The sequence below is a fragment of the Gavia stellata genome, chromosome 32 (assembly GCF_030936135.1).
Source record: "Gavia stellata isolate bGavSte3 chromosome 32, bGavSte3.hap2, whole genome shotgun sequence".
In the NCBI taxonomy this organism is placed as follows: Eukaryota; Metazoa; Chordata; class Aves; order Gaviiformes; family Gaviidae; genus Gavia; species Gavia stellata.
The window spans coordinates 301,134-367,715 of record NC_082625.1 but is presented as its reverse complement, the minus strand read 5'-3'; the positions used below and the strand labels follow the sequence as shown (position 1 = coordinate 367,715).

At 59.4% G+C, this 66,582-nt stretch overlaps 4 protein-coding genes across 6 annotated transcripts; all 4 read left to right on the top strand.

The window, feature by feature from the left end:
* Window positions 1-3,037: 3,037 nt before the first annotated feature.
* SHC2 (SHC adaptor protein 2) lies at window positions 3,038-7,767 on the top strand. The gene is made up of 12 exons (XM_059832025.1): window positions 3,038-3,553; window positions 4,344-4,414; window positions 4,794-4,854; window positions 5,054-5,173; window positions 5,302-5,355; window positions 5,585-5,636; window positions 5,810-5,936; window positions 6,086-6,266; window positions 6,350-6,416; window positions 6,514-6,678; window positions 7,164-7,465; window positions 7,636-7,767. Exons 1-12 carry the CDS (start codon window positions 3,038-3,040, stop codon window positions 7,762-7,764), a joined length of 1,845 nt encoding a protein of 614 aa, XP_059688008.1. The 3' UTR covers window positions 7,765-7,767.
* Window positions 7,768-14,238: 6,471 nt separating this feature from the next.
* Window positions 14,239-17,235, top strand: C2CD4C (C2 calcium dependent domain containing 4C). Its single transcript, XM_059831815.1, has one exon. It carries the CDS (start codon window positions 14,257-14,259, stop codon window positions 15,514-15,516), a length of 1,260 nt encoding a protein of 419 aa, XP_059687798.1. The 5' UTR covers window positions 14,239-14,256; the 3' UTR covers window positions 15,517-17,235.
* A 26,011-nt stretch (window positions 17,236-43,246) lies between these two features.
* MIER2 (MIER family member 2) lies at window positions 43,247-56,490 on the top strand. Of its 3 annotated transcripts, XM_009818193.2 has the most exons (13): window positions 43,247-43,275; window positions 43,893-43,980; window positions 44,527-44,678; window positions 45,459-45,584; window positions 46,245-46,368; window positions 47,018-47,127; window positions 47,800-47,869; window positions 49,463-49,614; window positions 50,388-50,469; window positions 50,574-50,668; window positions 51,470-51,597; window positions 52,622-52,758; window positions 53,601-56,490. In XM_009818193.2, exons 3-13 carry the CDS (start codon window positions 44,535-44,537, stop codon window positions 54,074-54,076), a joined length of 1,644 nt encoding a protein of 547 aa, XP_009816495.1. In that variant the 5' UTR covers window positions 43,247-43,275; window positions 43,893-43,980; window positions 44,527-44,534; the 3' UTR covers window positions 54,077-56,490. The 3 variants fall into 3 exon arrangements, with proteins under 3 accessions (XP_009816495.1, XP_059687708.1, XP_059687709.1); XM_059831725.1 differs by lacking the exon at window positions 43,247-43,275 and having other exon boundaries at window positions 43,948-43,980; window positions 51,470-51,573; XM_059831726.1 differs by lacking the exons at window positions 43,247-43,275; window positions 43,893-43,980 and having other exon boundaries at window positions 44,647-44,678; window positions 45,464-45,584.
* A 4,199-nt stretch (window positions 56,491-60,689) lies between these two features.
* Window positions 60,690-65,512, top strand: PLPP2 (phospholipid phosphatase 2). The gene is made up of 6 exons (XM_059831730.1): window positions 60,690-60,759; window positions 63,172-63,323; window positions 63,666-63,943; window positions 64,144-64,201; window positions 64,360-64,536; window positions 64,641-65,512. The coding sequence occupies exons 1-6, from the start codon at window positions 60,708-60,710 to the stop codon at window positions 64,776-64,778; spliced, it is 855 nt and encodes a 284-aa protein (XP_059687713.1). The 5' UTR covers window positions 60,690-60,707; the 3' UTR covers window positions 64,779-65,512.
* The last annotated feature ends 1,070 nt before the right edge of the window (window positions 65,513-66,582 follow it).

The window sequence follows — 66,582 nt, the reverse complement described above, 5'->3', positions numbered from 1 at the left end:
CCCCTAATTAATCCTTCACGGATTGGAGAGCACTTGATGTTGATTCCCCTAATGCAGTGCCAGAGGTGTAAGGAGATTAATTAGGCACAGTTTAGAAAAGTTATGCAAATTGGGTGCCACTGGGGAGTGGCAGGGTGGGGGCCAGCCCTGCTCGCCCCCCCCCCGCTCATGTTGGCCACCCCAGCAGCATCTCTCGGTCTGGAGTCTGTGGGGCTGCTGGCCAGCGTGCACACGTGGCAGTGACCGGGAGAGCCCGGAGGGATCTGGTGGCAGGGCAGGATGCTGCCCTGCAAAGCGGTGGGGTGATGACATGCTGCAGGGCTCCCCCCTGCCCAGGGAGCACCCAAGACTGTGATCCAGCCTTTAGTCATGGAGGCTTTCCTTTAAGTAATGATTAAAAGCAGCTGGGGGAAAGCCCTTGACATGAAGCTAACTCTCCAGGGCCTGAGTCCGGCTGCAAATGAGATGAAAATAATCCCCCAGCCTCCAGGGACTCGTGCAGGAGAGGAGAGCAGCCCCATCTCCCCAGGGCCGCAGGCAAACGTGCTGCTGGGGTGGGCGTGGGGCCAGTGGGGGCTGCTGCTCTGTGCTCGGCCCTGCTCCCATCCCCACGCCGTGGGGTGCCTGCGGTCCTCAGAGTGCTCTGCACATGGCATCGGGTAAAACGCCCATGACCTCCAACGGGGACCTGGTACCTTCCCTTGGGCTGGCCCCCGGGAACGTGCACGTGGAGTCGCCCATACCAGGCAAGGATCCAAGTCCCCACTGGGCCCTACTGGAGCCGCCTCGAGAGCACAGAGGAGCCCGAGTCGTTCCACTGCTCTGCAGTGGTTTAAAAACAAAACCAAGGAGGGTGGAGAGAGGAGAGAGCAGAGAAGCGGTTCCTAATATGGCAACAGCAAATGTAATTCTATTACCTTGATTTATTGATCGCACTTAGAGCAATTACTGGCTTTCACCCCATCACCTGCCAGGGAGCAGGAGACAGCAAGGAGAAGGCAAGACAAAGGCGGCCACGCGTTGCCCAGGGCACGGCCGGCCTCCAGGGAGGCTCCAGTTTTGTTTGTGCTGGTTGGCGTGGGGGGAGAGCTCCCGCCTGGCTGTGTGGCTGCAGCAGCATAGCTTCTGCAGGCAGGGGAGCGGGGCAGTTTCCACCCGGTCAAGGAGGCTCCTGGGGAAGCTGGAGCCAAGCGCATCTGCTCTGCAAAGAGCCTGTGGTGCCGGCACCGCGGGGACGGAGCCCAGGCATTACGATGACTTTGGCGATGGAGGGGATGCAGCGCTGGGGTGGGCTGGGGAAAGGCGATGGTCCCCGGGGCACCAGCGTGGCAGAGCCGCTGCGGGCCCCTGCTCTGGGCCAGGGGTTGGGTTTTGGCTGCGGGCCCCCTCGCCCCATAGCCCCCCCACCCCTCTGCGCCCAGCCAGCCTGGAGCCAGGCTGCGGCGTGGGGGTCGGCATCCGTGGCAAAGCCCTGGAGATGCCAGGGCAGGGAGTGAACTCAAAAGGCAGCAGCAGCTCTGGGCTTGGTCCTGGGCTCTGCCAGGGCCACGCTGGGCAGCTGGTGTGAGTTGTGCTGGAGCATCACCCCATCGCCTTGCAGTGATGGGGCTTCTACCCTCTGCCTGAGCTTGGCTCCTGGTGCCCTGGGCACTGCCAGGAAACCTGAACAGGAGTCTGCTGCTCTGTCCGCACCAGCCCAGAGCCCATCTCACACTGGAGTCCGGCCCCTCTCTGAGCCTTGCAGTGAGTGGGGTGCCGTGGGTTGGTGCCAGGCTCGACAGGAGGTCTGTGTCCTTTCAACCACTGGAGAAAGGCAGCAGCCCCAGAGCTGGAGCTGGAGGAAGGGCGAGTTACTTGATTGAGGTCAGAAAGTCCCTTTAAGGTTGGGGTTTTTTTTCCCTGCTTGCTGCAGATACTGGCAGAGAAGCAAGAAAATGATTGTGCTTTTTACTGCCTGAGCCCTCCAGACAGATAAAAACAAGCGGGAGCCAGACCCGGCTTTGGAGGCAGGCAAAATCAGAGTGAGTAAGACCCACTGGGCTGGGAGGCACAGAAATAGGGCAGGGCAGTTGTGCAGCAAAGCCTGGCAAAGCCTCCCACACCCCCACCTCCCAGTCAGCCCCTGGCTCCCTGCAAGCGCTTCTTGGTGACGAAGATGTGGAACGAGCAGGTGACAAAGATGTGGAACGAGCAGAAACCGTCCCCATTGTGGGTGAAGGCAGGGGCCAGGGGCTGATGACCGCTTGCAGAAGCTGCCTGCTTGCCACTCCAGCTAACTGCAAAACCTGAGCGATGAACAGCCCGCGCTCCCGGGGGAAGGCAGCAGCCCTCCCCTGCTCCACTGCCCCCCCAGCCCGTGAACCCCGCAGCGCCTGCGGCAAAGCCGGGAACCCGCAGGGCTGGTGCGAGCCGAGCGCGGGGGCTCTGACTCAGCCGCGGGCCGCAGCGAGTGGGTTTGGGCCGGGGCAGAGCGTGAGCGGCTCCATCCCCGCGGGCTGCGTTTGCGGGGGCACACAGAAGCGGGGGGGGGCAGCCCAGCCGTGGGGGCCACGGAGCCGTGCCCAGCGGTCCGTCGGCCGGCACAGGCGCCCCAGGCCGTGCTGAGAAGAGCCCGGCCGGGCTCGTCCCCCGCTGTCCCCGAGTGCCGGCACCGCGCCTGCCCGTCCCGCCGTTCCCCGCTGGTGACTCGGGGGGGTGGCAGGACAGCGTGGGGGGCGCAGCGCGGCTGGGGCAGCCGGGGGATGCTGGGGGGGGGTGTGAGAGCCGGGCTGAGGATGCGGGAGGGGCCGGCGCGGCCGGGGATGCGCTGGCGGCCGGGGGATGCTGGGGCGGCCGCGGGTCCAGAGGGGCCGGGGGGGGGGCCGGGGGGGCGGGGGATGCGCTGGCGACCAGCGGGGCCGGGGCGGGCGGCGGGGAGCTCGCACCATGACATCAGCGCGGCGCGGCCCCGGGGGAGCGGGCGGGGGGCGGGAGCCGGCGCGGCGGCGGAGCGGAGCGGAGCGGAGCAGCCGCGGCGGAGCGGAGCGCGGCCCCGGGCATGCTCCCGGAGCCCAAGTATGACCGCTTCCGCGACGAGCCGCTGACCGCCCCCATGCCGTCGCCGGCCCCCGCGCCCGCCGGCGGCGCCCCCGGGCCCTGCCCCGCGGCGGGCGAGGAGCCCGAGCCCGGCACCACCTTCTGCGCGCTGCTGCCGCGGATGCCGCAGTGGAAGTTCCCCGGCCCCGCCGGCTTCCTCGGCCGCGGCCCCGCCGGCGCCGGCCGGGAGCTCTCCGCGCCGGCCCGGGCGGGCGGCGCCGCGGCCGCGGGGGCCCCCTCGGCGCTGGCCGCCGTGCTGGGCGCCTGCGAGCCGCTCTGCGCCGCGCCCTGCTCGCTGCCGGCCGGCGGGCGGCCGCGGGGGGCGGCGGCGGCGGCGGGGCGGGCGGCGCGGGCGGAGGCGGCCCGGCCGGGCGGGGAGGAGTGGAGCCGCAAGGGCAGCTTCATCCGCAAGCCGGCGCAGGGCTGGCTGCACCCCGACGAGCGGGTGCTGGGGCCCGGCGTCTCCTACATCGTCCGGGTAAGTCCCGCCGGAGCCCGCCCCGCCCCGCCCCGGCGCGGGAGGGCGCGATGCCCCCGGCCCCCCGCGTGTCCCGCGCTCGGCGGGTCTGCCCGCTCCTCCCGACGGCTGCGGGCAGAGCCCCCGGCTCGGGTCCCCCTCCCGGCTCGGGTCCCCCTCCCGGTTCGGGTCCCCCTCCCGGCTCGGGTCCCCCCCCGGCTCGGGTCCCCCCCCGGCTCGGGTCCCCCCCCGGCCGCCCCAGGGCAGGCTCTGCCGCCGAGGGCTGCGGCCGCGTCCCCGGGCTCCCGCGGGACCTGCCCTGAGACGGGCGTCCGAGGGGACGCGTGGGGATCCGGCCCGGAGGGTGTCCTGGGCAGCCGCCCCCGGCACGCGCAGCCTGCCGCCCCTTCACCCCATCACGGGCAGCCCGGCCCCGTCACGCTGCCCGCATTGTCCGGCACATCCCGGGAGGGACGGCACGGCCTCCCGAACCGGCCTGTGACGGGCCAGGGGCCGGGGAGCTTTCAGGGCCGGGGAACCAGCCCCAGGACCCAGCGGCAGCCAGCCCCTACGAGGGCGGCACAGGCCATAGCACACAGATGAGATTGTCGGGTCTCAGCACGGGGGCTGGGCGTGCGATGAGGCATTTTGGGGTGGAGGGTGAAAGGGTGCCATGTGATCCCGGGAGCTGGCATCGAAGCGGCCCTTCTCACTGACACCCATCTCCTCCCCGCCTCTCCTCTCCCGTCGCCCGCCCTGGGCTGATGGTGGCGGCCGGAGGAGGCTGCTCTGACTGTGTCCCCCCTCGCAGTACATGGGCTGCATCGAGGTCCTGCGCTCTATGAGGTCCCTCGACTTCAACACCCGGACACAGGTCACTAGGTATGGCACCGCGGTCCCTCTCCTGCACCCCCGAGCCCCCGGCGGTCCTGGTGCTCCCCCTCCCCAGGGCCCTGTGGAGCGGAGGGGACAGGTGGCCAGGGTCTGGGGGAGCCCTGCCCCATGGGATCCACCCCATGTGCGGGGACGCGGACGAAGGGCACTGCCGCGGATCAATGGGTGGAAAGAGGAGAAGGGAGGTGGCCCTGGCCGGGATTACGTACTGCGGGCCATGACGCGGGGCAGTGCTGCGGGGACGCTGCGGTGCCCGGGGCTATGGGGGCTGATGCTCCCAGATCCTGCAGAGCCAGGGGCAGGGGAGGCAGCTGGGAAGGGGCCAGGGGTCTACAGCAGTAACCCAGCCGGTGGCCATGGCTTGCAGGGAAGCCATCAACAGACTGTATGAGGCAGTGCCGGGCGTGAAGGGCATTTGGAAGAAGAAGGTGAGTTTCCACGCAGCCAGTCCTTCCCTGGGCTCCTTCCTGGGGTGAGCTGGGGCTGCAGGACGGGGTGCTGGTGGTGCCTGCCCGGTTTGCGGGTCAGAGCCTGGAGTCTCTCGGGGCACCCCTGTTTGCCTCCTTCACCCCAGGAAACCTGGTCCTGGGGGGCTGCATCGCCCCCATGCTCCTCTCCTCCCATCAGGCTCCCAACAAAGCCCTCTTCTCCATCCTGGGCAAGAGCAACCTCCGCTTCGCTGGCATGAGCATCGCTGTCAACATCTCTGTTGATGGGCTGAACCTCATGATCCCCACCACACGCCAGGTAAGAGCCGTCCCCAAGGGAGACGGCCCTGCCACGTGCCACCTCCCAGCCCTCTGCCTCCCGCCGTGAACCGGGGGGCTGGCGGCTCCCACGCTAACCCCCCCCATGGGCCATGTACCCCACCACAGATCATCGCCAACCATCACATGCAATCCATCTCCTTTGCCTCTGGCGGAGACACGGTGAGGCATGCACACCACAGCCCTTCCCTGGCTGTGGTCCCTCAGGGGCAGCAGGGATGGGGGCTGCCTGTTGTATGGCTGAGCCGAACTGCGGGGCAGCCTGGACCCAGGGCAGGACGTGGGGCTGGGGCCGAGCCCGTCCCCTCGCCCCGGCACCCCCAGCCCTGCTTCCTGCATAGCAGTGGAACGCGAGCCCTGAGCTCCCCCTGTGCTCCCCCTGTGCCCCCAGGACAGCACGGACTACGTTGCCTACGTCGCCAAGGACCCCATCAACCAGAGAGGTGACGCTGGCCCCCATGCCTGGGAGCTCTGCAGAAAAGGAGGGATGTGCTGGGGGATGAAGGCTGGAGGAGGGCATACCTCGTGGGGGGCATGAGGGGCAGCTGAGGGTGGTTGCAGAGGGGTGATGGGAGCGCAGGGGAAACGCTCAAGCCATCCCTCCGTCTGTCCGCAGCCTGCCACATCCTGGAGTGCTGCGAGGGGCTGGCGCAGAGCGTCATCAGCACAGTGGGACAGGCCTTCGAGCTGCGCTTCAAGCAGTACCTGCACAGCCCCCCCAAGGTGGTGGCACCCCCGGACAGGTAGGGGGGTGGGGGGCCCCACTGCAGCCCCGCACCCCCCATCCTGGGCATGTCCCCTGGCTGGGGGTCACCCTGGGACCCCCGTCCCTGCCAGGCGTGGGGAGGGGTCTGAGCTGGATAGGTCCCCAGCTGGCCCATCCCTGCTGCAGGGCGCTGGGTGCGGAGGAGTCGGCCTGGGGGGAGGACGAGGAGGTGGCTGAGCATGATTACTACAACAGCATCCCGGGGAAGGAGCCACCCCCGGGGGGCCTGATTGACTCCCGGCTCTGGCACGGCGCAATCCTGGGCCACGTCCACACTCAGCCCTCTGGCTCCGGCCCCCCCAGCCAGGTGAGCCCTCAGGGCTGCTTTCGGCCCTGCCATGGGGGTCCCAGGCAGGCCCCCCTGACACCCTCGCTGTTTCCTCTCCGCAGAGTGGGTTTGCAGCCAGGCAAGACCAGAGCAGCCAGCCGGGGCCACCCTGGGACCTGGAGAGCCAGGGTGGGTACTGCCGCGGGGGGGGGACCCCAGGGAGCATCAGCGGGCGTCCCCGCGGCTCTGCCCTGCCTCGGCCAGCGGTGATGCCCGGTCCTCGCAGGCCAGCCCTGCGACGGGTACCTGCAGGCGGACAGCCATCCCCTGGGGCCGCGGGACTACGAGGAGCACATGTACGTGAACACGCAGAGCCTGGATGCCTGGGAGCCGGAGGCAGCAGCTCGTGGGGCACTGGAGGAGAGCCCCAAAAAGGACCTCTTTGATATGAGTAAGCCACCAGGCTGGGGGTCTGGTGCAGGACCTGCTGCAGAGGGGCTGAGCCATGCCGGCGGGCTGCCCAGCCATGTGCCGCAGCCCCAGTGGTGCCCGCACCGGCTGAGCCCACAGCAGCGCCGTGCTGAGTGCTGGGGGCAGGCGGCCACGAGCCAGGGCCCATCCTTGCCCACCTTTACCAGGGCAGCAGGGCCATGCTCGGGGCAGGGCTGCGGGTGGGCACCCCATCCACCCGCCCTGCCTGGCCCTGTGGATGGGGCAGCCGCGCTGGTGCAGGGGGGCACCGTCCCCTCCGTGCCTGGGCACAAGTGCAGCGTCATGCGTGGGGCGGCCATGGTGCAGCAGGGTCCAGCCCAGAGGTGGGTCCAGCTGTAACTGCGGGTCCTGCTGCCACCACTCAGCCCAGCCCTGTCCCTGCTGCACCCCAGCCCTGCTTCATGCCCCAGGGGGGTGACGCCCTGTACCCCCTGGCTCCCGCAGGGCCGTTCGAGGATGCCCTGAAGCTCCACGAGTGCATTGCTGGGGGTGGCATCAGCCCCCCCATTGAGGACCAGTGGCCGAGCCCCCCCACACGGAAAGCCCCCATCGCCCCCACGGAGGAGCAGCTCAGGCGGGAGCCATGGTACCACGGGAAGATGAGCCGGCGGGATGCCGAGAGGCTCCTGCAGATGGACGGGGACTTCCTGGTGCGGGACAGCCTCACCAACCCGGGGCAGTACGTGCTGACCGGCATGCACAGCGGGCAGCCCAAGCACCTGCTGCTGGTGGATCCCGAGGGCGTGGTAAGGGCAGGGCGCAGGGTGGGCAATGGGGGCCAAGGGTAAGGGCAGGGCAGGAGGGGATGCTGGGGGAGACGTCCACGGGGATGGGCAGGCACCGGCGGGTTGCACAGGAACCCTGCGTGGGAGGCAGCTCTCCTGGGTTCAGGACCGTTGTGCCCCCCGGCCCCCAGGTGAGGACCAAGGACGTGCTGTTTGAGAGCATCAGCCACCTCATCAGCCACCACCGGCAGAACGAGCAGCCCATCGTGGCCGCAGAGAGCGAGCTGCACCTCCGCCAGGTTGTCCGGAGGAAGCAGTGATGCTGGGGGGTACGTAAGGCCCCAACCCGCTACCCTGGCACAGGACTCGCCCCAGCCCCAGGGCAAAGCCAGAGCTCCTCTGCTCTCCCCTCCTCTGGTTGTGCCTGGCCTCTGGGGGAGGCAAAGCCCCCCCCCCCGTACACCCCAGGGTTGGGGTCCCCATTCCTCTCCCCCACAGGGCCTTGTAGTCCCTGGCCCCGAAGGCCACCCCCCATCCATGCTGCCTCCCCTCCATCATCCACATCAGGCCCCTTCCCCACCTGGACATGAAGACGTTTATTCCACACACGGAGATGAAACGCTGCCAGGGTGGGAGCCAGTGGGTGGCCTTGCTGAGAAGGAGGGGACCCAAACCCAGCTCAGCCAGTGCTTCCCACTCCTGGCCGGGGCTGCCCCCGGCTCGCCCCCGCGATGGGAGGGGGCCTGGGTGGGCATCGCTGTAGGGCTGCCCTGTCCCCCTCCTGCCTGGGCGTCCTGCCTGCATGGGGCTGGTTGAGCTGCGGGTACCACCAGCCCCCGCTGCCCAGCGCCACAGCCCCCAGTGCCGGCTCCATCCCGGCACACGGAATTGCTCTCTGGATGATGATGGAGCAAACGGGGTTGGGGCTGGTGCCAGGAGTCTCATCCCAGGGCTCCCCGGGTGGGATGGGGCGAGCAGGCTTGATGTGTGCGCGTGTGTGAGTGTGCGTGTGTGCGTCCATGTGCATGGGTGCATCCATGTGCATGGGTGCATAGGTATGTGAGGGGCAGCCAAGGGACCAGCCGCTTGTCCACAGAGCTGTGCCTGTCACGCAGTGCTGCTTCTCAGGACCCAGCTCCCTGCCTCGGTCCCCCCTCTCTTCCAGGACATTCAGGGGGTGCCCCCATCAGTGGGGTCCCCCAGCAGCAGGGACTGTAGCCCCTGGCTTGGCTCTGCCCATGGGGCTAGGCACAAATGTCTTTTGGAGGACGGTGCTGCTGGATGTTCTGTCGCTCCCACGTTTCCAGCTGGATTCTCCGCAGGAGCAGCTGCCATGCGAGGCTCCCGGCAGCCCCAAGCCCCCACAGCCCTCCCCAGGCCGGGGCCAGGATGAAGCTGCTGCAGGGAAGGTGCAGGGCAGGGACAAGCTACCAGCACTGGCTTGTGAAGCTGGAGCTGTGGGGAGAAGAGGTGTCCCACAGCCCCTGGGGACCCCCCCGGGCCGGCTCAGGGCTTGAGCAGGTTTTTTATGGTATACACAGCCCCTTCTCCAGCGTGTCTGGCACTCGGTGCGGGTTCGCGGTTTGGAATATGTTTCTAATTAAACGTGGAAATGAGCAAGGCCCCACCGGTTGTTCGTGCCGCCCCTGGGCATGGTGCTGGGATGGGGCTGCCAGCTCCTGTGCCCGGGGGCTCAGCGGGGCTGGGGATGCAGAGGGTGCTGGGACAGCATCTCCATCACCACCAGCTCCTGGCGGGTCCCATGTTGGCGGTGGCAGCCGGCCCTGCCCTGGCCAGTCACACTTGGCTCTGCCCCCGAGCTCCCCTGGGTCACCCTGTCACCCTTCTGCAAATGGGTCACCCCCTGTCCCCCCGGCTCCAGAGGGTGAGGGTGCTGCAGCACCCAGGGCTTGGCCCCAGGGCGCTGATCCTGCACAGCATCTCCCTGTCCTGCCTGCTCCTTCTGCCTGCAGGCTCACATCCCACCTCCGCCCAGGGGCAGGATGCAGCCGGTCACTTTCGAGCCTCCTGGCGAGGCCTCGTTGGGCTCCTGCAGCAGCCGGGCTGGCACCGAGCAGCCCGGAGCCAAGCTGCCATTCGTCTCCCATTAATGAACGTGGCAGCCGGCAGACTGAGAGCCCCACGATGGGCCCGGCTGCAGCTCCTGGCTGTACAGCACAGCCGGCACATAGAAAAGGCGCGTGCATGGAATCGGTGGAGCCTGGCAGTGGGATGCTTTCCGAGCCGGCAGCATGGCTGGGCTGTGAACCATGGGGCACCTACACCGGTTGGGCAGCAGCCTCCCAGTGGGCCCGGCACCAGCGCCGGCACTGGCCAGTTCCAGGGTCCTGCCAGGTCCCTTCCGCTCGCCCCACCCCAGACGGGTGCCGGCGGCCCACCCAGCTGTGCCCCGTGTGCCCGGTGCTGCCACCCTGCCGCCGGCACCCGCTTCGGGGAGCAGGGTCACCCTGGCACCCTCTGCCCCTCGCTGGGGCTGGCCCCTCCCGGGATGGGGCTGCTGGGTGTTGGCTGAGTCAATGAATAAAATAAGCCCCTAAATAAAGCCCAGTAATGAATGTGTAATTTTCCATTGATAGCCGAATACCTACAGGGACGCGGCACTTCCATCTCAGCTGCTATTTTTTGTCATATAGTAATGCGTCTGCAAAGATAATTGCGCTGTTCCCTCAATAGCAGAGGCAGGAAAAGGCAGCGAGAGCCCGGACTTACTTCTTTCACTGCCAGAGAATGAGCCCACGCCTTTCACTGGCTGCTGCTGGCTCTGTCCTGGCGCCTCGGCACCCCGATGCTGCCGTGAGGTGCCTGAAGGGCTGGTGGGGTATTTATTTTAGGGGTTTAACTGCTTTGGTTGAGGTTGGTGTGTGGTGCCGATGGCCGTGGGGTGCAGGGGCTCTGCTTCCCCCTGCCCCTGGCTGCAGGGCTGCTGCGCGGGGGCTTGGGGACCCTCCTTGAGAGGGTCCCGCTGGGGGGCAGTGCCCCACGGCTGACCGGCACAAGGGCAGGACCCCGCAGGGGGAGGCGGGCTGGGAGCCGTGCAGCAGCATTCTTGAAGCAAAAAACAATTGAAACAAATATGAGGCCTTTATTGAGTTAAGCATGGACATGAATAATGCAGTCAGAGCACCAGGGAGTGCTCCCATCTGAAATTGGATTTCTTTCTGTGTGCCCTACACCCCCAGTGCAGCTCCACCCGGGACTGGTCCTCACTGGGCCAGGGGCAAAGGGAGGGCGAGGGAGGAGAGGCCCGTGGGAGGCTGGGGCTGGGCGATGATGGAGCAAAGCAGAGAGTAGCACATATGCTGAAACTGCTGGTGGCTGCTGGTGTGTTTGGAGTAGCAGTCTGTAGGCTCCAGAGTTAACGCCAGGCTGAAGGGGAGAGCAACTCACCTCTCAGTGCTGCTCCTTCAGCCCATGTGACGGTGGGGAGGCAGAGGTGTTTTGGGAAGGTTTGGAAGCCACGTGAGAGCGGCTGCAGAGGGACATGGCCTCCTTGCTCTCCCAGAGCCTTGGGGATCTCACTGGCCAACCGTCCCTCTGTCTGTCTCCAAACAGGCTGACAAGAAACAGTGCCCCGTTCAGTTTTCCTGGACAGAGGGGTAAGAGTCTCTGACAGTGGCTTGTATCAAGTTTCATGGAAATAACTAACCAGCTGGAGAAGAGGAGATGTGTGCAGCAGTCCTGCCCTGGAGGGGCTGTGGTGGGGGCTCAGCCCGTGCCCTGGGGATCCCGGGGTCCTGGCGCCAGCCCCTTCCCTTGGCAGGCCTCTCTCCTTCCCAGCTTCCAGCAGGTGGTAGCATGCTGCCAGCTCCGCCAGCCGCATCCCCAGCCCTGGCAGCATCCCCAGCCAGACGTCCCTTGCCCACGGTGCCATGCGGAGGCCTTGCCAGGCACCGCATGCCTCCAGCATCCTCCAGACCGGCATGAGGGACCCTCATCCGTCTCACCCAGCCCTTGCCTGGCTCCCTGTCACGCTGCCTGGGGAGGCGGCTTGGGGGCCCCAAGAGCTGTGCCCTCCTGGCATCCCGTGCTGCCCAGATCCATGGAGAGCCCTGGACAAGGGGGAGGCAGGCGAGGAAAGGCACCCCTCCTGGCTCCACGCTGCTGGGTGCCGAGTGAAGGTCCAGACCCCGTTTTGGAGGCTCTGGAAACCTTGATTTCTGCTGACCCTGTGAGCGTTTGTTCTCTGCCTGTTCCAGGTCCAGCAGCTCCTGCCGCACGCAGTGGCTGCGGCAGCGCAATACCACAGGCAAGCGCTGGTCTCTGACAGCCCCGTATCTGCAGCAGGGCTGGCTGCAGCCCCTGCCTGCGCTGCCGGGAAGGGATGCCCCCTGCACAGCCCATGTCCCGGAGGTGGCGGAGGTGCAAGCGCCCGTGCCAGCTTCTGCTGCGAGCGCTAGGTCTCTCCTGCCATCCCTTCACTGGGAACTGGGGCATTCGAGACCTCAGCGTCTCTGCACAACCCCTGCAGCTCCTCTTCTGTCTCAAACCTGGAAGCCCTGCCCCGAGCTGAGCCCAGGCAAGCTCAGTGCACGCAGCAAGCATCAGGCAGCTCCGAGCACCCTGCTCCCCTCCATGCCCCAGAGTTGGCTGGCCCAGAGCCGAGTGGGCAGGCCTGGTCTGGCTCCAGCACTCTTTGTTATCTCAAGGGAACTCAACCATTTCTGCACCTTGTTTATCCACCGTTGTGCAGGATGGAGGAAAGGCAAACACCAGCCTTTTGTTTACAAGCCTCTCCTTCCCGTGAGCCCCGTCCTCCTCTCCCAGGCTCCATCTGCCCTCTTCCCCCCCCCAGGACCCAGGACTCAGTGTCCTGCAGTGCAGAGCCCAGGGTCCAGCCAGGACTCCACTGTCCCCCTTCCCTACCACTGTGCCCGAGATAACCCTGCCCAGACCCCTCCAGGTCCTGGCTGGTTCCTGCTCCCCACACGCCCTGTTTGGAGGGTCCCAGCAGCTTTTCCCAGGTCTGTTCCTGTGGCTGGTGAGGGGCAGCTGTGCCAAGGGGCCCACTCCTGGTGAGGGTCTGCAGCTGGTTAGAGTGGCTGCTCCCAGCCAGGCAGAGCAACATGCCAAGAAACACCACAAATCAGAGCGCTTGCCCTGCCAGGGAGCACCCGCTCGCTGCTGGAAGAGGCCTGGGCACAGCGGGCAGAGGGCATGCGGCGAAACCAAGGGGTGCAGGGAGAGGGAGGGGAGGGCAGTTCGCTTCCAGAGAGTGAGGGTTGTTCCCCCAGGCCCTGGGGACCTTCTCTCCTGCTGCCTTTCCCAGGCGCTGGCAGAGCTGGCTGCTGGCCCTCGGTCCAGCTCAGCACAGCTGTCCTTCTCTTTTTACCAGCTCAGAGTCAGGATGCAGAGGGAGCCGAGACCTCCCACCTCCCGCAGTTGCTGCCCGGCTGCAGCAGCCCCTGCAGAAGGAGCTCACCCAGCCCGGCTCTCCTTCCTGGTGGTTATTCCCAGCCCCGCACCGCTGTGGGATGACAGCTGTCCCTGCAGCCTGATGGCATCCACGGGGCAGCAGCCAGGGAAGAACAGCTCCCGGCCCCAGCCCATGCCACCATCCTGCTCAGTGCGTTCCTGTCTCCACGGCTACAAATCCACGCGGGACCTGGGCTGGGGCCGGTCACCCTGCTTTGGGTCTCCTGTCCCCCTCCTGCCCCCCCGCAGCACCGGGGCCTGCAGTGACGCTCGATTCTGTGGATCCTTCTGACGTTTCGCCCCCGCTGCCCCCAGCGCCACCCGGGCCGCATCCTGCCCCAGCGCCGTCCCTGCCGGGGGCTGGTGAAACGCGTGTCCCGCGGCGCTGCCCCCCCCCGCTCCTCCAGCCCCGATATTAGAGCACTTAATGCACTCGGCGAGTCCTTGAGCTCCGAGCCGCCCTGGAGAGCTGTTGGCTTTGTTCAGCGCTTTGATGAGCTCAAGAGGTCGGAGGGGAGGGCGGGCTGCGCCCGGGGGGGAACGGCTCCGTCCCGCCGGCCGCGGCCCCCGGTCGCGCTCGGGGCGGGAGGGCGCTGGCGGGGGGCACGGGGTGCTGCCGTCCCGCTCCCGGCTCAGCGCTCCCCCGCTCCCGGTCCCATGCCACCCCCGGCGCTCCCGCGGGCAGGCGGCGGGTGTTCCCGGGGCCGGGCCCCCGTACCTCCGAGCATCAGCACCGCGGGGCCGCTCGGCCCCGGTCCGGCCGGGCGCGGTGAGGCGCGGCGCGGCGCGGCGCGGTGCGGGGAAATGCGGGGGCGCCGCGCTCGGAGGATTACGGCGGCGGCGCGGGGAAGGAGCGGGGCCGCCGCCGCCGCCGTATAAAAGCGCGTCCGCGCCCGCCCCGCCCGGGCTGCGGTGGCGGCGGCGGCTCCGCTCCAGGTGCGGCGGCTCCCGGCAACTTCCCGCTCGCGGCGGCGCCGGTCGGTCGGTCCGGGCTTGGCTTGGCTTCGCTTCGCTTCGCGTCTCGTCCGGCAGCAGCTCCCTGTGCGCCGCGGTCGTCCCGTCCCGTCCCGTCCCGACCCATCGCTCGGGTCCGTGTCCCTCGGGTCCGTGTCCCTCGGGTCCGTGTCCCTCGGGTCCGTGTCCCTCGGCGCGGCCGGTTCCTTGCCGTCCCCTGTCCCCGGGCTGGCGGGTCTCCATGTCCCTCGGTGCGGCCGGTTCCCTCCCATTCTTGTCCCCCATCCCCCGGGCTGGCGGGTCCCCGTCTCTCGGTGCCACCAGTTGCCCCCAGGCTGATGGCTCCGGTCTGTCCCTACCGGTCCCCGGCCCCTGGTGACAGCGTTGCCCCTCGGGTCTCTTCCAGCCCCGCACCCGGCGGCAACATGTGGCTCCTGGAGCGGCTGCGTGGCGTGGCAGAGAATGGCGGGTCCCGGGGCACGGGGCCGGAGGAGTCCCCGCGGGGGTCTCGCTACAGCAACGTCCTCACCCCTGACAAGATCCCCGACTTCTTCATCCCTCCCAAGCTGAGCGCAGCCCCTGCTGAGGCCGAGGGCCCTGAGCCCCCCACAGCGCCCGCCCTGGGCCCCTCGGCCTCAGAGCAGGACCTGGCTGGGCGCAAGCCCCCGCGCAGCCCCCGGCCATCCAGCCGTCCCCGGCCACGGGCCACCGGCCGGCACATCATCCAGATCGAGAGCGCCGAGGACTGGACGGCTGAGGGGGGCTTCGGCACCAACGTGGACCCGCAGGCACAGACAGCCATGTCGCTGCCCTACGTGCCCAAGGCGCAGACCTCCTACGGCTTCGCCACGCTGGTGGAGAGCCCCCACACGCGGCGCAAAGAGTCACTCTTCCACAGCGAGCACAGCAGCCTCTGCCCCTCTCCAGCCACCTCGCCCAGTGCCCAGCGCAGAGCCAAGCTCAATGGTGAGAGCGGGCCCCGGGCGCCCGCCGACCTGGGCGCAGCCCTCATGCACCCCAGCCGCTACTTCAGTGGCGGCGAGAGCGACACATGCTCCTCGGCCGAGTCCTCGCCTTTCGGCTCCCCCCTGCTTTCCCGCTCTGTCTCCCTGCTGAAGATCTTCAGCCAGGAGAGCCAGTCCAAGGTCATCAAGCTGAAGCACTCGGTAGCACGCAACAGCTCGCTGTCTACCGATGACAGCTCAGCTGACACCAGCCCCAGTGCCCAGCGCCGTGCCCGGAGCGCCCCGGCTGGGGGGCAGCCGCCTGCCACCCTGCTGCCTCTGGACCTGCCAGCGGGCCGCAACCGGGAGCACAGCCTGCGGCTCAGCCGGGGCGGGAGCCTGCGCCTGGCCGCCGAGTACGACCCCTCCAATGCCCGGCTGCGCGTGCGGCTTGTCTCTGCTGAGGATCTCTACGACACCCTCGTCGACCTGCGCAGCATCAACTGCTGCGTCTCTCTGTGCCTCAACCCCGGGAAGCTGCAGAAGCAGCGCAGCACCATTGTCAAGAACAGCCGCAACCCTGTCTTCAACGAGGACTTCTTCTTTGACGGGCTGGGCCCCGGCCACGCCAGGAAGATGTCCCTGAAGCTCAAGGTGGTCAACAAGGGCAGTAGTCTTAAGCGGGACACGCTGCTGGGGGAGAAGGAGCTGCCACTCACCGCCCTCCTGTCCTGCCTGTAGGTGCTTGCTGCCAGCCCCGAGGGAGCTGCCTGCCCGTGGGGCTGGGGGGGATGGCCCTGTCCCCTGGCCTTGCTGGAGGAGGGTTTGGAAGGTGTCCTCGGAGGAGGGATGGGGCTGCGGCGGAGCGTGGGCATCCCCAGGGGCAGTGCTGCTGTGGGGGTCTGCCAGCGCCAGCCCTCCTGCAGCGGGGCAGGCAGGGCCGGCAGCTGCAGCCTCTCCCCTCTGCTCCCTCCCTGTTTCCTCCTGGGGCTGCATCTCCTGGAGCCCAGCAGGAAGTGAGGAGCCACTGGTCCCATCTGCACTGGGAAGGATGGATGTCACCTGCTGGGCTCTTCGCTCCCTGGTGTCTGTGGTCTCCAGCTGGCCAGCACGAAGGTTGGAGGTGGGTAGATCTCTGTAGCATACTTACTGCCACCTCTCTCAGAGCCCCAGCTCCTGGAGTCAGGTGATAGCATCAGTCTCAGCTTTAATTTAAAAGACAAGTTTCTAGTCTTGGAAATTGCAGAGAAAATACTGCAGAGGTGACCCAAGAGTGAGCCAAGGGAGGTGACCCTGGGGGATAAGTCAGGTTGGTGGTTTTTGAGCCTTTCCTGGACTCTTCCCAGCCCTGTGGGACTGCACAGATGTGCAAGTCTGCTTGGTCTGACACCCACAGCCTCCTGGGATGCCCTCCCTACCCACCCCCCCTGCTGCTGACCCCCTGCGGGAAGCTGCTCCCGGAGCTTCAAGGGCTTTGGGTTTGCCCAAATCCAGGAGGCAGCCTGTGCCCATCCCCTGCCCATGGGAGGGAGATGTTGGGGGCTGGCACCCCTTGCCCCGGGCACCCGGGTGGTCCCGTGCGGTGTCCTAGCAGACATGCTTGCTGACAAAAGCCGAGGTGACAGGAGTAGCCCTCCCTGAGTGCTGGTGGTCTGGCTGGCCCTGGGGACATCCCCAGGTGCTGCTGGGCAGCAGGGCAGGCTGTGGCTGAGGCTCCCCTACCCTCTGCCCTTCCTTGCCTGCGGGGGCTTGGGGGCTTGTGAGTGTCTGCACCCGCCGGGTGGGAGGGATGTGTCCCATGGGGCCACGAAGCCCCTGTGCCCAGCAGGACCTGGCTCCCCAAAGGGACTGGCCTGGCTCTACAGTTTCCCTTTGGAGTGGTGTGGGGTGCTCCCACCCCTTCGCATCCTGGCCGACCGGCTGGAGGCACTGGGAATGGGGGAAATGCCGGCTGGGGCATTTCTGCGGGTAGATAAAACAGACGCCTTGTTGTTGTTTGGTGTGGTGTTACTCATTGCATCGGGCTCTGCATGTTTCTGTGGAAGGGAGCAGAATTCACAGTGCTCCTGTCCCTGCCTGTTGCAGCACGCGTGGACACACACGTACACACGTGTCCCTCTGTGTTAACCTCTGTTGGTGGCAGTTGATGTTCCTTCCTTGTCCTTTGCAGCAGATGGCAGATTTCAGTGTTGGCTATTTATATCCGAGGCTGATCTTTCCCAGCGTGTTTTACTTCTGTCTGTAAATATGTTTCAGGTACGAGAGGCATGGTTCTGATAGCGTGGTGTTTGCATGTCGGGGGGAAGTGGGGTGATCGTGGCTGTTTGTTGAGCTTGTGGCTGAAAACAAACCATGCAGGACATAAGGACCAGACACGTCCCTCCTTCGCAGGGGATTTCTCACCGGAGGCTTCCCACTGCTCCCCCAGGAGCCAACGCAGGGGATGCTCCTGGCCCCTGAGTGTCCAGGCTCACCCTGGGGGGAGATGGGGGCTCTGGGGAGGGTGGGACGGGGAGATGGACCACGTCCCTGGGCTGGGATTGAACATCCTGCCCCTGAGCAGACCCAGGGCAGGAAGGGGACTCTGCCTGACTGGCTGCTGCCTGACAGCCCTGCGCACCCCTCACCAGCACCCTGCGGTCCCTGGGGTGCTGCGCCTGCAAAGGGCTGGTGGGACCCAGGCGCTGCTGGGGGTGGGGGGGACCCAGCAGGCTGCGAGGGGAGGGGGGAGCAGGAGCTTGGCAAAGATTTTGGTGCTCTATGAGAGCGTTGGGGGGTGATGCATCGCCCACAGCAGAGCTGTGTGCCTTTGGGTTTGGGGAAGGGGGATGCTGGGATCAGGGCCCTGGGCTGCTCCTTGGGTTGGGGCTGGCCCTGGCGGGAGACCCGAGGGGCTTGCGCTGTCCCTGGCCCCCCCGCCCTGTCTCAGGGCTGCCTTGCTGGAGTCAAGCGGCGTGTGGCTGTCTGCCGAGCCCTGGGACTGCTGCTGTGAGCCCCGCTCCCGTGATGGGTGGGAGGGCAGCGTGGGAGCTGGGACTGTGGCCTGGCTGGGTTTTTCCTCCCCTGTAGCTCTTTTCTACTGTTCCTGCTTTGATATTTCCGTGGCTGGATATAATGATGTATTTTTGGAGTGAAAAAATATATAATAACTGAATGGAATGTTTGTTTACAGATTACTTCCCCTTTTTAGTGCAATAAAGTAATTTCTAAAACAGATGGAGGTGGTGCCCCGGCTCCTGGCTTCCCTGAGGCGTTCCCTTCGCTTTTCATCGCCGTGGCTGCGGCATCCCCCTGGCCCTGCTATCTTCCCCGCCAGCTCCCTGTGTGGAGGGGTGGGGGAGCAGAGCTGGGACCCCGGACTACCCAACAACTACCCAGCAACTGCTCTTCTGGGTGGTGCTGCCCATTCCTGACAGCCTTGCAGGAGCTCACAGCACTTCAGAAGCTCTTCTGCGGTGCTGCCAACCAGCCATGGGGTGAGGCGGGAGCAAATCTCCTGGGGACAACAGGGGATGTGGGAAGAGGGGCTGTTCCTGCTTGGGGGGGGGACCCGGGGCCATCCTGACTGGGGCAGAGCTGAGCCAGGGCATCACCTGCGTGGGGACGGGGCTGTGGTGAGGAAGAGCCCCTTCCTGCAGTCCCATGGGAGTCCTTCCTCCTCCTCACCGGCTCCCCAGCCTGGCCCCTGTGCTCCTTCTTGGTGGTGCTGGTGATGAAGGAAATGACGATGTTTTTGCGCTCCCCGTGAGCTGTGTGGGCTGGAGTGCTGCCCTCGGGGCGGGTGCCCAGCACCCCCAGCCCTGGGACTGCCCTCGGAGGAGGCTCTGAGCTCCAGGAGACCCTTGGGGGGCTCTTCGGGACACAGCTGAGCTTTGGTCCTCCGGCAGCACAGCAGTGGAAGCCCTCCCTGCCGCTCTCTGAGCTTCACAGCCCCTTTCCCCTCAAAACCCTGGCACCTCAGGCCAGCTCCTGCACAGCAGTGGTGATCTGCAGCAGCATTTTGGTCTGAAAACAAACCCGATGGCTTCTGCCCAGCCGTGGCCCTGCTGCGGTGCTGCCGGGACATGTCTCCCGAGTGCTCTGCAGCGTGAGCAATGTGGGTGTCGGATGAGCTGCTCCTGGAATCCCCTGGACTCTTTCCCTCCCCTGCCCCTCCAGGGAGTCCCCCCTGCCCGGCTGTCGGCGGTCAGCAGATTAGCCTGGGTTTTCCCCACCTTCCATTTCTAAATCTGCTTTTAATCAGCTGCTGCTGAAGAAAAGAGGGAGGTTTGTCTGTTACCTAAATGCCATTTTTCTAATTTCCACCATTCTAATAATTTGTCATTTTTTGGTAGAAATAAAGGCTGGGAGCATTAAACAGATCCACCCTCTCTCCTCCTGCCCCCACAGGGGCAGAGAAAGCAATGTGGCGAGAGCTTGGCAGGTGCCAATAATTTAAGCAGTGCTTTTTCTAGAGGTGTAAAGCTACAGCAGTTAGCAATAAAATGAGGCTGATTAAGTTAGTCTAAACTAGAGTGGATGGGGTCCGCCTGTACACACAAAAAAATCCCTGGAAAGTGTTCAACATTCCAAGTACTGGAAGCAGTCAGAGGGGTGGAGAGTGGTGTCTTATGGGGGCAGATTTAACTCCGAATTTGTAATCAAGTCATTGTGGGAAGGAAACGCGGCTGCTGCTCTGCACCCTGGGCTGGACCTGGGAGGGCTGGGGTTGGGCTGAGATGAGCCTCTGACTTGGAAGATGCTGGTGGTGGCCAACGGGGGAGCGGGGGGATATGTCCTCTCTCCACAACGCAGCCCCTCGAGACAGAGGCTGCCCCAATGAAGCGCAGTGATTGGAGGCTGCCAGGTGAGAGCCCGAGACCAAGGGCAGCTTTGCCCATCGCTGGTGATGCCCACGCTGAGGGATGCTCAAGCCCCAGGAGCTTTCTCCTGCACAGGGGTTTCTCCGGCCGGGGGTCCCCAGGCTACCGCAGCCGTTTATGGGTTGTGCTGGGGGATGGCACAGCGTAAATTTAGGCATCACGAGCTGTGTAGGAAACTGAGGCAGAGAGGGGAGATGGCTGGACATGGAGGAGCTGGTGGCAGCTGCCATCTCCTTTACCCTTATCTCCAGAGCAAGATTCACCTGGGCGAGACGCACACACAGACCTCGGCTATTTTTAGTCCTGTGTTCCCACGATGTGAGGACTCAACTTCTGAGAAAATTGCCTGGAGCTCGTTTAGCTGTGTGCATGATGGCTGGCGAGGGAGGGAGAGGGCAAATTAGGGGCTCAGTCTCATATGGGATGTGGGGTGGGGCTGGGACTCCCCGGGGAGGGTTTCCCAGGGAGGAGGCCACTGGGGCTGTCCTGGCAGGAGGACGCCCTGTACCCCAGCCAGGCAGGGGGGTCCCAGGGCCGAGCGCTGTCCCCAGCCAATGCTCGGGGGTCCTTGGCTGGGGCCGCAGCAGCTTTTGGCCAAGTGGGGCAGCAACGGCTTGTTCTCCTCTCCAGATTTTTGAGTGCTGTTGGGTCTGGGGGAGACCTGAGTGCCCCCCCGGGCAGCCTCAGCCCTGCTGGGCCGTGTCCCTCCCCACCTGACCCGACTGCCGATTTACTGTTCTGGTCAGAAAAAGCATCTTCCCGTTGCCTGGCAACCCTCGGCCGCCCGGTCCAGCGGTGGGGGGGGCGCTCCCTTGCCCGCAGCCCCCGCCGTGCCAGGGCCGGGGGCGATGCGGGGACCGCAGGCGTGCTGGGTGCCGGAGGTGGGCACAGCATGTGTGAAGCCGCTGCAGCGTTTCCCGGGGTCTGCACCACTGCGCTTGGGAGGCGCAAGCACCCACTGCGCTCCCAGCACTGTGCCCGAGGTGCGAAACTGCTGCCCACCATGGGCTCGCCGCTGGCAAGCACAACCTGCCACCTTCGAGGGCGACTGTTCCCCCAGGACGTGATTCACCAAGCCAGCAAACAGGCAAGTGCATCTGGCCATCAGACAGTGCAGAAAAACCTCGGGGGGGGGGGTAAGAACCTGGCTCCTGCCTAGGGCAAGACCCCCGCCGCCATCGCTGCCCTGCAGAGGCGCAACAGCTCTGCAAAGTGCAGGCACGCCCCAGGTTTGGCAGCAGCCGCCCTTACAAGCCCCCCACCTCCTGGGGCAGACATGGAGGCACCCCCCCACCCTGGCCACGTGCTGGCTCCCAGCCAGCGCTGTAGGAGCGGACGGTGAAACAGCCTCGTGCCCATCACTGGCCATCAGCCGGGCTGGAGGCACGGGGGCTGTGCGGGGGTGGTCCTGCTCTGGTGCCAGCGGGTGCCCACAGCAACTCTGCCACTCAGCTCTGGGCACCTGGGACTGCCCGGCGCGACACGCTGTGTGCGGGACCAGGCGCACAGAGGTGTGGGGCAAGCACGAGTGTGCGGGCGTGCAGCAGGGAAGCAGCAAGCATGCCCTGGGCAGCGCCAGCTGCATGCGAGCATCGGCCTCCCCCGGCACGCACACTCCTTTGCTTTATTGCAAGCATTTGTCTTCCATGGCAGTGTGTCTGTTTTAAAGCGGAGAGGAGAGACTCCCACTGTTACTGGGAGGAAAACAGAACTTAATTGAATCCCACAATCCCTTGTAGTCACATCAGGCGAGAGAGAAAGCCAGAGGAGAGCGATTCCCCCCCAACTCTCCTCCTGGGCGCCTGCACCCTGGCACCCTGGGCTGGGCACCGGTTGTGCCATGCCAGCTAGCGGTCCATGCGCCTCCAAGGGACAGAGAACCCCAGGACTGGGGGACCCAGGGGACCGCTGGGAGCAGGGATGACCTGCAGCTCCTTGTCAGCCCTGCGGCGCTTGGCAATCGCTAAAAGCCAGCGCCTGGGAGCAACAGCCGCAGGGGTGTCCCCAGGGCAGGTAGCACTGCCTGTCACTGCCCGCCCCGGGGCGCATGCTCTGTCTATTTTGCTTTTCCATTTGAGCTTTGCTCTCCTACTTTGAGGCTGGCAATCTGACAAGGACCTGGGGCCAGGGGCCAGATCCTGCCTCCATAGCCAGGGAAAGGCAGCGAGCAGACGGGAAGTGCTGCCTTGGACGCTCCCTCCCCATCTCTGGCAGAGGAGAAATTAATGCAAGCCCCTAGAGCCAGTGCAGGCTTGGCTCAGGCCTGGGGCCGGGCCGGGTATATGGAGCACGTGGAACTGCACCCGGGGAGCACAGGGCGCGCGCTGCTACGAGGATGGATGAGGGCAAGGGCAGAGGCTGCTTTGCGGGCTGAGGGATCTCTCCCTGCCTCTCCTCTCTGTCCCCAGCATCCTGCTTTTTGCTAGCTGCCTGCTGGAGTTTTAAATGCTGCCTTTAAAATGTTTGCAAAATGCCCAAAGCATCAAATAGGCCCAGGTGGGAGGGAAAAAAATGGCATAAACAAAGCAGACAGGAGGATTTGTTAAACGCCAGCAGCTGCTGGCGAACACTTTAATATCAGTGCAGATGGGCACCAATTGATGCGGTGTTTGGGGCCACGGGCTGATCTCTGCTCTGTGCCCATGGTCTAGCACCCGTGCTCGCTGGCTCCCATGCAGGGCGGGCTCTGGCTGAGCTCAGGGTGGCTCTGCTGCAGGGGGTCCCGCTGTGGCAGGGGGCCCCCGGCTGGGCCCGGAGCGCTGGGGCGGGAAGGGAGATGCTCTGGGTGCTGGCTGGGGCAGAGCTCCATTTCTCCCTCTGCTTCCCCACCCGGACCCCAAGGCCCCGGGGAAGGGGACACATCTCCATCTCCCTCCGTTGGCTCTCCCGGGGCGGTGGCAGTCCCGTGGCCCATCAGGGCTGTGCTAACGACCCATTTGGGCATGAGCCAGGCGTGGGACTGTGTCTGCCGTCGCAGCCGAGTCTGCCTGGCAGAGGCAGCGCCCAGAGATCGGCTGGACACACTGCAGGGAGCTCGTCTGGCATTGCCATGGTAATGGAGATAACGGCCTGCTGCCAGGCAGAGAACAGGGAGGGCAGGGAGCTCCGGAAGGCTGAGCTCGCCAGGGAGATGCTGCTGGCCACGCTCATCTGCGCTGGGGCAGCACTGGGAGTCCCAGCCCAGGGCCCGTCACACTGACATCCCCTGCCTGAGCCCCATGACAGCCCAGACGACAGCGAGCACATCCTTGCTGCGGGTGAAGCCCTCAGCACCCCTCGCACCCGCAACAACGGCAGAGGTTGCACTGGGCAATATGTAAAAATATATATTAAAAACCTCAAATCTCACTGCTGCCGGGTTATAATTAATTCCTATTCGCAGCTCAGTCCAATTTCCCTCACACAGCTCCCAGTTCAATCCAATTGCCATATGAGATTTCTGTAATCACTAATCTTATCAAGCACATCAGTGTGAAGTGAGAACACTGCAATTAGCAGGAACAGGAGCAGCAGGTGAGCTGCCGCTCGGCGAGTATTTATTTCACCTGTGCCAGGGGAGGACGTGTGCTTGGTTGAGTGCTTGCTGGGGCCGTCCCTTGCCCACCCTGGGCAGGATGGGATGCTTGCTGAGGCTGTGGTGGTGCTGGAGCTGCTCAGCACCAGTAGCTGCGGGAGCTGTGCAGGCAGCGCAGTCACGCTGGGAGCCGGCCAGCCTCTGTTGGGGAGGGGGCTCGCCTCCCGGCCTCCCCCTGCCATGGTCAAAGTGCTGCCAGGGGAGCTGAGAAACCCCAAAAGGATGCTGGCAAAGTGTCCTTAAACAGTGCTGCCGGTGCCTCGGCTTGTCACAGCAGCAGGAGCTGGAGATAAAGCATCAGCCTTAATTCTGAGTTTCCTGTCTCCTCTTGCCGTCGCTCCCAGTGCTGCAGCCCGGCTCCGTCCCAGCCCCACTTGGGTGCCCCTTGCTGAGCAGACGGAGACACGGGCTTTAGGGACAGGGGGTAGTTGCTGGTAGCCCGATTGCCCGCAAAGCATCACCCTTCTCTTGGCAGCTCTTGCTCTGCGTGGCCATGGGGGAGGCAGCTCCTGCTCCCCAACCTGGTCCAGGCAGCACAGGAGGGACCCGCTGGCGGGAGGGAAGCCATGCATCCCACCCAGCGTGAGCACACACATTACAGGACCCCAGAGGAGCTGTGCAGGGGACGCCGTGTCCCCCAAACCCTCCCAGCAGGCTCAGGCAAAGGGGATATAAACCCCCAGGAGATCCTGCTCTGAGCTGCCACCTGGGGACTGACGCGCTTTTTTGCGGACAATCTGTTCCCCTCCCACTGCCGCTGGCCGCCTGCCCGCAGCATCTCCTGGCAGAGGCGTCGGGTGGTGGGAGCGGGTCTGGCCCCTGGGCCAATTCACTGAAAGCCCCCGGGCACTGCGGAGCCAGGCTGGGCTGAGAGGGCAGCTCCCTGCCAGTCCCCAGTGGCAGCGGGGTCACTGCCTGCGCTGGCCAACCCCAGGACCAGCCAAGCCTGCAGAGTGGCAGCTGGGATCAGGGAGCAGCCATTAGCCCTCCTTGGATCTTCCTCCGGATCAGGCAGGTGATCTTCAGCGGGGATGAATGGGGCTCTGCTCCTTTGGGAGCAGCCAAATTATTTGTGCTTTTTGCACAGCCTGGTGAGGCTGGGGGTGCCTCAACCCCGGGCACCACTGATGCCAAACATCCCTGGGGCGCAGGGAGGTGGCTCAGACAGCCCCGAGCTGCACCTCGCCGGCACCAGGAGAGCTTCGTCACGCACCATTCCCTGCGCATGCGGGTGCCCCTCCGATGGCACACGGTGGGGGGCGTCGGGGTCCCCACCCTCGCCGCAGCTGTAGCGTCCATAGGGTGGTGTTGCACGGGCACCTAACAAAATCTCTCGCTTCGCCACCCCCAACCGTCTGTCGCTGCTGACAGTCACTGACAGGAATAAACTCCAACACCTACCGTATGCTTTGCTACTTCTGCTGCCTGCACTCACTTGTTACTATATATTTCCAAAGCCGAGGCTGCCTCTGCGCGGGGCAGCTGGCGAGCCGTGCCCTGGCAGTGGGGAGACGGGCTGCGGGACAGCTCCTCAGGGACACCCGAGTTTCTGTCTTCCCTGTGGCAGATGAGGAGTGCGGCAGATCTCTGCCCTTCGGTGGGCTCAGCCCTGCTCAGGGTGAACCCCTGCTTCCTGCGTGGTACCGGCTCCAGTGCTTGTCCAGGACACGGCTGGCTGCAGCTGCTGGGTCGGTGGCTCGGGCGCTGGTGGGGCTGGCTGGTCCTGTCCTGCAAAGGAGCTCAGCACACCAGCGATGCGGCCCCTCTGCAGCAGGATCCAGCCCCTCTGTGCTCTGCCCCGGGCACCGCGTGGCTGGCTTACTGCCTGCCATCACGCCTCGCGGGGCACCAACAATGTGCCTTCCCCGCGCGGTGCTGCCGAGCCTTTGTCCTGCAGCCCTGGACAGTGTCAGCCCGTGCCGGAGGTGGATGCGGCACCCGGAGCCATGCTTGCCTGGCCAGGAGCGGGGCGCCGGCAGCATGGGCTGTCCCCCAAGTGCTTTGCTGGGATGGGGGCGTGGGCCAGCGTAGCGACTCCAGGTTCTGCTGGTGGTAGCCGCGACCCCAGGACTGTCCCAAAGGAAAACCATAGGGAAGGGTGCAGTGAGCTGCCATCAGTGTGTCTCCCCTGGCCATGGGGGCTGGAGGGTCCTGTGCAGGGACGGTCACTGCTCTGCCCTGGCAAGAGGGAGATTCACTCTCAGTGTAAAGGCGCTGAGCAGAGCCAAGCTTTTCCCTCCCCTTAGAGCTGCTCCGTATGTTTAATGATCCTTGCAGCTGGGAAAATTCATCTTGCTTCAAGAGTGGATGCATCCTGGTGCATCCTCCAGGCGCCGGATCAGGTGACGCCATGAGCAACAGAAAGACCTTTGTGGTGGAGCTCGGCTGGGCTCAGCCTGCGCCTGTCCTGCCACCTCGCACTGTCGTCGCACCCCACGCGCCAGAGAAGCACCCTGGGGCCGGGCGGGGGGGTGAGGACGTCAGGGTGTGTGAGCAGAGCCAAGCCATGGCTGCCTGCTTCCCCGTGGCATCCCACATCCTGCGTGTAGTTTTAATTGCACCGTGCGGCTTTGATTCCTGGTTTTAATTGCAGCCTAACGAGGCCGGGACAGCAGGAGAGGAAAACATCAAGCTTAAGGGAAATAAATCAGGAAAGAAAAGAACATTTACTGGTGACTAATAGGTCCGTGGCTCGGCATGTGTGTGTTCGCCTGCCACAGCGCGGGACGCTGCCAGTGCAAGGAGGAGAGGGGATTTCTTCTACGCACTTGGCAAGCCAAGCTGCGCAGTGCAGCGCAAGGAGAACAGATTTTTTCCTGGGCCTGTGCCATTTCCACGTTATTTTTAAACCCCCATTGCACAAAAGCTGCCCCCACCCCTCCCCGGGTGAGTGGATTTCACCTGCACAGGCAGAGATGGGGCTAAATCATCTAATGGTAACAGATGGGCCCATTTACACACCGCGCTGGTCTCACCAGAGGAAATCGAGACCAATTTGGTGCAGAGGAAAGGAGGAGAGTTTCTGGCACTGGCACCCGGAGCCCTGGGGCAGCCACCACCCTGAACGAGTGCTACTGTGCCGGGAGAGGACAGGGCGGGTTGGAGTGAGTGTGGCACTGGGGGTCCCCAAGCATGAGCTGGATTCCTCAGGGAGGCTGCAGGACCTCCCCCCCGGGATGCCCCTGGGCTCTCCAGCCCCAGTCTGTGCCGTGGGGGACCGAGCCCAGCGTCCCCAACAGCCTCTGCTTGGGGGCAGACGGGGTCCCTTCGCAAACTGGGGCCTGGGAAGCTTTGCTGTCCCAGAGAGGGATGCCAGGGACAACCCTGCGGGCAGGCTGGATGGGGCAGGGGCGTGAGGATGAGGATGGGGACGAGGACAGGGATGTGGACATGCAGGCACAGCTCAGCTCTTGCTCCAACCCCCATCTCGCTCCTCTCCCTCTGCTGCAGGGGCCACTTCTGCTGCCGGGGCGGCCCCACAGGCATTCGTGTGGCTCCGTCGCGCCTGCCCAAGCTGCTTCCCCCCTGCCAGCGAGGGCTTGGATCTTGTTACCAAACTCTTCGACTTTGAGCATCTTGGAAACCGGCGCTTGCTAATAAGACAAAAAGAATGACAGCAAATAAGCCCAGCCGCGGGAACATGGCCTTCTCATCCAGCATTTTTTATTCCCTCATATTCTCCCCCTTCCCTCCTTTGCCAACAGATTGAAGCCACTGTAATAAAATTATTAAATAAAAAAAAAGCTGTAGCCCCTACCTCGATGTGGCAACCATGGAAACTGGATCAAGGGGACACCTGTACATTTCCATTCTGGGATCCCACTATCTGAATATACAGAGGAGCGCTAATTAAAAACCCAGCGCGAGTGGCAGGCGGAGGGAAGGACCTGGCCCCGGGAGAAGGGGAGTGTGGCTTGGAGGCACGCCAGCACTGGTAGGCGCAGGGACGCGGCCCGCCAGGTCTCACGCGAACCTCAAACGCCATCCATCGCTTCCGTCTCCCTCCAGCCACCGGATGCCAAGCGGGAGCTCACCGGCCGCCAGCTGCAGCACTGACGGGGCGGCCTGGCCCCCGCCCGCCGGCCCTGCCGCAGCCCTTGGTGCCGAGGGGCCCCAGGGATGCCCCCCCAGCCCCCGGGATGGTGCCCAGCGGGGCAGGGCAGAGCCAGGCCGCGGGGCCGGCGGGTCGGGGTCTTTGCCCTGTGCCAGGAGGAGTCACACTCCTGCACCACAGTGCCGGATCCCGCTGGGGCGTGGGAGCGGCAGGGGGAAGGGGACCATCTCCAGTGGCGCCTGCTCCCATCCCCGTCCCGCGGGACAGCCCTGGGCGGGCGCTGGGAGCCGTACCACCCCTCCACAGCGCAGTGCCAGGTGCTTTCACGCCTGGTCCCCCTGTGGCGGGGGGCGGGAGGCCAGCGGGCGGCGGTGCGGGGGCGAAGCAAAGTGTGAGATCTTGCACCTCCCACGGGGAGGGCGAAGGCTGCAGGGAGGCTGCCAGCCTGTGCCGTCAGCTGCCTCCCTGCACTGGCACCAGTGCCAGCACCGCGAGCGGCACTGCTTGCACGGCCCCGGCAGCTGCCCTGGTCTCTGCCGACCCCTGAACCGGCTGAGCAGCTCCCGCATCTCCCCTCCTCTGCCCTGGCTGTGGCTGGGGCAGGCAAAGATGTCCCCACACACAGCTCCTGGGAGGGTGCAGTGGGGATGGTGCTGTGGGACCACATGGGACAGTGCTCCGGGGCCGTGCGGGACACCCAAGAGCAGGGCTGCTCTGTGTCCTGTGCCACACACCTTAGGGCTTGTTCTTGATTTTAGGTTTTTAAGCATTTCACTAGGAGGAAGCTCTCCGATCTGGCACGTGAGCACCCAGGAGGAAAAGACTGTGTTTAACCTGCAGGTTTATTTTTACCGACAGCAAATGGCAGCGCCTGGAACATTCCCCTGTTTGGTGTTAATTTTTGCTGAAGCTTAGTTTTAGTCATTGTTGTCTAAACCCGTCTCCTCCACATTTATCCCATGGAAAAGCTCCTGGAGCTCAGCCCCAGGATTTCAGTGGCCCCAGGGTCCGTGGCTGGTGCCCAGCCACCCGCTCCCACCAGCCTGCGGGAAGGCTGGGGCAACCCCCGGCTTCTGCTGGCAGAGACCCCCGGCTGCGGGAAGAGCGGCCCCATGCCTGCACAGGGGAAGTGGCCCCGACGGGCCGCTGCTGCGGTGCTTCCTGGGGCTGGCAAAAAGGCGAAAGCTTTTCCTCTCATCAGAGCAGGCGTCGGGCAGTCATCTTCCTGTGGGAGGCGAGCAGAGCGCAAAAACCTTCTGACTGCTGATGGACGGGTCTCACACCGCTCCCCAAGTGTCCTTCCCAGCCTGAGCCAAAAGCAGAGCTGGCTCCCCCTGTGAGGCTATCACCCTCAGAGGTTAACATGACAGGGATGGCTGGGGCAGGAGCGAGGGCTCCCTGGTCGCCTGCTGGGTAATTTTCCCAGCAAGCTGCTCATTTTCTTTGGCCGAGCTGTGGAGGACGACAGGGTATGCTTAGCAGGAGACGTTCCTCCTCCTCGGCCCCTCTCCACCCATCAGGCCATCCCGATCTGCTGAGGGGAGAAAGCCACCGCAACGTGCAGCGCTCCTGCAGCACAAAGGGGTCTGCACGGACCCCCAGCTCTGCAGCTGGGCTCTTGCTATGCAGACACGCACCCCCTGCACAGGCAGCACCGGGTGCACAAACGCACCGCGCCAGCCGAACCAGGAACTCCCACCAAATGGGTCATCCCACGGGGCTCCAGCATCAGGGGCTCGACTTGGGCAGGTGAGCGCAGGCATCGCCTGGTGCCTGTCCCTGCCCACTGCTGGCCCTGCAGCCCCGCAGCCAGCTCAACTTTGGGGAGAAAATTCCTCGTTTCCATGGGAACCTGAGGAGGAAAGTTTCTGGGGCTGCGGCTGGGATTGTGCCAGCCGGGTGAGGCAGTGGGACCCCAGAGCCGGCTGTCTCCCCTCTCTGTTCCCGGGGGATGGCGGGTGCCCGGCCGCCAGCCCCACTGCCTGTGCCCCGAGAGGTGCCCACCCCAGCGAGGGGTGCACCGAGGCTCCTCGTCTCCCCCTCCCATGCTGTGTCAGACGCGATCTGACATTTAGCTCTGCAGCTCAGCGCGTGGAGATGCAGCGATAGCTCTAATCTGCTTTTCTCCTCCTCACGCTCTCCCTGGAGGCAAAAGCTGCTGCTGGGAGAGCAGGGGGGCTCTGGCAGCCCAGCAAGGAGAGCGCCGGCAGTGCCATGCTGGGGGTCTGGAGGGTCCCCAGGGTCCGGAGGTATCCTGGCAGCACCATGCCCTCTTTGTCGCGCCCTCCTGTCAGGCAGCAGCTGGCTGCCGGGGCCTGAATACCAACAGCAGCAGAAATTCAGGGTGGTTTCGGAGTACCCAGGGCTCTCCTTCCTCCTCCCTCTGCTCTCCCAGCTCTGGCTGTGCCCAGGACACACAGGCTGGTGGCAGCGAGGGCAGCAGCTCCTCAGCGAAGGGCTGGGATACCTCCAAGCCATGCCACCAGCAGCGCAGGCACGGTGGGGTCATCGGGGCCCCGGCACCCTGTGCTGCCCAGGCGGGCTGCAGCAGAGGCACAGCAGTGCCCCAGGCACAGCCGAGAGCCCCCAAGCCCAGATGGCCGTGGCTGCCACCCTGCCCATCAGCCCTGCCGTCCCACGCCACCCCACGCCATTGCACCCCCTTTCCCAGCTGCAGCCACGGGGTGTCAGAGCCACCCTGCCCTCCAGATGGGGATGCCCCATGCAGCCCTGTCTCCCTTTCCCGGTGGCTCAGGTCCAATTAGCGAGGCCCCTATTAATTTTTTCCGCTCAGCAGCCCATGTCAGTGTCAAACCAGCAGCAGTGCGGTGCGGGAGGGAGCCCAAGCTGCCAGCAGCGGCGGAGGGGAGACGAGGTGCTGGGATCAGCCTGCTAATGAGCTCGAGGGGCCGAGCCCTGGCCTCACAGCCACCCCGGGGTGGGAACAAGTCCCTGGGCAGCAAAAGCTCCCATTTGGCTCCACTGCTCCAGCGTCCCTCCCTTTGCTGTGGGGTCCCATGGCTCTGGGTTGCAGACAGGTCCCAGCTCCTCCCCTGCCCGCAGCATTTGCCCCCAGGCATTTGGAGCAGGTTTGGGAGCCCATCTTCAGCCCCCGCACCCGGGCTGGGCCCTGGTGTGCGCAGCGGTGCAAGGGCACGGGCAGAGCAGGCACGCCAGGCTGGCACGGGTGTGATGCGAGCCTGGCACGCCACTGCCACCAGCACAGCCCTGGGGCCGGAGTCCCCAGCCGCAGGCCAGCTCACGGGGACTCGAGCCACCTTTGAGCCACCTTCGAGCGGAGGCCGGTCCCCAGAGCCTGTAGCAAGGGCCAGCCCTCGCCGCTGGGCACCTGCCCGGGCAGCACCACCCTCCACCAGCTGCAGGTCCTGCAGGGTGAGGCCAGGACACCCGAGACCCCTGAGATCCCCCCTCCCCGGCCCTCAGCCCTCGGAGATTGCCTGGAGCAGGGGGTTAATGATGCATCCAGACTGAGCCGACCTTTCCACCTTTCCACCTTTCAGCTTCACCTGCGGCTCCCTTTTCCCTGCCATTATCTGCATGGATGCCTGTGGATTTCATTTCCATATTCATGGTGTTTTAATGACCCTGTAATATCTTTATGTTCTGCAATTAAATGTGGAACCTTTTTTTTTTCCTTCTGCAGATTAGCATCTGCATAGGATCATTTGTGGCATTTGAGCAGAGGAAGGGAAGGCTGTGCAGGAGGGAGACAGGGTTAATTAAACTTCAGAGATCAGCAGGCTCCACCGCCAAATATCCTTCTTGCCGGTGGGACCATGGAGGGTGGGGAGGGAACAGCTCTGGGCTGCCTTACAGCCGGGATGGCTGGGCCACTCTTCGGGGCAGCTCCTGCGGGTGTTGGAGTGGCTTTAAGTCGTGCAAGCACATGCCAAGCACACAGGTACACGCTTGCACACGCATGGCTAAAATCTGCATCAAGATCCCTGCCAAGGGGTGCAAACCACGACTTAACTGCTGCTGGCATCACCCCAGTGTGGGAGAGTCCCGTCCCCATCCCAGCCCCCATGGGACCCTTCCCTAGCTCGTCTTACAAGGCTCTCCACCATGCAGCATGCTGTCTGTCCATCATCCAGCACCCAAAGGCAGACAGACGGATGGCCTCAAGGAGGAGAGGTGTCACAGAGCGGGGCAGGGAGCTGGGGGCATGGGGGGGCTGGAGGTGCCTCCCCATGCTCGCAGCAGCCTCCTAGGCCTGCAGTCCCCGTGCAGCCAGGGCAGCCAGCCTGATACCAGGGCTCAGTGGAGAAGCATTAGAGCTCCTATCGCTCCATCTCCATTCCCCGGAGCTAACGGGCATCTCTGCCGGCTGCACCATCCCCCTCCCTGGGATGGTAATTGGGTTTCAGCCCTGCAAGATGGATGGGGCCGGGCTGAGAGCGGAGCAGGGAGGAAGAGGAGGAGGCAGAGGCAGCTCCGAGTAGGACAGACCCCTCTTGCCCTCCATCCACCTCCTGCCCCTCTGCTCGGCTGTAGGATGCCGCCAGCCCCAGTCCAGCCCCAGACCTTGTCAGAGGCGTCTCGCATCACCTTGCAGGGAGGCCGGGGACAGGCAGGTCCCAGCAGCACCGCTGGCCATGGGCATCCCGGGGGAGCAGAGCTGGGGTTGTGTCCAGGGGGTCTCGGCTCCTCCCTGATGGAGGACAGTGACAGTAGGCAGCCCCAGCACGCTCCCTGGCTTTGCGTTGCACCTCGTAGCCTCCCCCTCCTTCTCCCTTGGTCCTTTTGAAGCTGCAGCTGTGAACAAGATGTTTGCAAGGGTGAGGCGCAGGAGCGGCGTTTGGTGCATTGAATAAAGATGGGGCTGAAAAACACCTCATGTGGCTGTTTGATGTGAAGGGCAGCGCTGAATTCATTAGGAGCTCTGCCAGGCACGCCCTGCCACGGGAGCTTCAGCCGGTGCCCGGGCAGTTGGAACAACACATGCCAACACCCCGTGGACGTGCCACCCTGTGCACACGCCAGCGCACAGCGGCTGCACCGAGGCACACACGGGTGCATGGGGCCTGAGAGGTGGGCAGTCACACGCGCTCCACGTGCCAGCCAGCCCCACGCACCCCACCAAACCACAGCAGAGCTGCCTCCGCCTCTGCGGGCAGACAGCCACAGTGAATGCAGTGCCTGCAAAAAACCAGCAGATAACTCACACATGCAGGGGCCTTTGGCCACCCCACAACCCCCTCATCCTTCCTGGGGGCCCTCACGCTCCCCTGACCTGTCAGAGGCAGATGGGGGGCTGGATGCAAGATGTATGTCAGGATGGAGGGGTGCAGGGTGGAGGGCCAGCCACAGGAGGGTTGCAGGACGGCCGGACTGCTCCCTTCTAGTCCTGCTGCTGCATCCCGCTGCTCCAGAAGGACGCAACGCTTTATCATCCTGCAAGGCTGACAGGCACCAGAATTAATGAGCTCTTCATCAGCGCTGCTTCATTTAGCTCCCTCCTGGAGTCTCCAGCTTGGGGTGGCAGGCATGCAGCCCCCAAGCAGCGTCTGAGGCTGCACCCTTGGCAGGGGGGGGGGGGTGTGTGTTTGCAGGAGTGAGTGTGCGGGGCGGGGGGGGGTACCTGGGAACAAGTGCATGCACAGGTATACACGTGCGTGTGCGGGCCGAGGGCTGGCGGAGACAGGCCCAAGGATGAAAGGGGGTCAAGCCGCCCGGATGGGTGGACGGGGGTTTCCTGCGGCCACGCTGCCCCACGGCACAGGGACCCAAGTCCAGGCAAGGCTGGTCTCCATGCATCCCTTGTTAAGCACCTGCTTTTAATTACTTGACACCAGCAAGAAGTGCCAGCAAAGGCAACAGAGAAGGGAGAGCATCCTCTGCTGATTACAGCTTTTTAATTCTGTGATTAGCTCCCAGCACCAAGGGGCTGCTCAGGAGAGCGGGTGGGGCTGGGCAGCCTGGGATGGGGGCACCTGCAGAGCTTTTTTAAGGCCCTTACGCAAGGTGCTGACTTCTCTGCCGTGGCCAGGTACTGGGTGGAACTGGACAACGGTATCGGAGGGGCACGGCCAGCCCTGTCCCTGCACCTCCCCTGAGTCCACGGCTTCATCTGTGCTGTGCAAAGGTAGGATGAAACACTGCAAGGCAGGAGGGATAAACCAGGAGGACAGTATACTGTCTTGCCCTTGTTGGCATGGCCTGCATTTCTTATCAGGCTTGTCCCATACCTCCTTTCTTCAGAAAGGTTTGGGGTAAGATTCTGCTCACCAGAGCCCACCTGGGGCCATGCCTTTGGCTGGAGGGAAGTGATGCTGGTATGAGTGAAATTGAAGCAGGGATTTAGATGGCTCTGGATGTCTCTGCATCCATCTGTGTATACACTAGCATGTTTCTTCTCTGCTTTTCTTTGCAAACAGCAGTTATAGTTGTTACTTACACAGCACTTCAATGCAGGCAGTTAGGTAGGGAAATCATGGGATAGGAACTTGCCCTCAGTGTATATTTCAGATACAGGAACTTCACTGGATGCAGGATCAATCCCACCAGCACCAAAGCAAAGGGTCTGTCGGGGAGGTTGCAGTCTGGGAAGGTCAAGAGGGTATTGCGTGATATGCCAGCGAGCTGACAGCATGTCCCTCTGTTGTTGCAGGAGAGGCTTTGTGCAGCTTTGCCATTCCCCTCAGCTGTAACTCCAGCCGTTATCACACCAGCGGAATGTGCTAGGAAAAAGAAAACGTGCCTTGTCTGTTCTCTTGGCACTGGCCTTTTCAGAAAGACGACATCTTGAAAGGATTTACCATCCCACGGCTGGTTTATTTGGCAGACTGTGCAGATGCAAAGGCTGTGTAACTGCACACCCTTGACTTGGCTATTCGAACTGCTGTCAAGTTACATCTTCCTGCCTGTACCTGCGATGCCATCCTATATTCCAGCACACAGGATGGCAGCCTGGGGCTTATCTGACTTGCAGGACTAATCCCTAGTGTGCAATTCCGGCAGCTGTGCCGAATTTCCCACTCCCATGGCAACGTCATAAAATCAATAGTTTGTCAAGAGTGTATTGAAGGTGAATTTAGAAAGTTATAGATTGTTGCAGGAGGGAGGAAAGAGAAAATACTATCCTTCTGAGATGCGAATGCAGGCACAATAATTCCGGAAGCTGTGAGTGGTGAGACCCCAGCTTTGCATGGAGGGTCTTTGCTCCGGACATTGTTTTTCCAAGACCTTGTAACTGTTGGAAAGACAAATTTTTTAATTGGACCAGGCTGCTGTGTCAGGGCTGTGGTATTGTCAGCTCTGAGAAGGATAAGATCAGTAATAATTGGATTGAACGTTACAGGGGCATTCCCCACAGGAAGCTCATCGCTGCATTGCAATTAAGAACGAATGTCTACCCCACAAGAGAATCGTTAGTGCGGGGTCAGCAGGAATCCCAAGTTAAGACCTGTTGGCGTTGTCAAGCTGAAAGTGAGACTTGCTCACTTATTATCGGGTACTGCCCTGAGGTGCAAGATGCCAGGATCAAAAGACATCAATTGTGTGAGGGGCTGAGGAAGCTCAGAAAGGAGAATGGTCTGTGTTTCATGAGCTGCTCCTGTGGGACCACCGAGATGAGCTCTGTAAGCCTGGCCTAACATTTGCAAAGGGTTCTCAAGCACCGGTGGTTGATATAACCATCAGGTACAAAAGTATCTACTTACGTGTGTAGATACTGCACAAATTTTTGTAAGCCCTGCAGAGACTATTATATAATGAGTATTTTGACTGTAAATAAATTATATTTGCGGGTTATAATGACTTGAAGTGGAGGTCTGTCGGAAGGGAGAGAGGAAGGATAATGGGTACAAGAAGGGAACTCCATAGCCATGATCTTAACCCACCCGTCCTATCAACTGGCCTTACTCGGGTGGACAGGCTGCCTTAACTAACCTGGAAAAGGACCGTGCAAATTGTGTGTGTTCAATGAACAGCTGACAGCACTGGTGGATCCTGAGAAGCTAGCACATTTTAGAAGTGTAAACACCTGTCTGAAAATCTAAACTAGTATTTTATTTGTGAGTAGCATAGCTCCATCTAGCATTCATGAAAACTGATGCTTCTCTAAAGCTTAATTCCTAACTACTTTGTTAAGTGTTTGTCCTGGCTTCGGCTGGGATAGAGTTAATTTTCTTCCTAGTAGCTGGTATAGTACTGTGTTTTGGATTTAGGATGAGAATAATGTTGATAACACACTGATGTTTTAGTTGTTGCTGAGCAGTGCTTACACTAAATCAAGGACTTTTCAGCTTCTCACACTGCACCACCAAGTGCACAAGGAGCTGGGAAGGGACACAGACAAGACAGCTGAGCCAAACTGGCCAAATGGATATTCCATACCATATGACGTCATGCTGAACAAAAAAACACAGGGGGAGTTGGCTGGGGGGGACGTGGCCGCTGCTTGGGAACTGGCTGGGCATCGGTCAGCGGGTGGTGAGCAATTGCATTGTGCACACTTGTTCTGTATATTCTTTTATCATCAGTATTAATTTGGAGCACAAGCCTTACAAGGAGCGGTTGAGAGAACTGGGGTTGTTTAGCCTGGAGAAGAGGAGGCTGAAGGGAGACCTTTTCGCTCTCTACAACCACCTGAAAGGAGGTTGTAGAGAGGTAGGTGCTGGTCTCTTCTCCAAAGTGACAAGTGATGGGACAAGAGGAAATGGCCGCATGTTGCGTCAGGGGAGGTTCAGACTGGGTATTAGGAAAAGTTTCTTCACCAAAAGGGTTGTCAGATATTGGAACAGTCTGCCCAGGGAGGTGGTTGAGTCACCGTCCCTGGAGGTATTTAAAAGACATGTGGATGAGGCGCTTAGGGACATGATTTAGTGGTGGACTTAGCAGGGTTAGGTTTATGGTTGGACTTGATGATCTTAAAGGTCCTTTCCAACCTGAACGATTCTATGATTATTATTTTCTTCCTTTTCTGTCCTATTAAATTGTTTTTATCTCAACCCACAAGTTTTACCTTTTCTCCGATTCTCTCCCCCATCCCACTGCAGGGGGAGTGAGCGAGCAGCTGCGTGGTGCTTAATTGCTGGCTAGGGTTACACCACGACAGTGTTAAAAGCTGTTCTTCTGTCTGTTAACATCCACAACCAACAGGAAACCAAGTGTTTATTTATAGTCAAAGCTTATACATACAGACCTAGGTCCACCCCAGTTTTGCAGCCAAATCAACCTTGGATTTGGCCAAAGCTACTTCACCCTTCTATGTTTTGTCGTCTTTGTCCATAGAGCAGCAATTGCAAAACAGCGTGCTGTTGGAGTGTCATGACTAATCACCTGCAAACACATGGAGAGTCTAAGCCACCCTGTATTCCAATGCCCTTCAGGTTTTTTAAAGGCCTTTGAATATTTCAAAATACTGAATGTCAGGTGCTAAAATCTTCGACTTACTGTGCTCACAGGGGCTGCCTGTGCTCACATGGTAGCTGCTCTGCAGCCCGGCACAACAAACAGGCTGTGTGCTGTCTTCAGAGTCTGGTGGTGGCTGCAGGATGGAGAGTCACTGCACCTGGTAGTTCTGAGGACAGAAATTAAATGGAAGTGTCTACTGAAAAGTGTTTCGCCATTCCCTCAGGAAAGCACAGCTGCTTGGAGAGCCTCAGCCTGGCAGTTGTCACTGCAGTCGTTAGACAGAGCAGCAGAAGTTGACATGGACATTGCGCTGGGTCAGTAGAGCTGAGCTCCTGGCACAGCACTCAGATAATGAGTAGAGCCAGGCAATTGTCGTGAAGAATTAAAAGAAATTTGCTGCAATGAGTCCTTCCCTCCAAATGTTTGGGAGAGTGAAGCTTGCTTTGCGAGACCAAGGGAAAGCTAATATCCAAGTGTGAACACAAATTCACAGAAGAGCCTGCAGCCTGCCCTGTGCAGCCAGCCTGCAGTCTCTGCAGGTTTGGGTACCGAGCGCACGTGGGATAGGCAGAGCAATTTGTTGATAACCAGTCCCATGGGCTGCCTGAACCGCTTCCCAGGTCACACTGGATAGGCAGCAGACCAGCAAGACGGCTCCTGGGGCAAACTGCAAACAGTCAGAGGGCCTGAAAATTCATGCCACAGAGTAGTTGACTTTCCCCAAGTCTTGACCCCAAATCCAGGCCTTTCTGCTTTTTACAGTGACAAAACACCTGGACGCACTGTTGGGAGCAAAGCAGAAAGCAGCAGATTTTGTAGAAGCTTCTCTGAAAGCTAGAGACAAGGTTACTTTTTTAATTGAATAAACAGCATCTGCAATCTGTTAGTATTTTGAGAAGAGCTAGATAGATCTGTGTGAGGGAATAAAGGCCTGTTGAAGTGCTCTGATTCTCAGCTCAAGGGCCACCACCACTTCAGAAGCACTTGATAACACTTTGCTTCCTGAGCTCAAAAGCGTGAGCGAAACCCAACACAGAGCAAATTGCCAGGGTGCCAGGTGCAGAGGCTGCTCCTGACGACTGAGCACTAAGAAAGCCTCCACCGCACAGCTTCACAGCGGGATCGCTGCTGTCAGAGGCAGATCTGGTTGCAGCCTGAGAGGCATCGGCTTGAGCTGAGCGATAATCTACTGGACTTGATCAAATGGGGAGATCTGGTGGCAAACATAGTTGTGTCCCCTGCCCATTGCATTGGCAACTCGTTGATGTGCCCTTTGAGGAAAGCGCTGGCCCACTGGCTCTGGGTCCCCGAGGGACAGAAAGGTCCCCTGGCAGGGCAGTTTGCTACAGGAAGCCCTGGAAATGTGCGGAATTAAAGGAGAACAAAGCATGCCGGAGGATTATGCTCTCGAAGCATGCGGCTCATCATCAGTTAAACAGAACTGAAAAGACCCATCAAGCAGCTTCCGTAAGTGCATCTCTGGTGTTCTCAGAGTACAGCCACAGCAAAGAACCATGAGACAGTGTTTACATTTCAGTCCTTGAAATGCAGGACCGCTCCTGGGCTCCTACCCTGATTTCCTTCTTCTGTGACTGCTAAATGAGATGCAGTGACCTTTTATCCACACAAGTTGCTCGCAAGAGTCACTGAAGGTTTGTTTCCTGCAGATTCAAGCTTTGTGATCTGTTCACTTTGTAAGAAAGTGCAGGTTGCAGTTGCCACCATTACTTTAGCCTCTGACACGTGCGGTCCCTGGTGCATTTCCGTGCCGTGACCCGGCTTTGAGGCCCTCCCCAGCGGAGCTCAGCGCGGGGCTCTGCTGAGCCGTGGACTCACTCCAGGCCTTGCACCCCCCCACCTGCCACGGCCGGTGGAAGGGGACTCGCGCCGGCGGTTCACAGGGACCCCAGCACACAGGCATCGCCAACTATAAAAACCTCCTTTCTCCAACAACCCGGGCCCCAACGCGGGTTCCGGGGTGCGTGTGCCGCCTCGGGTGGCGGCCGCCCGTGTCCCGGGGTCTCTGTATTCACTCGCTCGGGCTCTGCGGGCGTTCAGAGCCGCCCGGGCCGCGCGGCCCGTCACAACAACGGCCCCAAAGCGGGTCTGACGGCGGGTTTGCGGCCCGGACCAGCGCTCCGGGAGCGCTGCTGCGGGCCCGCGCGAGTAGGCGGCGGCCTCCCCTCCCTCTCCACGCCGGTTCACAGGGGCGTCTCCGGGAGGTGTGGGCAGCGGCGCTCGGCCCGAACGACGCCCGGGTTCCCGGGAGCGGCCTTCAGCGGCGCCTCCGGCTGCTGGGGAACGGCCCCGGCCCGGCCTCCGCCCCGGGCCCGGCCGCCGCCGGCGCCCCCGGCCCCGCCCCCTGACCCCGGCCGCGCCTCGCCCGCCCCGCCGCGCCCCCGGCGCTCCCCCGCCCTCGCGGCGCCGCAGCCAATGAGCGGCCGCCGCCGCATCCGGGGCTCGCGCTCCCCCCCCCCCGCCGCTCGCGCTCGGCCATGGCGGAGGTGAGTGAGCCGCCGCTGGGGTCGCGCCGGGCCGGGCGTCGGGCCTCCCGCCTCCCCCGGCCGGGCCGGGACACCGGGGGCTCCCCGAGCCCCTGGAGCCGCCTGGGGCCCGGGTCCTGCGGCCGCGGGGTGGATGGGGCGGCGCGGGCCGTTGGAGCGGGGCCCGGTGGGGCGGGGGCACTCGGGCCGAGGGGCGGCCGGGCCCTCGGGAGGCAGCGCGGCGAGGTGCGGCCTGGGGCCGAGGGGGTGGGGGGCGGGCAGGGGAAGGGGCGCCTGGGCGGGACCCGGCGGGAGAGTCGGGGCGGGCGGTGGGGCAGCGCCCGAGCCCGGGGAGCGCGCCGGCTCTGCCCTCCCGCTAGCGCTGGAGGAGGCAGCAGCGGGGCCCGTGGGGCTGTCCGCGGCGGAGGCCCCGTGGCCGGACCTGCGAGAGTGGAGCCCCGGTGGGCGCCCGGGAGAAGGGCTTAAAGGGTCTTTGGGCCGGGGGACCTGCCGCAGCGGCCGGGACTGGGCCGGGGCGAGCGGGGCCGGGGGGCGGCGGGCGGGACTGCGGGGGCTGGAGCGCGGCCGCGGTGCCTGGGCCCGTGGCCCAGCGAGGGATGCTTTCACCGATGGGCGGCGAGGGTCCGGAAGGCTGGCGGAAAGGCGCGGTGGCAGAGCAAAGCGGGATCCCCCGAGGCTTTAGCACAGCAGGGTCCCACAGCGTTGGGGTTGCCGGGGAGCCAGGCTCAGAGGGCTGCAGAGCCGCTGGAAAAGGGTTCATAAAGGCTGGAGGTAAGCAACAGGGCCTGAGCAGCAGGAGAACACGGAGGTCGGGAAGGTGGGAATGGCAGAGGGCTGTGGAAGGCAGCAGGAATGGTTTGGTTGGGTGGCTGGGACTGGGAGAACTGTCCTGCTGAGGGAGGAGGCAGGCAAGGGGAGCTTGTGCTTTGGTGCCGGGTCGGGATGCCCCTGCTGCCTCTCCCATTGCAATGCCGTGTTTGTCTTGGTGCATTGTGCCGAAATGTTACTGCCTTCGCTCCACCGCACTTATGGTTGGTGATGCCATTCCCTGTTGGGTCTTGTCACGTCCTTGAAATATCCACGTCCTGTTGTAATGGTTGTTGTGTCACATCCACACTTCACTTCCATTACCAGATCCTTGCAGTGACCACAACGTGGGAAAAGGATGCTGGGAAGACATCAAGGTAGCTGGCTGCTCTGTTGCAGGCTCTCAGAACACTGCTAGCTGAGGCAACTTCTGTTCAACGGCAAGGCTTCGCTTTCAGGGTATTTCAGCGTTTTGCACAAGGAAGGTGCCATCTGGCCTGCCTGCTGTCCCATCCGGAATGGCTTGGTCTTCACTGCTACCTTTGATGGAGCACGGAGGGTGCTGCATTCATCTGTGCCGAAGCGTTACTTCGGCACATTGTTAGGCTGACGTGGCGTGCTGAAGTGCCGCACTGGCACGCTGCACCACGTTGCCATTGTGCACACAGGTCTCTGTCTTGGGGAGATCCAGAAGCCATCACTGTCTCGCAGAAGAGGTTTGAACTGCGGAGTATCTCTGCTGTGACATTGCAATGGCGTGTGATTTGGGCACTGATTTTCCTGAGCAGTGCAGGAGATTACCCGTGTGTCTTGTCCTCTGTTCGTTTTTTGCTTTCAGATCCATAGCTTACAGGATGAATCCATTTCCATCCATACCACTTGCCTCTGCTTACAGCTGGAGTTCATAGAAAATGGATCCATGTCAAGTAGTATGGACAAGGCAAAGGAACAAGGAACACTTCTCTCACTGAGTCTGAAATACGTGTTAAACTAGCTCAGGAAACCACGTTGGTTATTAAAGTAGTAACACTGGAAAGGGAAACCTTCCCTCTTTTTCCTCACTTTCTTGGAAGAGTAGTTTCATCCTGAAGGGTTTTCTCTGGTAGTTCTGTGGACAAACAATCTGCCTTGCACTAGAAAACAGCTTTGTCAGTGCAAAAAGCTCAGGCTCTCCCTCTGCCTGCATTTTCTAAAACATGGCTGTTGCTTTGTTCCATGTGCTCAAAAACTTGAGTCTAGAATTAAGGAGGGAGTGCTGGAGTCATCCAGAAATACAAACACGGGAGTGAGTAATTGGTCAACCTCTGTATAACTTTTGAGGGGAAAGTTATTCTCATGTCTGAGAAGCAGAGACTAGTGGAAGGAAAGCAGCTGCTGGGAAACTTAAATACCTTTAATCTCGCTTTAATCTCCCTTTTTCCCCCCGTGATTAAATGGCCCATGGGATGTAGGAGCCATTTTCCAGCATCTGCTGCACTGCCAAAATAAACAGAGTTTGCCACTGCGACCTTTCACGGTGACCAAAACTGTCACCAGCAATAGGAGCATCTATACCTTGGCCAAGAACCATTCTTGATCTGGAGATATCTGGTAGTGCCTTGGTGTTGTTGCTGTCTTTCTGATGCATGTAATGCTGTTGCATTTTCTGTCTCCTGTGTGACATTTGGATTTGAAGTGTCGGACTACAGCTACCTTGCCTTCAAATGAAGTAACTCCACATCACGTGGCATTGACAATCAATGTAATCAGGAATATTCTCTCTGTCATCATTTACATATTTAAGCCAGACCTGCCTTTCTCCCCTACTCCTTTGACTCTTGTTTCCATGGTCTTCTGGATTTGTAAATAATCTGAGGGATCATTCGGTTTCACACATGTTTAAATTTCGGTGTGGAATGGGTGACTTGCTTCGTCTGTCACTTGCTGCTTCTTTTCTTGGCCCAAACACAGCAGTGCTAGTTATTTTTTGGCGACTCCAGCTCACAGCAGTTCCCACTTGCTCTAATGCTACGTTACTGCTTTGGGGAGATAAACTCACGATTAGTTACTGAATTGTCATCTTGTCGTACTGACTATTACTCTTCATTTCAGCATCTGATCATTAATACAAGATCTCATCATTCCTGAAGTATTCTTGACATCTTTTCAAGCCAGCCCATCCACTGCTAACAGTTTCAGTCTTTGTTTTCAAAATCCTTTGCATGCAGCTCCTTATTGATCACCGTGCGAAGGAGGTGCAATTGATATATAGACCATTGTCTCAGGAAGGAGAGTTCTACAGATCGCTCAAGACTAGAGGGAGTAAGTGTAGACCTCACCCTTATCTTTTCATGAAACCGGGGTTGTTTGCTTGGAAGGATTTATCCAAGGGGGTTTTGTACTTGGTCACGTTCCAGCAAGGCCCAACAAAGGGTCATTGACACTTTCCTGAGTTACAAAGCCATTTGCTGGTATGACCATCCTCAAAATGGAGGCTGTCCAAATCTTTTCTGTCCCCTTCTCCTTTCATTATCCCATAAACTCCTCCCTTTTCTTTTAGTGCGCACCGTCACTGGGCTCTGCCTGCAGCCAGACAAAGTGGTCTCCAGTGGGGCTATCTTGCTGTTAATAATCAGATGCATGGGGATGGTGAATTGCAGCGCACAGTGTGTGCTCCAGTTGGATAGATGCATCTTCTTTTCACCGGTCCTGGTAGAGGAAGGAGCAAGAATTCCACAGCTGCTTCACAGATCCTTTCCCTTCCTCCCTCTCGGTCCTTCTCTCATATGGCATTATCTTCTGCTGCCTTCCAGGCCAACCGTTATCGTAGTGGTAATTATGCATAGAGCTGCCTCTCTGGTCGTTATGGGATTTGCAATATATGTGTTACTACCCGAAGGCACTAACTCAGAACCCAAAGTTTGGGGTGGCTTTTTTGGTGTATACTTTACTGTTAGAGGATGAATTTTGATGTGAAGCTGTACTATGTTTTCTTAAATAAGTCGTAACAGCCTCGTACTGAAGCACTGTAGATGTCTTGGCTTCCACTGAGTAAGTGAGGAGTGATGGTGCACGGCTGAGATTATTAATGGCTGAGGATCATAAAAAGATGTCATTGGGGACTGGGGGACTGACACTGTGATTTTGTTCCGCAGTTGGATACTCTTAGTCACCCAAAGGCATTGGTTAATTACCTGCTTGCTCCCTACCTAGGCTGAACTTGATGAACAGCATTTCCATGTACAGCAGCCCAAGGAGCAGCAGATGTTCTGGGTTGTTTTCCAGGCCTCAGTCCATACTGCTGCCTGAACTTCTGACCGAGCACTGAATGCCAGAAAGCAGGTGCCTGTTCTCGGTGTCTACCTGTCTCACCCTTTCCCACCTCGCCTGTGCCACTCGCAGTCCTACCAGACTGCTTTGCTGCCTGTTCAGCTCTAAATTTCTTTGCTCACCCCTCTGAGCCTTCTGGATGCGGTGAGGCATTAGGAAGAAGCCAGCATGTCGTGGCTGGCTGCTTCCGATTGCTTCTCCAAAGAGTGGGTCAGTTCCTAAAAATGCTGTGTTCAAACAAGCGTGATGTGTGTATTTAGTATAATGGCTTAGGGTCAAAATCCTTCTTTTATGTGAAAATGTAAGCCATAAGGATCTGAGGTCTTAAACTGGTGAGAGGATAAATAATTAGTGGAGTGCTGAAGATAAAATGGAAACACCGCCATATGCAGTTAGAGACTGAGGGGAAGGTGATGAATCCGGAGGAGAGGAGGCCCGGAAGAGCTATTAAATACACTTGACTAGAGCTCTTTTTGCACAGCACAGTTTCTAATGCTGCCCTGTGTGGGTTTTGTTAACTTTTGCTTTGAAATTAAATTAATCGCATTTGCTGGTGGGGTTAAGTGGCTGGAGGCGTGTTACATTTTTAAGAAGAGATGTCTCAGCCATAATTTTCTCTTTTCTTGAAGGCCTCGGTTGGCAGGCAGAGTCCGAGGGTGGTGCCATACCCAGCCCACAGTCTATGTCCTGGAGAGCCTGGCCTTCAGAGTGCAGCAGGTAGCCACAGTTCAAGTATGCTTCTGTTTGTTGGTCTGGTTTCCAGAGGAAACAAGGCTCCTGTGATCAGCCTGTCTGTTCCCTTCTCCTTCCAACATTGTCCGAACCTGTTGGTTGATTCCCATGCCATTTGACAGAGGAGGAAAGTCTTAAAGATGCCCAAGCTCCGACAAGTGTCCATTTGCCCATTCTTGCAATAAGGGGTAATTATCCTAAAAGTGCCTTGGGCGAAGGAAAGGCTGCATTGTGCGTTTACATGTTACATCATTAGCGAATCCAGTCAGGAGAGATGCCTAAATACTCAGAAAACCTTCAGATTCATCTTTCAGTCAGTTGTGGGGCTTGAATGTGCAGAAAACCAGGCTTTGCAATTTAGCGCTCACAGAGGGACTTCTTTCAGTTGTGTTCTCTCACTCCTTTCTACCTAATCTCTTCCTCTGGCTTATCACGGCTGCACATGCAAGAAGGGGTTGTCCTAAGCTTTGTTGCATCTGAAGATTTGGTCCAGCGTGGTGCTAGTATCCCAACTTCTTCTAATCCCTGCAGTTGTGTCAATGGGCTCAGCTGATCATCGACTGAACCTAGCAGAGATCCTTTCACAGAACTATGGTGTACGGGAAGAAAGGGAAGAAGATGATGATACTCAGGAGAAGCAGAAATCTTTAGAAGAGCTGGAGAAGAGTTTCAGTGCCTCTCAGGTAAAGGCAGCAAGGGAGGGGAAGGGAAATTACCTGCTGTATTTTCTTGTTTGCTTTTACAGTACTGGTACCAAAGATCTTTGTGTGAAAAACTCTGACTTGCTTGCTCAGCTGGCAATGCGCTGTGTTTAGGTCCACCCATCAATGAGTCTTAGGTTTGCGTTTGGATAGGAAAAAATGGTTGTGGCAACAGGTGACAGCATTAAATTTTGGAGTCTTCCTCTGCCGAGTAGCCACTCTGACGAGGTGGTCTTCGCTCACCTTGCTGAAGAGCTATCAGCTGTTGGGTGTATGTCCGTTTCACAGTGGAGGAACCACAAAGATGAGATGATGTGGTCCTCTTGTGGGCGGTCCCACGGAGGCCTCAGTGGAACACAAAGCATGTTCTTGGTGACAGAACCTGTCTCTTCATGTCAGGCACAAGGCTAATAAAGAGATTTGCTCCTTCCCTTCCTCAGTATAAATACAGTTCTGCTGTCTGGCATCTCTTCACCAGCATGAAATCTAGTATAAAAAATAAGTATATTTTAAAAATGCCCCTGACTCTATTGCTTTGGGGTGAAAGTTCCTGGCTTCTCTATACCTTTGAGAAGAACAGGTTATGGTGGGTCCTGATAGACCATGCCTCCTTCATTATGCAGCATTTCCTGAGGCAGTTCAGAGCCCCCAGAAGAGCAGAGCTGCCTTGACTGCCTCTGCGTATCTCTGTGTTCGCTACAGCTGGTGTTGTACTCGGTGATTGTTCCATTCCTGATGAAGCTTTGTCCTCCTCTCGCTCAGAGCAGTGAAATGCCATTTGAGGAGCTGCTTGCACTTTATGGCTATGAGGCGTCTGATCCCATCTCGGAGCAGGACAGTGAGAGCAATGATATTACTCCAAATCTCCCAGATATGACTCTGGATAAGGTAAGAGCAGCTGTCTTTCTGGGCATATGCTATTAGCCTGTGCTTTAGTTTACTGTACTGTCTTGGAGCCTAAGACATCCAGTAGTTCTTTTCAGGTGGAGTTTGACTAATGCGAGGGGAAAGGGCCTCCCTAGTTCTGGTGTCCCAGTGAGGAACGCCAGGTGCAGAAATTGAATTTAAAGAGTTTAGAGGAGGCTGGAGAAAGGATAACTCTTTTAAAAAGAACACTGTAAAAACTCTTTATGGAACTTAGGTTACAAGTCTTTACACATAGATGTGTATCTGTGGAGAGTCAGGGGAGGTTTGTATCTTCACAGCTGAAGCTCTGGCTCCTCCTGTTCTAGCTAAACTCTGTAGAAAGCTTTTTTTTTTTTCCTTCCAGGATCTTTGAGATATTTGCTCTGGATGGAGCTCTACAGAAAGGGCCACTTGCTCATTGTCTCTCTGGCTTCCATAGGAAGTCACTCTTGGCACTTGTAGCAGTACTTCTAGGGGTGGTGGGGAGTGTGAGAGGGAATCTGTCTTTGGAGAAGCTGTGGGAGGGTGAGGAGATCTGTGGATGTGGCCACCTCTGGCCAGAAATGCTTTACTCTAGGCCTCACCACACACACATTTTTTTTAATTTAAAAATATTTTTCACTTTCTTGTTGTTGTTAAAAGGAACAAATAGCGAAGGATTTGCTTTCAGGGGAAGAAGAGGAGGAGACACAGTCTTCAGCTGATGATCTGACTCCATCTGTCACATCCCACGATGCATCGGACCTATTCCCAAACCAGCCTGGCTGTATGTGTTGCTAATTTCTAAGTAATTGGTTTTTACTTAGATGTGATGTGCAGAATAGGGCAAGAATGTTTTTCTTGATTTTGTCACTAAGTTTCCTGACATTAGTTTTTCCACTTTCCTTCTGGGGGCTGCAAATAAACCTGAGTACCAGTGGTGCTACTGAGCATCGGTTAGGGCGTGATAGAGTATAGATGAGCAACGAATTGTCTTTAGCTGTAATTCATAACATTGAGAAAGTGAGAATTGTTTTGCTACCTGCTGTAATTGCAGTCTGAAAGATCAGTACCTGATCTGACATCTATAGAAGTGAATAAATTCAGTAGTACTAGTGGTGTGATATATTGTAGCAGTTCCTAAATATTGGAATATGCAGGAACCCAAAGTGCATGAGAGAGACTCAGCATAAAGTGATCTTGTTCCTTATGCTAGCCTGCAAAATGAAGGAGTCTGAGCTCAGTCGGCACCACCCTTGTGTCAAGTGTGCAAATTCTTTTACTTAAAAGGAAAAAATTAAAATATGGGTAAGTTGTCACTGAGGAGCGTGCTGGAAGTAACTTTAGGACAGAAAATGAAGGGAAGGAGAGGGAACACAGAGCAATAGAAAAAAAACAACGTTTAGTAACTACAGATCTTCTCCTTTCCCACAAAGCAAACAACTTCCTTGCTGATGAAGACAAAGAACCCTGTTCATCTCCATGTGCTTCCTCCATGGCTGAGGATTCAGAGGAGGATTCTATCCCATCCAATGAGTGTAAGAAGGTAAATGATAGGAGTGCATTGGGAAGGGGAGCTAATACAATACGCCTGTGTCTGAGGAAAGTACAACACCAAAGTGCTGTGGTATTTCCTCAAGAAATTTTCTTTCTTTTATTTTCTTTCGGTCAGCACCTTGCGTTTTGTGAAAAGCGGTCGTAGATACGGGTTATGAGAGGTTTTTTTAATACAGTCTTGAAATCTGTATCCGAAATTATCTTCTGCTTCAGATATGGAAAATGCTGTTGTGCCTTGGTACATTAAAACTGCAGCCTGTAGCCTTATAAAGGTGAAACGCTGTCCAATATTCCCAGCAGGATTTACTGAGGGGGAACCATCACACGAGAGGAGCAGACTTCCAAATTCATCCTGGTTGTGAAGGTTGCAGGAGAGCTTCTGCATTTCTTTATCTCCAGCCTTAGCTGCTTGCCATATATCTTTAACATTAAAACTATGTAAATGTCTAAGGTCCCCAAAGTATCATCTGGTTAGTAGTATATCTTTTTAGTTACCCTATAAAATAGTCAGGGTTCCCTAGAAGAAATAGTGACAGTGGGGACTACCGATATATAAATCGGCCTCATGGTATCTTAGTCCCTAAATCATGAAGTACACCTCAGTGCCTACGTGGAGCATTTTCCATTTCAATTTACCCACTTCTCTGTGGTGGTATTTCAGGAGATCATGGTTGGACCTCAATACCAAGCCACTGTTCCCATCCTCCACTTAAACAGGCACGGTGAAAAAGGTAAGGCAACCTGCTTTATGTATCTTGTTAGGATGTAGGGCTGCTGGCGTGGGCATCTGATGGGGCCCTGCTTCACCAGTTCTGCTCTTTGTCTCTACGCTTGGCATCTCTTAGTGTTGACACCAAAATTCACAGCTACACCTGAGCTAGCTTTAAACTAGCCTTTTTGAATAGGGCTAGTAATACAGCTACAAGAGCTAAGAAACTCAGTGAAAACTGGGTTAGTGTGACAGGTTTGGAGGAGGGGGTCTCAGCTGTAGCCAAAGAGAAGTAATACCCTTCTGGAGATACTCTAATTTATTTTTCTCTGATGTCTTCCTTAAGTAGCCAGAGTTATTTTCATTCAGTACTCCCTGGAGCTGATCAGTTTCCAATTTGATAGGATGTCTGCAGAGTAGATGAAGGTGCCTTGATTTGCAGATTGTGTCTAATAACTAGTGCAATACTAGCACCAGCTTGTTGAGTTTCTGAACAAGATAGCTAACAGAAAGCCACGTCTTTAGAAATTATTTGCTTCCTCCCTAGTTCTTTTATCCTAACAGACTCTGAGCAAATTAAAGGAGATAAAAGTTACCAGTTTCGCAGGTACTATTTCAGATTTACCTAATATAGTTCTCAGAACTTTTCACTGTTACTTCATCAGTGCTATCAGCCTTCTGTATTGAAGACCACAGATTTAGTGTGCGTTTTCCATAACCCGTATGTTTGCATCAGTGTGAAATGAAAGGAAACTGATAGTAGATCCTGATGGGGGTCTTTTATGCCCTGTCTGTATTGCCTCTGGCCTGATTTTAGTGATTCTACAGGGCAGAAGAATTAGTTCCTTTGCCTGTAGAAATGAGTTAAGTACAGAGGGTGCTAATGTTTTTATCTGAACAGAAAAATCTCAATAGTTCTGGTTTATTTTTTATTGCAGTCTTTCAGTCTTTCTTCTTGCTTTCCTTTGTGCTGTTATTTTACTTAAACATCTCTCTGCATTGTTGTGTGCCTTGTTCTCATGGACTAAGAGCCTGGAAAGCTGAAATGGGCAAGAATCACTTAGTGATGCCTGTGCTCATGTTGTTTTGTGTGAGTGAAGCAGCTCATGGAGGAGCATCACAAGCTATGATAGGGAGGGACAGCCTTGCAGCTGCTTAGTTTTGTGTCTAAGACAGGGAGAGGGTCTTGAGCCTAGGCCAGGGTTGTAGCTCGAAGCTGCCTTCACCTCCCACTCCTTTTGTTTACTGTGTGCTGGAAAAGACACTTTAGAACCTAGGGTTTTTCAGTTGCCAGGATTAATGAATCAAAGCAACAATCTGTGAGAATGTGGTATCAAAAACCTTGTCAACCAACCCTTCTGAAGAAGTGGAAGCAAGCTGAGCCTGTGCTTAGGGCTCTAAAAAGGGTATAAAGAGTATTAAGCTTACCTGCCTCCAAAATCGGGAGGGAAAATGCAGTATCTTCACAGAGATGCTTGTAATTTCTAGTGCCAGTCTGGAGTACCAAAGATTTCCTCCCTTCTTCGTTCTCTCCCATGCATGTACATGCAGACTATTTCTCAAAAGCAGCAGAATTCTCTGTTTGATTAGCTTATTTCAGTGCTTTTTCTGTTAGCCTATGAGAATGAAGATCAGCTGCTTTGGGACCCAAACATACTCCCTGAAAGAGAGGTTGAAGAGTTCCTGTATCGTGCAGTCAAGCGGCGATGGGACGAGCTGTCTAGCAGCAGCCTGCCAGAAGGAGAGGTGGTGAAGGACAATGAACAGGTAAGCATGAGGGCTTCTTGCAGCCTGCAGATACTCTAATGGTGGTGGCGTAATAGTGCAATGTTCCCTACAGAGACCCTGACTGAGAGATCCACTTAAAAGAGAATGAGATCTAACTCCAGTGATCCTCTACTCCTGCTTCATGGATAAGTGAGGGTGTGTTTCTCAGCTGCAGTCTCAGGAGGCTGTTTACCCTCCTGTTGGGAAGACAGGAAAAGTCTGTAGTGGATTGGACCACAGGCCTGTCTAGCTTCGTACTTTTCTTCCAATGCATGTTGGAAGTAACGGATGTTTGTGGCAAGCGTGTAACAGACTGGGCAAGTAGAGAATGGGTACTGTTTTGATTGTATTCTGCCAGTATCCCAAACTCTCTGAGCCAGAGCTTGCAGCAGGAACATCCTTTTGGATCTGTCCTCTATAGCATTGTCTAATTCTTCTTTGAAGACAGCAGAAGATCAAACATTTGGCTAAGAAACTTCAGAGCAGTTGTTTCCTCTAAGCTAGCCAGGTTAGGTTCTCACAGTAAGTCTGCAGAAATACAGAGGCACACGTGTAATCTGCAGAGCTGCTGCTGGAACTGCATCTTTTCAGTCCCAGGGTTTGTAATCCAGTGCCTTGAAAAGTGGAATAATCTATGCTATGGTCAAGCTGGGGTTAGTGGCAAAGTGGCTCCTGGGAAAAATAAGTTTTAAGAAAGAAACGTGAGTCATGACCGGGTTGGTTTGTGGTATGTTGCTCAGGTACATGATGTCAGTAATTGTCTTGTTTCCTAGGCTTTGTATGAACTGGTTAAATGCAACTTCAATGCAGAAGAGGCACTGCGGAGGTTACGGTTCAATGTGAAGGTTATCAGAGGTGAGAACCTCCTATCTTTGGGTTCTACCCCAAACATCAAGACACGTGTAACTCTCTTCTAGGTTCTGTACATCTCCTCCAATTCCTCTTTCTTTTTGCTATAGATGAGCTTTGTGCCTGGAGTGAGGAAGAATGTAGAAATTTTGAACACGGCTTCAGGGTCCATGGGAAAAACTTTCATCTTATCCAAGCAAACAAGGTAAGGACGCTCACTCCTGCATCCCACTAAGACAAAGGGAAGGAGGTATGTGCATTTGCACCAAAGGTATGTTTTGAGCCTCGGCTAATGCAGGAAGTTCAGGACTGCTGAGTTCCGATCCCAGGCTTTGTGTTGACTCATGCTAGCAGGTGATGGGCTGTTCACTGCCCTGCTCTGCCTTATTTTCCAGGTGGGAGAAGTCACAAACAACACTGACCTGCATGAGTGATGTCAGTTAATTACTGATTAGCCCTTTCTGGAGTCTCAAAAGTTCTTTCCAAACTCTCAGCCCTTGCAGTACTTCTGTGAATGAGTGAGTTGAGCATGTGGATGTTTTGTAAAGTCCCCTGGGGTCCTCTAGAACGAAAGATGCTGTTGTAGGGAGAGCTGGGCCCCAGGACATATGCTGCTGTGCTGGGAGTTGGCAGAACCAGAGAGTCCAGTTCTACTTCTGATTAATTGTGGGCATGTTGACGCTGGCCAGTGAAAATGGATGCAGGTTTGCTCTCTTGATGTTAAGTGTGCTATTGGAAGTGCAGGAAAAGTCCTGCACGAATGCACCGTGTGTGAAGCTACACTGGGGTCTGCAAGAACAATTGTGCACTGTGGGGAGTTCTTTCTCTGGCCTATTACCGCCTTGGAAATCTCAGTATGTGCTTCTGTTCTGCAGCGTAGATGTGTCCATAGCAATATAAATTCCTGTAATGCACTTAATTTTCTGTGCTGATTAAATGGGAGAATAGCCCTTGCTCCATGAGATGCGTCTTGCTGCATGGCTTTCTGACTGGTGTTTCTCCTCAGGTCCGCACCCGGTCAGTGGGTGAGTGTGTGGAGTATTACTACATGTGGAAAAAATCAGAGCGCTATGACTACTTCACTCAGCAGACTCGTTTAGGAAGGAAGAAGTACGTCCTCCACCCTGGAGCCACGTGCGTGGAATATTCTCACACTAAAATTAGTAATATTAATCTCCCAGTGAAGACTCCTGCTGCAAAGCACCTCTGCTTAAAAGACTGTGCTTCCTGCTCTAGAAGGTTTCTTGGGTGGGAGCATGGAGGGATGCACTGGATATTCTCAGAACATAAACACTGTTAGTGTGGGGAGGGAAGATAAAGCAATTATTTGCTTGGATGTGGACTTTTCTCGTGACAGAAAATAGTGTTTTGTTTCAGACAAATGCACTCACAAAAACTAAGGCTAGGGTCAGGGATTCAAGGCTGATCTCAGGAAATAACTCAGTTCAATGAGGTTTTGGGAAGGGAGCTTTTTAAGTTAAAAAGTACACTATTTCTGGTGTTTTGGAGCCTGAATTAATTTCTTTCCCTTCTGCCCCCCTTTGAGGTAAATTCTTCACTTTGAAATATATGCTAATTACAGAAAATACTTTTCAAAAAGGTTGAAGCTGAGACGTTTTAAAAGGTCAAAATTAAATATTTAAGTTCACTCAATTAAAAGCATTAGATGAAATCTTAGATTTTTTTTTTTTTAAATTCTGATGCAAGACAGGAAAATACCTGAAATCTCAAGTCCCCCCAGGGTGGGAAGATATTTTCTCATCACTTGCTCTTTGCTGGCACACTAACATTGTCACAACCAACTGCAGTCATTCTATGAAGCTGGCCGTTCCCTGGGGAGAGCATTTGACCATTTATTTTGCTTTGGAAGGGGCTGAGGCTCATAGAGAGCTGGAGGGCAGAGCTTTTTGTTTTGGAAAGCTACAGACCCCTTCCTAGTTTATCATGGGCTGGTGTTAGCCATGCTGAGTTGACTGCAGTCACCTCAGTGCAGAGTCTAAACTGGGCTCTGCAGACCAAGAAGGGAAGGACATTCATTCTAAGTGAGGTCTCTACAGTCCTGTTGCTTTATTTGTTGTTTTAATCCCAGTCACCGTTTTCCCTGCCTGCATCTCTCTGCCTAACAGGGGATGGCAGTGCTATCTGTCTTTCCCCACAGGGATTACACCGACAATGACTTGGATGGGGGTGAAGTAGAAAACACCAGTCGTTCTCGGAGCTCCCCACCGATTCCCTCTGCAACTAGCTGCCTGGATTCTCACTTCGGTCAAGATCAGATAGCAATAGAGAGCACAGGTAACTTCCTTTTCTTCTGACTGCCATGGGGATAACTCATCTTCCTTAGCGGCACAGACCCTCCTTTGCCTTTCTCCTGTTGCCATTATCCAGCTGTTGCTCTTCTCCCCGCACCTTGCCAGTGTGCTCGCTTTGCCCTGTGTCAAATACTAGCCCTGGGCAGATTTTGGTATGAGCAAAGGAGACCTGTCTGTCTCTACACTGACCAGTAGTGGCTTAAAAAGAGTTGTTCCTGCTCTGGGCTTGGAGGGGTGGCCTAAGTCATTCCCAAAGCAAAAGGATTTGCACTAACTTTGGGCACCTGAGTTAGGTGCTTCCAATGCACTAACGCACAGACACACTAGACACAGGCAACTCCTCCAGAGGAAGCTGATTTAAGGCACCAGAAGTCAGGCTGTACCTGCAGTTGGCTTTCAGGGAGAGCTGGCTGTGAGAAGACTCACAGGGAACCCGAAAGGGGTTCATTTCCTCACCGTCCTACTGCAGATGAGGGTTTTGTGTAGGCATCTCCCAGGGGCTGTCGGCATGAGGGGATAGGACTTAAGATTTGGCTTATCTTGGAGTGTCTTTGTGAAATTTCCTTTAATTTCCATAGAAACACTGATGGCCTCCCATCTGCTGTCTGCATCTTCTTTCTTTGGTACATGCTGGCAGGGATATTGGTTGCTATAATAAAGAAACATTTGTGCCATCAAACAGTGTTGTGATTAGGTGGGATTGAACAGGATTCTGTTGTTTTGTATGTTATGAACTCACTCTAGCTTTCTTTCACTTGCTGTCCCCCACCCTTTCTTCCTCTCTGTCTGTCCATCTCCCACATTTCCCTCCTTTGTGGTGTGCAGAGCCCCTGAGCGTGGAGAGCACAGCCTGCAGCCTGGGCAGCATGAGTGAATCGGGGCAGGGCTATGAGTGCAGTACTCCTTCGGAGACTAATTGTTCCTTCGACCCCACGGAGGAGACATCCTCAGGCACCATCTCGGCTTCCTGCACACAACACACTGTCAACCCCTCAGAATCAGGGCTTTATGCTTCGCCGCCAGCAGGACCAGGACTAGCAGAGAAGCAGGAGACGTTGCAGAGCTCTGGTGAGACGATAACCATGGACTTCACTCTCCCTGCAGACATTAACGAGGGTTTGCCTTTAATTGCTGGCCCTGTGGATTTGGACAGAGACACAGAGGCAGTGGTGGCCCCTGCGCAAGTGTCCTTATCGGTCACAGATTTTGGCCTCATTGGCATCGGAGATGTAAATAGTTTTCTGACTGCTCATCAGGCTTGCCCAGCACCTGTGGCTCGGTCAGAGCCTTTGTCACAGTGAGAGTCTCCAGTCACAAACTTGTCACGGACCCAGCAAGGACTTTGACCTGACTGAGTGAAATCCTGGAACTTCCGCTGTTCCATAGGGACAGTTTGGAGCTGTTGGTCAGAACCTGTCTTTCCATCCTCCTTGATCCAAGGCTGCAGTGAAACCAAACACCTTTCTGCTCCAGTGTGTTCTGACACAATCATGCAAAGCTGGTGGCTGGCTTTAGTGAGGGGGGAGGTCCCTCACCCCCTGTTTTGTTGACCATGTGTCACCCCAGGTAATGCCAGGCTGTTCAGAGAGTCCCTGCCTCAAGACAGGGGAAATGTCCCTTGGCCCCAGTGGGACAGTCTGAGTGCAGAGATGCTTTGAGAACAGGGGTGTATCGCTGGCACTTCGGGGGCTGGGACGGAGGATGCAGTCTGGAGGTCTGAGAGCTTAGGAAATCCACAGGGAGCACAGTCCACCCACGCTGCAGGGCAGTTTGCCTGCAGAGACGGGCATGGTGATGCCGAAGGAAGATGAGTAGTCTTGGCCCTTCACCCACAGTGTGTTGCAATAGAAGTCGTTCTCCCTCTTTCCCTCCCAACAGCTATCCTGCACTCCTGAGCTGTGGGTTGTGACAGGCACCCACGCTGGTGTTCTCAAACCTCTCGCAGCTGTGCATGTCTTCATGTCTGCTCTACCACCAGCTGCAGGTGGGATGTGGCCTGGTCCAGCCCTCTGGCAGAAGCACCGTGTCTTGGAAAGGGATACTGTGTGGTGCAGTAGCACTGTGTGCACTTAAGTCCTTCTCACCTTCCCTTGCAGTGCTGGGCTGTGGAGAACTTGTACTGGGAGTAAAGGGAGTTTCTAGACCCACAAAGCAACGTTGGCCCCAGAGCGGCACAGTGCTGCCACTTGTTAATGGCGGTGAATGATTTGATTCTTGCTGACCGCTGCAGTACAGGAGGGTAAAATGCAGATGAAAATGTCTGTAACTTCCCAGCTTGTTCAAACAATTTGTCAGCTGTGGGAGGAGGAGGTTGCTTAGCTCCCAGGGCATCAAGTCTAGGACACTGGTGCTAGCACAGAGTCCCAGGCAGGAGAGCACATCAGTCCCTGGGCATCCCTGCACCTTTCTGTGTCACAAAAAAAGCTCTCTGTTTTGTGAGAGGAAAGTATGTCTTTACTGCCATTAGCAATGTTCAAGGAGGTGACAAGGGTGGCCCCGCACAGCAGCAAGGTGGCTGGCTGCTGCACAGAGAGCCACAGTGACATGTCTGTAGGTGTGCTGGAGTCCGAGCTGCTTCGCTTCCTGGGTGTGTTCCAGGTCTGGGGTTTGCTGCTGGCTTAAATCCACATGTTCTTGTTCCCCTTTTTTCCATGCAAGGAATGCTGTCTGCTGACTTGCTGGGCAAGGCTCTGATGCAGATGTCGCCTTCCCCCAGCCATTTTCTGTGTTTGGGAAGGGGTTTGGGTTGAGGTTTTTTGCTTGTTTTGGTAGAGGCCTTCAGGCTGTAATCCTGCAGTTGGTTCTGCTACCAGTGGATTTGGAAGATAACTAAAACCATTAGCCCAGATCCTCCTTTTATCCAGCCCCGTGAAGTTGTGCTCAGCCCTGCAGTGGGAGCACAGAGAGAGCATTGGGCAGCTTCACAGGATGACAGGATCAGACCTTGTCTCTCATTTTCCAAGCCCCAGACCCATTTTGCGTGCATTAGCAGGGGTTTGGTTTGGTCCCTGGCCAGTTCTGCTGAGAGGTGCCGAGTTCCAGGCACACACAGCTGCCTTGACCAGGCACTGCTTTGTCAACCAGACATGGTAACCGGAGGTCTCCCCTCCAGCTGCTCCCAGTTGCTGGAAACTGAAAGTAAATACGAGTGCCCGCTCCATAGTGGAACTGCCCAGGCTGTGATCCCCCTTTTCTGGGGAAGAGAGGAAGCTCCTTGGCTGAAAGGAGACGAGGAGGCAGGGTGAGAGCGCTGGCAGCCCTTCCAGGGAGAGCCAAGCCTTGGCATCTCCTCTCCTTCAGCCAAGAACATTCTTAGTTTTCCTGAAACCGTGTTTGGTTTTTTTTTTTTTTTATTTGTTTCAAGCCCTAATGAGAGGAGAGGCTGGGGGAGGCAGAAATCTCTTATTTATGTTCTTCAGTGTTGTTTACAGATTCGCATGGGGTCTTTCAACATGAGTGCGGCACTTTTTCCACGTAACTTTAAGGGAGAGGGGTGGAAAGGGCTGGGACAGGGAGGGGGAGTTACTTGGGGAGGAGGTTTGGTTTTGTTTTTTTGTTGGGGTTTTCTTTTTCCTTCTTACAAAGCACATTCACTTTGAGCCGCTCCCAGTGCTGGACTCTTTCCCCCCCCTTCCCCACCCCAAGCCCTACACTGTGAAGTGATACTGCCTTGAAGACCCCTCGCCGTTATTTATTTAATTAAAGACCTAATTTGAAAGCGAGCCAGAAGCCTGTCTTGTTTTTGGAGATTGAGATGCCGCAGTCCTGTGCATCGTGATGGCAGAAGCAAGGAAAGGGGTCCTTGCCTCTTCTCTCCCAGCCCAGGTGAGTTCTCCATCACTCCATGGGCCAGGGTGGGATGCCCAGCACAGCGCTCAGGAAGCTGTTGGCAGCAGATGTTCATGGTCCCCGTGAGAGAGGACATCCAGGGCAGGGTGTGTGGCTGAACACTTATCTTGTGTCCATCCTTGGGGAGGTGCCGGGTCAGGTTACGACCCTGGAGTCCTGTGAGATTGCGTCTTCCCATCTTGGGTGCTATGATTGCCCGAGGTCCTGGTGCGGAAGCTGAACTCAACCTGCTCTTGAGTGCGGCTGCTTTTGCTTGGCAAGGAGCATCTTCATCCCGGGATCAGTGAAGAGCTTGTGCCTCCAGCCTGCGCTGCCAGAGCCAGGGCCGTGGTGCAGGTGCTCCCCATGGCCAGAGCGTGCATGAGCTGTCCCGGGTGCCTGCGGCTCCTGTCGTGGGGAGCCTGGGGCTGGTTCTCAGGGTCCCTCCTTTCTCTGTTCCTAGGTGGCCTGCCTTCCCATGCCTTGTACCAGGGATGCCCTCACAAGCTGGGAGGAGGCCTGGCTTCCTTGGCTGAATTTTCCATCCCAGTGCTGTGTATGGAGGGGAGGGAGGTGTTCATTGCCCTTACAGGTGCCCCGAGTTGTCTGAAACCCTGGCAGCCTTCGGAGAGCCTATGGCAGTGGGAGGTGGGGGTCCATCCATGTCTTACTGGCTTCAGCCAGAAATAACATCCTGGAGGAGAGAGAAGTGTTCCTGCTGCAACTGTGTTGTATGTTTCTGCAAGAAGGCTCGTTCCTCACCACAAAGCCCCTCTGTTTTGTCAGAAACTCCTTAAATTCTGTTCTCCAGCTCATGCCTGGCTCTTGTTTTCTGTCCTGGGGCCTTGGGGGGCACAGGGGCTCTTGTCTCCCTTGCTCGCAGCTGGAAAATGCCACCTGGAAAACCAGCAGGAAGGGGCAGCCCACCCCTCTGTTTGGGAGCTCTCCCCGCTCTGCATTTCTCCCGGCAGCTCAGCCAAGTGCCGGCCTGCAGTGCCGCCACACGCAGCCACAGTGGGTGGGAGTGGGCAGAGCATCCCGACTGCCGTCTACGCGGCATGGATGGGAGTGGGAACTGCTCTCGGCCATAAGGCAGCGCACCGTGGCTGCTGGGGCCTGGAGCGGGGCCAGGGCTCAGCTCCGCCTGTGCCTCGGAAAAGGAGGGCCGTTGGCCGCTGCTGTGCGGGGCTTCGGCTGTGCAGCCCCCCCCCGGCTCCCTCCAACAGCAGCCGGGTATGATGGTGGGACAGCCCAAGGCATGATGGACGGGAGTGGGTTTCCCGCTTCCTTCGAGGCCCTGAGGAGCGACAGGAAGGGTGGGTGTGCGCGAAGCCCCTGGGCGGGATCATTGTCTCTCCTCTCGTCGCATCCTTTGAAATACCTTTTTTGGCCCTGCGTGACCGGAGTGATGTTTCCGAGGGTGCGAGATCAGCAGCACCAACACCCCGCCGCAGGCTCGGCATCCCCGCAGGCTCCGGGGGAAAGTTTCCGCTCGGCTTCCAGGGCGCAGGAAGGCGGGCGGCGACCGGGCGGGGCCGCGCGGGCGCTGCCCGCCCCACGGTCCCCACGCGCGGCCCCGGCGAGGTCGGGCGGCGGCGGCTCCGCGCGCGGCCCCGGGCGGGTGCGCGGCCGCTGCAGCCGCGGCGCTTGGACGGCAGAGGGGGCCGCAGCCCCGCGCCGGGCACCCGCTCCGCGCCCGGGGACCCGCTCCCTCCCCCGGGCGGACCCGCGCATCCCGCGGGGGTCCCGGCGCGCGGGGGTGCCGGACCTTCGCCCCCCGGCTTCGCCAAGGCGCAGGGCCGGGAGCTGCAGCGACCCGGGGAGGGGGCTCGGCCGCCCGCAGCGGCCCCCGTTGCTCCAGCTCGGGCCCGTGGGAGGCCGCCGTCCTCCCTCCCGTCAGCCTCCGTGCGAGGGGGCGGCCGCAGAGTCGCGGGCGAACCTCCGGCAGCGGCGGGAGGCGGGTCCCGGTCCTCCCCCCGGAGTGGAGCATCGGCAGACCCCCGGGACGCGGTCCCAGCGCTCACCCTGGGGCTGGGAGGGGCCGGGACCGGCGTCCCGCAGGACCCCACGGAAAGCCCGAGCGAAGTTGGAGGAAATCTAAGAGGGCCCAAATGCCGCCAGGCCTTCCCGCGACCCCCCCCCCCCGGCAGCCGAGGCTTCGTGTCCGGCCCCACGTGGCCCCGCAAGGCCCTTTGCTGGCCGGGGCCTCGTGCGGAACGGGCGGGAGGCTGAGCCCATCTGCCCCGCGCTGCACAGGCTGAGCAAACGGAGCAGGGCCGAGCTGAGAGCACAGGCTGCTTTCCATCCCTGTGACATCCCCGAGTGCTGGGCCAAGCTGAGGGCAGCCAGTCCGGCCGGGCTGGGCCGTTCCTGGGTGGCTCCCGACACCCTGGCACCGTCCAACAGCCACGGCCCCGCGTGGGGCAAAGTCCTGCCCACGGTGCCTGCTCTGCAAGGCTGCACTGCGCAGGCAGGGGAGCAACTGCCTTATCTCGCTCCCCTCTGCCCTGCTCCGGCACAGAGCTGCTTGGCCGCAGCATGGGTCAGCATGACCCTGCCGGGCTGGGCCGTATCCTGTTCTCACTGAGCCCCACACCGCCACATCTGTGCCCCCAAAATGGCCCAGCCCGGAGCGCTTCCATACCAGCCACGAGCGTGGCTCAGCACGGCCAAGGACTGCTGGGGGCTGTGATGAGAAGGGGAGATTTATCAGTGGTGGAAGAGACTGTGTTAAACCCTGCATCCCCTCCAGTCTGGGCATCCCACAGATGCTGGACAACCTCCCCTCCACCGGCACCCCCTCAGCTCTGCTGCCTCAGGGCTTTTACCTGCCCACCACCAAGATTCAGGGCCTGCAGGCAGCACGTGCAGGGCAAATCCTGCCCCAACAGCTGTGCCAAAGGCCCCATGGCACCGATGGGCAGGAGGGAGGTTGCACCGGGGCAGATCAGGTCGGATCGGAGCAGAGGAAAGCCGGCAAGTGCTTCTGCCCCTCTCCTTATATCCCAGGGCATCCCGAGAGTGTTTCGAGCTCTGCTGGCTTCCCACAACAGCCTTGACATTCTCCACAGGCCACTCACGCTGCACTTAAATAAACCAGCCCAGTAGCTACCATTTGGGTGGTTTCTGTATTATTTATGTTTCATTCCATTCCTGACCAAGAGTTGGGCCTGGAGCAAACAGCTGGGCTGCGGCTGTCCCCGCTCCCACCAGGGACTCGCTGCAGGGACCTGTGCTCAAGCCCTTGCTCCTGTTCTCGCTCTGGGTGCCACCAGCTCGGCAAGTCGTCAGCCCCAACAGGCAGCACCGGGAGCCTGTCCTGCTCTGACAACGTCTGAGGCACGGGAAAATACTGCCCCGCGTTTCAGCGGTTAAATCACAGCTTAAAGCAAACACGCGCCTCGTCCTGTGTTTAAATCCGGCTGCTCTGCTCCCCGCCGGCCTCTCCACTGTTTCCAAAGGCTCCCGGGGAACCCTCCTTCCCCGCCAACAACCGGCATCGCGACTGAGTCAGCCCCGTATCTGCTCTGCCGTAAACAGCCGCTGCACCGCACTGCTGCAGCCAGCGCATTTCTGTGGCTGCGTTCTTCCACTCTCGGTTTTTTCTTTTTTCCCCCCTTTTTTTTTTCTCAGGAAAGAAGCCCGAGGCTGGCGGGACACACACGGCTCCCACATGCGGCCTCACTCCCTTCCTTCTCCCCCTTCCCCTCGCCGCAGCGACGGGAGGCAGCCCAGCCGGGGCGGGGAGAGAGGCCAGGCGGAGCGGGGGGCCGGGGGGGCCGGAGCCGAGGACACTGGAGCGGGGTCCGGGGAAGTGGCTGGGGGCGAGGGGGGGGTCCCGGCCTAGGCCGCCCCCAGCGTGGCTGGACGGGGACCCGCTGCCCTCCGCCCCCGCCGCGCCCCACACCTGCCCCGGCCCCACAGCCCGCCCCCCGTCCGCTCCCGCCCCGCCCCGGCCCGCGGGCGGGGGCACCGGCTGCCGGGGCCGCCCCGTCCCGCCCCGCCCAGTCCCGTCCGCCCGGACTTTACCTCCCGGCCGGGCCCGCGCTGTTCCGGGCCATGTGAACCGCGGGGCCGGGCCGCGGGGCCGCCACCGGCAGCGGGATGGAGCGCAGGAAAGTCTTCGTGGTGCTCGACGTGCTCTGCTTGGCGGTCGGTGAGGGCTCGGTACCGGCGCGGCCGCAGCGCCCCCGGAGCGTCCCCCCGATCCTCCCGGTGGGGCTGTGCCGCGGGCCGGGGCCGGGGCCGCGTCCGCGGGCGGTACCGGGGGGCCGGGGTCTCCCCGCGCCTCTGCCCGGGCCAGCCCGTGGCCGGTGCTGCGGGGCCGGGCCGGGGGCAGCCGGGGAGGCACCTGCCCGGGCCCCTGTCCCGGGGCTTGGGGCCTCCGCGAGGACCCCACCGGCCTCGCCGGTGCCGCTTCGCCCTCGGGGCGGTGCGGACGGAGGCGGCGGGGCTGAGCGGGCACCGGCCTCCGTCCCCTGTCCCGGCGCTGCCGGGCCCCGTCGGGGCGCCCGACTCCCGGGGCTGCCCCGGCGTGGGGCCGCCCCGTTGTCCGGGCGCCTCGCGGGGGCCCGCAGCGCCCCGGGGACGTGCCCGGCGCGCGGCCGAGGGGGAGCCGGGGACGCCGGGGCCGGTGCGGCGGCCTCCCCCGGGGAGCCGGGGACCGGCGGCGGTCTCGGGCCGGGAGGCCGCCGGCGGGGCCCCGCCGCGCTGCTCGGGCGGGAGGGACGTCTCCTTCTGCCGCCGCCCTGGCCGCCTGCCCGCCGGCCCGGCCCCGCTCGCCTCTCCGCGGGCGGCCGGAGCCAGAGCGGGGCCGGGGGGCCCCGCAGCCCCGGGCGGTTGGGCTCGGGGTGCCGCTTCCCAGTGCCCCCACAGCCTCCCCCCGCCCCCCGGTGCTGGCAGACGCCCGTTTCTAAAACCGACGCTGACAAGCACCTAATTAAGACGGGCTAAAAATAAAGGCCCAGGTGGTAATTTCAGCCTGAACCTCCCGGGCCGGGAGTTGCTTTCTTGGGCTCTAAGCACCGGTGGGGAGAGGCAGGTTCCTGTTTTTGTTTGGGTCGCTTTTCTCTCTCGCGTGCCGGTGCCTTTTATTTTTAGGGGAGCTTTTTTGGAAGATGAAATTATCCAGAAGGAAAATTGGTGCCTACTTTGAGCTGCGGATTAACGCTTGAGGTGTACGCACAGGCGTCTGCAGATGCCCCCGCGCCGGGCAGCCGGAGCGCTGGGAGCAGCCGGAGCTTGTTCCCCGCTCCCTGGCAGCGCTTTTTGGCTGCTGCTGCCTCCGCTCGGGGGGAGCAGGGGGGCGGCGGGGTGCGGCCGGGAAGCAGCAGGCTGGTATTTTATTATCGTGTGTCCCCCCGCCTTAGTGAGCGCAGGAGGCGGTGGGTCCGGGCGCGGAGGGACCCCCCGGCTGCGCCCCGGGGAGGGGGCGCGGGGAGAAGGGTGCGGGCGGGGACAAAGGTGCGTGTTCCCGGGAGACGGTGGAACAAGGGGAGGAGGAAACCGCCGGGAAAGGCGGAACCGGGAGAGGAGCCCGGGCTTAAGGTGGACTGCGGGAGGACCGCGTTTCTGGGGCCTTTCCCCGGGGGAGAGCATCCCGGGGCCGGCTGCTCCCCGTGTCCCCCGTGGCGGGTGCCTCCAGCCCTCGGCCCTGCCCTGGCTTCTCCCGGGGCCGCCCGGCTCTGCCCGGTTGGGCCCTGCCACCAGAGGAAGTGTCCCCTGGGCAGGGTCGGAGTGGCTGCAGGGGCAGGAGGTCACCTTTCAGCGGGGGATTTGGCATGCCTGCTGCACAGGGCAGAGACCCCCAAAACCCCTTTTGATCTCGGGGGTGATGCCATCCAGGGACGAGCTCTAAGATGCCTGTGGCCGGGGCTGGAGCACGCTGGGTGGAAAAGCCTCATCACCTGAACTGATCGAGCCGGTCGCAGCATCTCTCCAGAGCCCTGCCGGGAGCTGGGGGAGAGGAGAGGCTGGCAGGAGCAAGGGCTGCGGGAGGCCGAGGGTGGGAAGCCAAGTGCACTGGGGTCTGATCGCACCTGGGCTGGATCACCCACCAGCATCTCCAGGCACTGGCTCTCCTGGAGCTGCTGTGAGGGTCCTACTGGGGCCTGGGGGCCCTTCCCCCCTGTAAAACAGGTTTGTGAGATGCTTGTTCTCATTAGTTCTAACGAGCTCCATCCTCGTAGGCCAAAAGACCCCGGAGAGTGTGAGGAGAGGGCACAAGATCAGCCCCGGTCTCCTGCACCAGGCCCTGCAACTGCTGCGCCTGGGGAGGAGTGGGGCAGCTGTGGGGGCTCTGCAGGTGCCCGGTTGCAGCCGCCTCGTGTGGTATCTGGGTGCTGCAGGCAGCTGCGAGCTCCGATAGGGCCCTATCAGCGGCGGGGCGGGTGCAAGTCCTCCTGCCCCGGGTGCGGGTGGCTCAGGACTGCATCCCCAGAGGGGATCCCTCCCCAGCAGTGAGGACCAGAGACCCGGGGCGAGGGATGGGGAGACTGTGCAGTGCTGGGTGCCTGCGTGGAGCCTGCAGGCGGGTGTCCCCAGTCCTCACCTTCTCTCTGCCTTGCAGCATCTCTGCCCTTTGTCATCCTGACGCTGGTGAACTCCCCGTACAAGCGGGGCTTCTACTGCAACGATGACTCCATCCGGTACCCCTACAAGGCAGACACCATCACCCATGGCCTCATGGCTGGGGTCACCATCACCTGCACTGTTGTCATTGTAAGGAAGCACCATCCCCTTCCCTCTGGGACAAGGACATCCTGGCACCTTGTATCCAGGAACTGGGTCCCAGCACAGCCCACCTCCAGACCCTGGCAGGGCAACAGGACCCTTGGGGTCGAGTCCTGCTCTGCTGGGGGTCAGGCGCTCCCTCTGGGGTGGTGAGACCCATGTCCCACGGGGTTGGTTGCCTGCAGGGAGAGGGAGAGGGCCTGTGAGCTCCTGTGGCAGGTGGGTGCCAGGGGCTCCTCTGCCGCAGAGCTGAAAGCCAGAGCATGCCCTACCCCTGGTACTGGGGAGCTGCTCGGTATCCCCAGGACTCTTGCCCCTTGCTCTCTGCAGATCTCCTCAGGGGAGGCGTACCTGGTCTACGCGGAGCGGCTCTACTCCAAGTCAGAGTTCAACAACTACCTGGCTGCTCTCTACAAGGTGGTGGGGACTTTCCTCTTTGGGGGGGCCATCAGCCAGTCCCTGACTGACCTGGCCAAATACATGATCGGCCGTCTCCGGCCAAACTTCCTGGCCGTCTGCAATCCTGACTGGTCCAAGGTGAACTGCTCCATCTACGTGCAGCTGGAGAACATCTGCCAGGGGGAGAGCAGGAATGTCACAGAGTCCAGGTGAGCTGTGGGGCACAGGATGCATCCCCTCCACCCGCCCGGCGGTGACGGGCTCCTGTGGTCTGGTGGCAGCCCCAGATGGGTATCAACGCTCTCCTGCTGCAGGGCAGAGCCCGCAGAGTGGGTGGGGGGCTTGCAGGGGGCCAGCTGGGCACTGGGGGCTCACTCTCATGGCCTGACCCATCCCTTTTGCCCCGCAGACTGTCCTTCTATTCTGGGCACTCCTCCTTTGGGATGTACTGCATGATGTTCCTGGCGGTAAGTGCCGTGCTCCGGGTGTGGTGTGCTGTGCTGTAGGAAGGTGGTGAGCCCCTGCAGGTCCCGTCCCCCCAGGCAGACCGGTGCCCCAAGCACCCTGTCTTCAGGCCGGTTGGTGCCCCCTGCACTGCATGATTGCTTCCCCCTTTCCTGCCCAGCTCTATGTGCAAGCCCGGCTGGTGGGGAAGTGGGCCCGGCTGCTACGCCCCACCATCCAGTTCTTCCTCATCGCCTTCGCCATCTACGTGGGCTACACCAGGGTGTCTGACTACAAGCACCACTGGAGCGATGTGCTCGTGGGGCTGCTCCAAGGCGCTCTCATTGCCGTCCTCATTGTGAGTGTCCCCTGTGCGACCCGATGCTCTGTTGGGTTGGTGCTGGCTGCAGCTCAGCCTGCTGGAGGCGTCCCCAAACCCGCTTTCCCGTCGGTCTTTTCCAGGTTCGCTATGTCTCTGACTTCTTCAAACACCGTCCCCCGCGGCAGTGTGATGAGAAGGACCTGGAGCGCAAGCCCAGCCTGCCGCTCACCATGAGCGACCCCGACCGCAATCACTACAGCTACCGGGGCACCCCATGAGCTGTGGACGGGCCACGCGTGCCGGACTGCAGACCTGCCCCTTGCCACACTCCGCATCGCTCCTGGCACGGGGGACAGGGATGCTGGCTCTGTATTAACCGTTGGCTACATGGCTCCAGTGCCTCTTGCTGTCGCAGGCACCTGCGGGACAGCCCTGCCCATCCCTGCTCCTGCAGTGCCGCGGCTCCCATCTCGCTGTGCCTGCGGTGCCTCTGTGCTTGCTGGTGCCTGGCAATCCCAGCGCCCTGCCCACGGGAAAGGGAGGTCCTCGGTCCCCTGTGCATCTGAGTCACACTCCCACACTCCAAGGCTGCTGTCCCAGCCCTCTGCAGGGAGGGAGGGGAGGGTGGCACATGGGGGTGGATTTATTGGGCTGGCAATCTGTGCAGAGTGAAGAAAAAACTCGTCGTCGGGAAGTCTGAGGTTGCCTGTGTTGAGTGTGTGTTATCCCTGTCAAATTATCCAGCCTTATGAGTACAAATCTTCACAAGCACAGGGGGAGGAGGACAGCTGCTGGGCTCACAATGCTTTTTTGGAAAGGATTAAAGCAAGCCAGAGCTCTTCTCTGTTCCCTGATTACCTTTAAAAGCAGTCCTGGCCGCTGGCAGCTGGTGTGAGCGAAGGGTGCACAGGCAGACTTTTCTCTGGCAGTGCCTGATGCTGCAGTGCTGGAAGCAAGGGCTTCTTGCACCCTGCCTGCTTCGTGCCTGGCTTGGGGCGAGGGGGATGCTTGAGCCTTTGTCTCTCCTGCAGCTTCAGCTGATGCTTTAGGGGGTGTAGGGGGGGGATAGGGGAGAAGCTTTCTGTGGTAAAGGAAAATAAATGGGGATGGTGGAGCTGGACACAGGACTCTGAATGCCCTGGGAAGGTGGGGAATGGGCCATGGAGCAGCCCCATCACCACATGCAGCTGCCTCCAGCGCTGGAGTGCTGTGGGCCTTTTTAAACCATGCATTTTCATTATGATGTATTTTTATAAAAATGTGTTTTTTAAATTAGATCATCCTTAAAGAATGTCTGTGTCAGGCCTGTTCTCTTACTCCATAGATGCTCCTGACCTTGGAGTGGATGGGCTTAAGTGTTCAGGGTTTCTCTTTCCAAGGGAAAGGGGTCTGAAGCCCCTCGCTAGCAGGGAGGTTTGCTCGCGGGGAGGGCTGCTGAGCCCCTCTCTCAATTGTGCCGGGAAAGCGGAGCTCGACCAGGGCCAAAGGGACAGCGAGGGACCCATGGGAGCAGCATTGTCCCATGGGAGGGAGCCCCAGCAGAGATGGGACTGGCCAGGCACTTCTTGCCCATGCTGCTTGTGAAATACTGCCTTGGAGAGGCGAGAAGAGCTGTGGCCAGTGCAGGGTCCCGGCTGCATCCTATCCCGGCGCTGCCTTGACCCCGAGCCCGGGAGTCTCCCGCACTCCCCGGCATCGCGGCCGGCCGCTGCGAGGGGGAAGGGAAGGCGGAGAGAAGCTCTCGGAAAAAGTGACGTTTTCTGCCTGCAGTTCCCTTGGCTGCGCCTGCAGTTCCCTTGGCTGCTCCAGCAGCCCGAGCCGAGGGAAGGCAGGGCAGCGAGTGAGCCTCGGCACAGCCGGCCCGTGTCCCTCCCGCTGCAGGAAGGGCTGTGGTGGGGACAGGAGGCAGGGACAGGCAGCGGCCATGGGCTGGGGAGCTGGGGGGAGCATAGGGCCCTCTGCCCTGCTGGGGAGCAATGGGGGGGCATCAGGAGGCAGTGCCCTGGCAGGACCAGGCTGGACCAGGCTTGAGGGTCAGTCGGGGCTGTCTGCTCCACCACATTGCCCATGGTGTCAGCAGCA

Bases quoted from the DNA above. Each gene is read 5' to 3' on its own strand.
- SHC2 (XM_059832025.1), top strand. From the start codon at position 3,038: ATGCTCCCGGAGCCCAAGTATGACCGCTTCCGCGACGAGCCGCTGACC. The intron at 4,855-5,053 runs GTGAGTTTCCAC...TCCTCCCATCAG, and splicing joins AGGGCATTTGGAAGAAGAAG to GCTCCCAACAAAGCCCTCTT. The intron at 5,356-5,584 runs GTGAGGCATGCA...CTGTGCCCCCAG, and splicing joins TTGCCTCTGGCGGAGACACG to GACAGCACGGACTACGTTGC.
- C2CD4C (XM_059831815.1), top strand. From the start codon at position 14,257: ATGTGGCTCCTGGAGCGGCTGCGTGGCGTGGCAGAGAATGGCGGGTCC.
- MIER2 (XM_009818193.2), top strand. From the start codon at position 44,535: ATGGGCTCAGCTGATCATCGACTGAACCTAGCAGAGATCCTTTCACAG. The intron at 50,669-51,469 runs GTAAGGACGCTC...GTTTCTCCTCAG, and splicing joins ATCTTATCCAAGCAAACAAG to GTCCGCACCCGGTCAGTGGG. The intron at 51,598-52,621 runs GTGCGTGGAATA...CTTTCCCCACAG, and splicing joins GTCCTCCACCCTGGAGCCAC to GGATTACACCGACAATGACT.
- PLPP2 (XM_059831730.1), top strand. From the start codon at position 60,708: ATGGAGCGCAGGAAAGTCTTCGTGGTGCTCGACGTGCTCTGCTTGGCG. The intron at 64,202-64,359 runs GTAAGTGCCGTG...TTTCCTGCCCAG, and splicing joins ACTGCATGATGTTCCTGGCG to CTCTATGTGCAAGCCCGGCT. The intron at 64,537-64,640 runs GTGAGTGTCCCC...GGTCTTTTCCAG, and splicing joins CTCTCATTGCCGTCCTCATT to GTTCGCTATGTCTCTGACTT.